This window comes from Erithacus rubecula (genome assembly GCF_903797595.1).
Source record: "Erithacus rubecula genome assembly, chromosome: 8".
Lineage (NCBI taxonomy): Eukaryota > Metazoa > Chordata > Aves > Passeriformes > Muscicapidae > Erithacus > Erithacus rubecula.
The window spans coordinates 9,301,971-9,374,059 of record NC_136659.1 but is presented as its reverse complement, the minus strand read 5'-3'; the positions used below and the strand labels follow the sequence as shown (position 1 = coordinate 9,374,059).

Genomic DNA, 72,089 nt, shown 5'->3' with positions numbered 1-72,089 from the left:
GTCCTCAGTATTGGGAAATCTTTCATTTTTAGCCTTCTTCTGCATATTCTAAGGTAGAGTAAAATATAATGATGTTTTTTAAAAGGTTGAAATAATGGTTGTTGAAAAATAAAAATATTTGCTTTGTAAATTCAAGCTCACTACTATTCAAAAATGGTAGAAGGTTTATATATGCCCACATCAAAGACATTAGGAAGCAATTCACAGTGGCTGAATATTTTGAAGATTATGAGAAAATGGGTTATTTTACCTACATAACCATTTTGTAGCCTGATTCAAAGGCTGTTTGTTCAACCTGAAAAACTTGTCATGGTTGAGCATATACTATGTGTTGGATATCTTTTATGAGTTTTGTTTGCTTTGGAAAAGAAAATATGAGTAAATAAATGCTCATTCCATCTTAATAAACCTATCAATAAATCTATTCTGTGTAAAAGTCTGCCAATGATCTTGAAAGTTCAAAGCCAATCTTATAACAGATAACTCATGCATACCTGACTTATGCCAAGATATTTTGCAGCTGGAATGTTGGGTCTTACCTCAATTCCATAAATCTTGAGTTATCCTTTTGTTATCATTTGCTCTTTCCACATAAATAATTTGTTACAAATTAAGTTCTAACAAATTGCCTTGTTATCTTTGCTGTACAATCAGTCCTTCCAAACTACAGGCACAAACCTTTGGAAAGGTTCACAGAGGTTGATGTGGTGCGTTGGATGTGCCATCAATAAGCCAAGATTGCTACATGTGATTGTTTCATAACAATTATCACAGATATTTTAAAGACAGCTTTTCTTTCTTTTGGAAAATGTGGGCTGGAAAAAGAAGCAGCAGACTTTTAAACAGACCTTATGATTATGACTAAATGATCTTTTCAGAGATATTTACATTTCAGCCTGCACCTGTTTTTCTTAGGAGAAGCTAGACTTTCCATGCCCTAGTTTCTTTTCTTTCATTTTTCTTCCCCCAGTGTCTGGTCCCCCATTTATATTTGTATTCCTCTTTTAGGGCAGGGGATAACCTCAAGCAGAGGGGCCACATAGACTTTCTGGGACCCATCCTGTGTTTATCCTCTGATGTCCTGTGGGCTTTCAAGTGATATTGCTCTCCTTCAGCCCCTAGTCATCCCCTGACAGAAATATTTAGTGTGCACATTTATATTCTTTCCTCTAGGATACTCACTCACAAGACTGTCATACCCACCTCAGACAAAAATATATGCCCTCAGGAGCAGGATGATTTTCTGAGTGAGCAAGCCCAGGGTTTGAAAGGGTGAGTTATTCCCATGCTAACTCTGGCCACAGGATGTCAAACTTGCTTTAGTATTTTCAGGGAGCAATTTGCATAGCACCAGGCTTCACTGTAAAGGCTTCTTTTTTCTGTTTATATCTGCTTGCCTGCTTTAAAAGAGAAGGTTTTGTTACTGTCCCTTTTTTATGGATGCTGTTGGATACATGTGATCCCTGTGACTCTCTGGAGCTGCCCAGGACCCTTCCAAGAGGATCCCTGCAGCACTGGCCCAGGCACTGGTGGCCCCTCAGCTCTGGAAATCAAATTTGCACTCTTAACCTGATTGTTTAAAAGCAGAGGCAGATTAAAGGCTTTATACATATAGTTCTGCCTGAACTTCATGGGGAAAAGGATCCACTGAGTTCATTGGGGGATTAGGACAGAGCATTTGCATATTCTGGAAACAAAAGTGATGCCTGCAGGGCTGCCCAGGATACCCCCACATTTTGAGTGACATCGGGTTCCTGCTGTGCACACATGCAAAACTGGAGAGTGCATCATATTTATTTTATGCCTGGAGAGCAAGCCAGCCTGCTGGCTCCTTAAGATGCACATTAGATTTATGTCTTCCTCAGGGAATTAATGAAACCTCAGGAATTATGATGAATGGTGTGGAGTGATTTATGAATGTCCATCACAGTTAGTCATTTTGCTTGTTGAGGAGGTTTCCAGGTTTTATGAAAGCTGCTTTTGCAGGTCCATTGCCTCTTATATATGAACAATAAATGTCCTGTTTCATGGTGGAAAAAATGGCTTGATAAAAAAAAAAAAAAAAAAAAGCAATGTCATAAGGAACATTTATAAACAGCTTCAGTGTAAAGCTGTGATCTGATAACAGCCACTCAGAACAAACGAGGAGCTGCCACACTGGAGAGTCCTTAGGAGAGAGCAGTGATCTGTAATAAAAACCAGTGCTCATATTGTGGATTGGGAACTTGCTGCTTGACCCTACTTGCTATAAAGTTTGATCCTTCAGTCTCTGATCTTTCACACTTGAAGCCAGTGGGGGTTTTTTCATCCTACCACTAAGCAAATCACAGGACTTTAGTGGAACTAATCTTTGGCTCTGTATGTCAAATAAAGCATGTGTGTGGAGGAGTGCCAGGAGAGAGCCAGAGCCCACCTGAATTAAACCATCCAACAGTGAATCGTGGAGTGGAGCAGCCTTTGTGCTATTTGCTTTCACAGGGATGGCTTTGTTAGCTCTATATCTGTTTTCATCCCAAGGCAAGCACTTAGTGCTTGTTTGCAGTATTGTATGGACCAGACATACCCAGCCCTCCTCACTTTCACACCATGAATTTTCCCCTAATTTAAGGGGTCTGGCATTTGATCCTTTGCTGATAAATAATCCCTGAAAAAACTTTCCTATTGGCTAGATTTGTACTGATGATTCCTGCACTATCTAATTATATTCTGATTTATCAGATTTGGATGGAAACACCATTCTACCTCTCATGCTTCTTTCCTTCCTTTCAGCAAAATATGGGATTGGGGTCTGAATGGTCTATCTAAGATATTGTATTGATTAATCTTGCAAAGGAAAAAGACTCCCTGAGATACTTTTCTCATCCTTATAATAGAACTTTCGGCATTGTTGATTTATTCTTTGAAATATGAAGTTATATAAAGGCAAGTTTAGTAAGTAGTCCTGTGTTTTTTCCCTCAGTCTAATATTCTCAGGGAAATGAAGCAGTGGGGTCTGGAGGCTTTGGAAAAATTTAGCATTCAGAATAGCCAACCTCAAAACCCTGCTCCTGGGGGGGTACAGCATGAAGATGACTGATGCCTTCCCACTTTGGTGTCAGTTTTTACAATGCTCATGCCACTTGTGATGCTTAAGTGGCCAAATCATATACAGCATACACATCTGCCTGATCTGGCTCTGCAAAATGATGTTCTTTGTAACCTGTTTATGAAAGTGACTGTTGTTACCTGAGGGAAATTAATAAATACCTAGCCACTGCTCCTGTGTCCTAGTTTTTTTTAACTCAGTGAGGCTTGAAAGATATTTCTCTGAACTTTATGTTGCTTAATGAGAATTATTTTAATATCTAGGTCCTACTTCCTAGCATGAGGGTTTCTTAGTCCTAGGATCTATTAGAGTGAGTAGTAGTGGATATTCATAAAAGCTTACTTTGATTAAAATATGGTATGAAATTGAGATACACTGTGAGTAGGATCAAACTGGATAAAAACTCTTGAGTAACTGTCTTTTTCTGCCAGCAGCACCATGGCTCTGTGTTCTCTGTTTTAGCTCCAAACTCTAGTTTGTGTATAGGGCACTAAGTCAATGAGGCTTAGAAAGGATTTTTTAGATGAAAAAGTCATCTTTAATTTCAGTTATAGTGTCTGTTGATCCCCAGAACAAATATTAACTCCTCAAGAGAGGCCAAAGCTTTATGAACAGGAAAGCTCTTCTAAATTACATTACATACTCACACAGTCCTTAACAAGGTGGCATGAAAAGTTAGGTGTGAAGAGCAGCCCAGACCTAGACTCTGTGTTCAGAGCAGAGCTATAAATTTTTAGTTCTGGTAGTGTTGATGACTGTGTGGTATTCCATGAGCTGGAGGTCTGAGCTGTGAGTTTCAAAACAAGGGGGAGACATCTGTGCCTGCACAGCCTGGAAAGAGCCTAAATGTGACTGTGATCTGTTTTGGAGCTTAGGAATCCCTACAAGACAGGGATCTCTTTTAGGAGCCACACAGCTCGGTCCAGACAGGGTACAGCTTGGTTTATAATGACAAAAATCAAACAAAATTTGATCTATTACTAATTTGTAACATAGGAACATTTATGTTAGTTTAATTCACAAAGCATTTTTCTCTACATATTTTAGAATCTTGATTTTTATTACTATCAAGTTTACCATAACATTCCTGTCAATATTACTAAATTCTGTTGGACTTCAGCTGCTATTCCCTTAAAAAGACTCTTTTGCATGTAGTGCAGGGCTGTGCCAAATTAATCTGGACAAGTTTGTAAGGTCTGTATTTTTGGCACTTTTTAAATTTTCTTCCTGGTTTCTAGATCTTTAAATGCAGACATAAATCCCTTACTGCTATTGAACACAAGTGTGAATTATTGTTAGTTGTATTTTGAAAACTATTGAACAACACGAGTGGAAGCCTAATTTCTTCTTAAGAGAACTAGTTTTGGATATATAACAGCTGCAGGATGTGCTGTAACAATGTACACCTGTCTAACTAAAGCTCTTTTATTTACATGTCTCCTTGTGATCTTTGTGACCACAAGGTCACTGCAGCTGAAATTCTGACTCTGTTCACAGAGATAAAGGCACAGGTGAATTTGTTATGCTCTCATTCACTCTCACATACAAGCAGGAGATCCTATTACTGTTATTTCTTTCCATATTTGAGTTAAAGTGTTCCATGCTGTCAGATGTAGACTTATAGAGGAAAAAATAATCAAAGCTACTGTAAAATAAAAGCATGGGGCAAGCCAACCTTCTCAGTAGTAGCAGCAAATTCAAGATATGGTTACATTGCCTTGTGCTGCTCTTGGGAGCAGATGCCACTTGGTAGGATTTCTCAAGAAAAATATTTACTAAGCTACTTGTAACCATTGAATTGAACTTAATTTATTGAATTCTTAAATTATTCTCAATAAAAATATTTCTCAACTTCTTCTGTCAAATTTCAGGAAAAAAGCAAGCCCAAACTCCTTTAAGGTTAGGTTCTGCTTCATTGCATGCTCCAGGTTGCTTTAAATTACACCTTTGTTTTCCTGACATTTAGCAAAAGCTGATCCCACAGGGTGTGCTTTCTTTGGGATTCTACCTTCCCAAGGCAACTGTTGGTGATTTCTGAGAATTAATACTTATGTTCTAAAAGCAAGGCTTGTTCTTTTACTTCCCAAATCATTTTCTAGTGGTATGCCCCAAAATCTGACATCCTGTAAAGTTCATATCAGTGGTCTAAACTCCATGTGCTCAGGGAGAAAGAAGAAAAACTAATATGCAGGTGATCTGCAGGCTACACAAACTTTCAGTCAGGGGACAGTGAAATGAAGCTGATTTATTCAGGAGGGATTCTTTATGATTGCTAATAGGTGTGGTTGTGGGTTCATTGTGTATAATTGTCCATGGGTTAAAAAAGGCCAGAGGACCAAACTTTATTTGGACCTCTGCCAGAGATGACAGCAGCACCATCCTCTCCCTCTGTTTTTCAGTGTGCCTGTTTGAAAAGCCAAGTAAGGCTCTTTCTGAAGGGGCAGGAAGATGGGTGAGCCCTGCCCTGAAGGCTTTGTAACCTGAATATCTTGCTGAAAACACACACACACAAAAAAGTATAACATCCATATTTCCCCATCCCATGTTTATGGTCTCTTTAAAAACAACTTGAGCTCTAACCATGGCAGAAAATCTTGCAGGACTGTCTAGTGACCTCAGGGAATTTATGTTTGTTTCCAGGACTGCAATTTAACTGTGCCTAAGTGCAGACTAAAGGGATGTTTCTGTGTCCCTGAGCTCTCCTTTGTGCTGGCATTAATAGCTGAAGGATTGTACAGGGAGCCACCTCACTGGGCCAATGCTGTAAACCAGCTGGTAATTTTTTGTCAGGTCACTTTTTCAAGCAGACCACTTCCCTGGCCCAGCTTCCTCTGCAATCACAATGTCTGCTCTGCACATTGGCCAGGGTATGGCAGGCTGGAGCTGCCTTTCTAGCAGCTGTCCAAGCTTAAATTGCATTAATCTGATTGTGAGTAAGCAGCTGGAACTCTCATTTTACATATAGGGAGTACCCAATCCAGAGTAAATATTAACAGAGTTCATGGAGGTGTTTTTGGCAGGAGCAGAGGGAGGAGTGTTCCTTGGCTAATTTTGTAGCCTAGTGAAGGTCAAAGAAGCCCACAGACCCCAGGATGGCTATCTAATGTTCCTGGAGTCTGGTGTCAAGGCACTGTGTGATACTAAAAACACACTTTGTGGAGATGTCCAATGATATGAGTGTGGAAAAACTCAATGAATTCCAATGAAATCTGTAGCTGTTGCACTATAGGAGTTCAGACATGGAATGCTGATGTTCCTGAGGGCCTCAGAAACCTTATGGTGGTGGTGTTCAGGGTCAAAAATGACTAATGCTTTTAAGTTTCTGCTTTTTGAAGACAGACTTGCCATGCTTGGGATCCTGATTTATGATTTTTGAACATTTAGGTTGGCAGCAGAGAGAAAAAAATCTCTAACTTGATTTAAGGAAAAGGCTTGTCTTTGGCCTCTGTAATCTGAATACAAATGCAGATCCTGAACTACCTCCCCAGTTCTCCCCCTAGGCTCAGCTGTGTCCATCCTTTGTGCTCTCATCCCTGCACCAGGGGTTTCTCCTGGCTGGGATCTGGGCTGAATGGGATGGGATCTCATCAGTCATCATCCCGTGGCTGACACCACCCTCCCAGATGGAGAGCTGATTCTTAGTCACTAGTCCAAGCTTCAGGATATTTTCCTTCACTTGTGATGATGATCATGAGCAGAGTGATCTATTTTTCCCCTGTGTTTTATTTTTTCCCCCCAAATTCTGTTACAGAATTTTTATCTTTTGTCATTAAATATGCAACCATTCATCAAGCAAATCTGGTGCTTCTCAAAGTACCATAAAGCTAAAGGGAAAAAAAAGCATAGGAAGATAGATGCAACTGTTTGTTTAGTTTATGTCCAAAGTGACTAATTGATTTTAAGTGATATTTTATAGAAATAGTTGATATCCAAAGCTAAAACCTCAAGTAACAAATCTCAGCACAGATGGTATTGTAGTTGCAATCAAAGAAAAATGACATACAGTAAATGAGTAAGAGAAGATTTCAAATCCAATATAGTAAGTCTTGAAAGATAGTTTGAAAAACAACATTTTATATGTTCAGAAATTAGAAAGCTGGCTTCTGACAGAAATAGCACAAAACCTGGCCTTAAATGTTTTAATCTGCTGAAATGAGCTAAAGATACTCAGGGTAGGTGTGGAAGCGAACCTTACATAAGTGAGGGCAGGTAACAAAATAAACCAAACAAAAATGCTGAGTAACAAAATAAATTCCTTAGTCTGTACCTAAAAGTATCCTTTGTACTCTCTGTGTTATGGAAGGTCTTTTGAGGAACAATATTGAGCCGGTGACAATGTTGAATTTCTGGGTAAAGGGAAATACCTGCTCATAGGCTATGGAAAAAGAACAGTTTTATGCCTGGACACTTTCAATTCAGCAGTTCTGAATTAGTATTCCAGGAATAAAGAGCCTCTCTGAGTTCATAGCACCAGAATACAAAAACAGACAACACAATAACAAAGCATAAATCTGTGAGTGCAAAAATGCTGTGTATGGAGGAGGATGTGACAAGGAGGAGTGGCACAGAATTGGAAATGAAGGCTGCAATGGTTAAATGGGCACAACTGGAAAATCTGCCTGGACAGAATACAATTACTGCCAGCTCCTCTGCAGAGAGGCTGGATCTACATGGAAAGGCTTGGGCTGAAAGCTGAATGTCTCCTTGGCTCCAGGGAGACTCAGCACATCCTGGGATGTGCAGTGGGTGTGACTAGAGCAAGGACTGCTCAGCAGTGCCTGGCTGTGCAGATTGGCAGCTGAGGCACTGCCAGGGGAACTGTCAGGCTTTGTGCCATGGTCCTCATTTCCTCCCCTGGCCATCTGCCTCCAGCTGCTGCTGGACATTGCTGCTGGCCTGGACTGGGTCTGACCCAGGACACTTTTTCTCCTGTTCAGTGACAGCAGATGAATGTTGTGAAAGTCCTCGACAGCAACAATATGTTTAGTGGAAACTTTGGTGTCCTTCTGGGAGGTGGGCAAGGTTGATGTTTCACAGAACTGGGCAAACTCTTAGGCAACCAATTGACCATATAATAAATTAAATCAATAAATTTACCTTTCTTTAATGAATAGGAGCATTTTCAGCATTGGCTTTGGTAGGCACACATATGTAGGAAAGGATTAGGTTTCAATGGAAAGAAATGAATTCACACTCATTGACTCTAGTCTCAAAAACAATATTTTATCATAATATATTCACATTTTATGCTGACTGCCCATTAATGACAGTTTTTTTGCCTATTTCACTGCTGCTGAAGGATATATTATTTTCTACAAGATTTTGACAAGCACAGACAAGCATCTGCAATGGGAAATTCTTTACCTCTTGTTATCTGTAGGTTTTGTTCACTCTTCTAAAATAAATCCTAGGACAGTCTGAGAGTCACATTCATTCATATTCTATATGGGTTCTGCAATGAAACAACAATTTAAATAGTGTCTGTGATGTTAAGGTTACTGATCACAAGAAGACAGTATTTGTTTCAATTTCAGGATCATTTACAACTTCCGTGATAATGGAACTGACATCTAAAGTAATTATTCTCCGAATAAATAATTAAACTGAGTAAAGCAGGGCAATTTTAACTATTTATAGGAGGTGTCCCAAAAGACACTAATGGCAATGATTTTTTTTTTCTTTAAGAAAATGGGTTTACAGAATTTCTGCAAGTCATTACACAGTACAAAGAAAGACAGCAATGTCCTCTGCTTTCAACTAGAAACCTTGAAGTGGCAACCAGTGGTTTTTTTTCTGCAGTTCAGAAAATTGAAATGTTTTGTGAAAATTAAGGAAGCTGGCAATGTTCAAGCCTTTTCTAGTTGTTTCTACTACTTCCACAGATGGAAAATTGTCACTGCTTTTATGGAAAGCTACAGATCACTAACAGTTAAAGGATTTCTGCCTGTGTTCTAGACTCATTTACTAGATCTCCACTTAATGTAAATGAAGCCCAGAATGAGGACCCTAGTTGTAGAAATGTATAATGGGAATGCATTATGATGAGCTGATTCACTGAAATAAAACAAGGAAAATATTGCAAGCTGGCCAAGATATTTGTTTTAGAGCAGTCATGTGGGTTTTAGCTTTTGTGTGTAGAAGAGATGCAGAGACATTTTAGAATAAATGCAATATAAAATGCATCACTGTGTTCAAGGTTCAGGCAGTAAATGACTCATTCAGAATGATGCAAGGTGTGGTATTTGCATTCCTATCTTATTAAATCAAAATTCCAGTTTCAGTCCCTGGGAAGAGGAAATTTTCTTTACTGTAGACAATGTAATGGTACCCTGGGCAGTGTTAAGAGGACAGCTAAGAATAAAGATTCTAGCTACAGGATCTTTGAATTTTACTGTCTTTTGGTATCACAAGGAGCTTTCTCTGCAACCTGCTACTCTTTTGACTTTTAAATTATTTTTTTAGGTAAATTATTACTCATTAAATATAACTAATATCAAGAAGGATGAGAGAACTCAATTAAATCCATGTCCTCTTGTTTAAACACAAACATTTTGCCAACATTTTCTCTGGAATTACAACATCCCAGGTTTCAAATTAAATCTGACACATCTAACCTGCCATTTGGGACACTAAACATACCACTTTCTCTAGAGAGAAACTGTCTGTTCAGTTGAAGTGCTGCTGCACCAGCAGTGACCTAGGAGGAGAAGGAAAACTCAGCTCTTAGCCTTGCTGCCAAGCTGCTTTATATAAAATTTGAAAAACACAAAGTTGTTGATCCTGGGAAACAGTTCCAATCTGGTGTTAAAAATTATAAGGGGTGGCAGTGTGGCTGGAAGATTTGCTTATCTCACATACAGAGCTCATGGTATCTGCTGGCCATCAGAATGAATGGCAGGAGTGTAACCATTGCCTGTATTCCAGATAATCCAGCTCTGTGAAAGTTCATTAACTTGTGAAATCATGGGCAGCATCTCCTGTTGCACTGCCACCTTGGCTCCCAGGGTAATTTGTGGTAAGGGAAAGAAGAGGAGTAAGTCTAAATTCCACGAATGCTTTAACTTTTGTAGCAAAGTTTGTGCAAAGTAATAGTTGCTCTTACAGGAGACAAGTCCTGCCCCAAGATTCCCAGTAAAATGCTAAACATTGGAAAATGTTCTTGAGAAATTTGTGTTTGATTTTTATGTGCCAGTGACAGTCCAGATCAAAGGGATATTTGCTGCTTATAAATCACTTTCACCATGGCACCTCCCCTGGCAGGGAGCTGGCAGTCAGTGATCCAGATTGTGTGAGGATGGCAAAGAAATGGGCATGCAAAGAAAAACGAGCATTTCTCCTGTTAGCCAGCTCACCCTGGTGCTGCAGAGCCATCCCAGACCTGCTCACACATGTTGCATGTGGCAAGCACAAAATCAGGATGATGATGTGGGGGCTCCCATGTGCATGGGGCTCTTGGGAGACTGACCTCGCCTCCCGGCCAAAGTTTTGCAAGTTAATTTGAAGCTGAAAGGCTCAATTTGCTTCTGAGAAGCAAAAATCAGAAGCCATGCAAATAGGCAGAGGGCTGCATTTGCTGCCTTTCCCCACCTTGTGGATGATTTACAAGCAGTTTAACTGTTAGGGGTCAGTTCTTACTCCCATCTCAATTCTTGTGCAGGTAGGATCATCGTTTTGGTCAGGTTGTTTTCTCCTTTGACTTATTTTATCAGAACTGGACTGTTAATTGGAGCCAGGGTTTGGCTCCCTTTACTGTGAAATATAATTCTGTTATCACTGCAACCACATTCTTCCCTAGGTGATTTCCACTTTGGCTTTAATTATTTTTAATTTATTTTTTTTTTTAATCCCATGAAATGTAAAGTATTTCCTTACTTGGGTAAACTGGATAGGCCTTTGGTCTAAACAGAGTTCTTTCATTTTGAGATTTCTGATATGCTAAACCTCTGTGAAAGTTTGATAAAAGGTAGCTTTGAGGCTTCTAATTAATTATGTACAAAAAGTTGATGGTACTCTACTGGGAGGTGTTCCTAATAATCCATGCATGTAATATAGTGGGAACATTGTTTATAAATATAAATGAATTGGAAGGTTTGTAACCTTGGAATAATAGAAGATGAGAAATCAAACCATGGCTGGCAACCTCACAATTAAATATTCCAAGATTAAATGACCTACTTGAAAGCTACATTTTTATCTTTGTTTTCCAGTAAGCAGAGGAAAAATAATCCCTGAAATAGCTGCTTTAAGCTCTGAGAGTGAAGCAGGGAAATGTTTGTTTTAATATTTCATATCTCCCACAAATGAAAAGACACAGCTTGGCCTAGGTGGAAAATGCACAGTTCACATCATGCTGAAAGAGAGGGTAGAGAAGGGAAAGAGAAAGAAGGTGTCAGTAAATCAGCCACAGAACAGTGGCTAAAGGATATTGAAAGTCACAGGTAAGGAAAGGAAAAGCAGTCACAAACCTGGAAAAGAAAGTCTGCCTGTGGGGAAAGTGAATTAGAATATTAACAAAGCAAAATGAACCCAAAGGTGCAGACTGAATTCACTTCTGTCATCACAGCATTTGGTGGATTAAGAGTCCTATTACCACTGGGCAGCACTGATTTACAAAAGCCCCACCTTATCCCCAGTACTGCCCCTATTTTGCTTATGCTGGGCAGCAGCACATACAAAGTGCTGGGTCAGGTCACCCAGAACCTCTGCAGCTGTGCCTCAGCTCTGGTCTGCTGGCATCACTAAAGGAGCATCCACAGCCTGAAAAACACATTGCTGCCTGTTCTCATGAAACTGAGAAAGGACTGCCTTGATAGCCTTGAAGTTAGAGGAACTGAGAATAAAAATCAACCTTCAGTTGTTTTCTCTCAATATCTGACTGTTTCAATGGGAGGCACAGCTCCTTCACGAGGCTGCTGCAGTAATAAAGGGCACAAATTGGATCAAGACTGTTACAGGGAGAAAATCTGAGCAAACCCCACTTTTGTCCTGCTGCCCTGTGCTGGCAGAAGGGGTCACTGCTGCTCTGCAACAGCATCAGTGTTTGCCAGGCTGCTCTGAGCTGGCTCAGGGGCAGCACCACTCTGCTCACACCTGCTTGCTGGAAAAACCCCTATGCAACTTTTAGACACTTGAAAAAGTGTTAAATTTGCAAAATCAGTGAGCTCCCTTTGGCCCTTTCTAATCTTTGTGACAGCACTTAAAGCTTGAGGGTGCTGGGATTACTTTTAAACATTAATTTCCATAGAAAGCACTCCTGTTTCTCAGACACAGAACAAAATACTGAACCTGCTGCCTCCTCCTTTCTTCATTGGCACGTCCAGCACAGCTGATATGATCTAAAAAATCCTCTAGACAGCAAAATTCCCAGGAGCCATGTTACAGTGTTTTGCTGCTGCCATTGAGCAATGGACCAATAGATTTGGGAGAATGCTGTCCTACTTTGAAAGACCACCACATAAAAAACAAAAAATAATTCATAGCTGACACTTTCATGTTAATTTTCAGTATGTCATAGGGAAATGCTCATTTAAGAAATAGATGATTTTATATCTGATTTTGAAAGCAAAGCTCTGTTTGGGATCCATCTCCTCATTTCCATATGAGTCACAACAAGTTGCAAAGCCCCAGAAGCAGGCAGTGGGCTGCAAACAGCAGATGCTGAGTTAATCTCCAACCCATTGTGATTCCTTTTGCTGCTATGCTTGTTGCTCCCAAGAGATTTTTATCAGGGCAGGCATTGCAGTTAATTCTTCAGGGATATTGAGAAACATCCAGGGGCAGTGGGACTTAAATCTCCTTATGTTTATTTAACAGCTGATTGTTATTTATTTATTGGATTTTTTTTTTTTTTAATAATGCAAATATTTGATGAGAAGTACTTTGTTTTAGATTTCTGCTTTGGAAACCCTAGGAAGAAAACATGTGGCAGATATTTCATGACTGTATTTTTAACCTTCACATAGGAAAACTGAGAGGGAAATTTGCACTTCAAACTAGAGCTGGAAACAAACCACCCACATACAGAGATGATAAAACATCAAAAGGCCTATGAAATATGCTGGCACATGTATATGTGTTTAAAAGTGCACAAAAATGAAGAAAATCAGGAACATGAAACTAAAGTTCTTTTCCAGCTGTAATATTGGTTATAATAAAGCAAAACCAAAAAAATTCTTAGTCTTTAACTCAAGCTCAGCTGAAATGATATGGTAAAAATGAATGTTTTCTGTAGTATCAGATAGCTGAAAATAAACATATCTGCTCACAGGATTGAGAATGTCAAAAGATGCAAACATTACTCAGCCTCATTAATTCTATTTGGCTTGAAAATTATTGTCATGTGCTCTGGGGAATATGTTGCTTTACAAAAGTGAAAGTTCTGAAAACGCATCATGGAATTGTTAATTCATATTACTCGTGGTCTCAAGGCTCAGCAGGGTTGGGATGAACCAGCAGAAACTTCTTGTTGACTTTTGCCAGGATAATGTGGCTGCAGGAGCAGTTCCACACAATTCCCTCTCATTTTGTGATGACAGCACAAAAGGAAAAAATAAATTCTGCAGAGTGGGATGTCAGAGGTCAGGGACACCACAGTGCTCCTGCCAAGCACTGCCACCAGCACAGGACACAGCATCCCAGAGATCACTGCTTTTGGCATGTGGCCACTGCTGAAGTACATTGCCAAAACCAGAATTTTTGACTTGAGTTTCTTCTTTTAATTTTCCTTTTGATAGGCTTTTATTCTGAAGCTGTTAAAGTGTAGGGTATTATTAAAATGAAGGTTGGGAGTGCTGGAAAAATCCTGTACAGTGAGCCGTGCCCCAGTGCCTGAGGTGCCATTTTGAGGTAGATCTGTTATCAGACATGAAACTGGAAATACCAGCTCTCACTTGATGGGCTTTTCTTTGGTGGAGGAACAAAAGCACTGAGCATCTGTAGCTGATAGTCACTGCTATTTTTATATCAAAGCTTCCTTATCTACTTGGCAAGTGATTCAGGGATTTTCTCTCTCTCCTAGGTGCCCCTGTAATATGTTTGTTGTAATCTCTCACATATCCTCATTACACCTTTTGCTCCACATTAATAAGAAATGAAAAAGTCAGGTTGCATTAGTTTTCTTATCTTATCCATCTCTTTTAAGAATTCCTCCCCAAAAAGTTAAATGCCCTCTTTTCACTTGACTTTCTCATTTCCCTTTCCTACAAGCTTTTTTTTTCCATTCTGTGCTCACAATATCTATGCTCTGTGACCTGACTTGACTTCCCCAAAGCTTTTAACAAAATTATTAAATACAGTATTGTAAGCATTTACATGTGCACTGCACACACCAGCATTATTCTTATATTATAAATACACTTCTGCTTAGTTCTTAATCCTTTTCTTATGTCTCCCTCCATCCCTCCCCATGTTTTTATGCAAGTGGGTTTGCTTTCTCTGTCCCAATAGAGGCTGTGAGCTGTGCTGGGCTCTCCTTAGCACTCCTGCCAGTAGTCAGATCTGTTCTGCTCTCCTGCAAAGGCCAGCTCTGATGCTTCACTTTGGCTCTGCCATGAAAAAATTATCTCAAGTGCTGATGACTTCAAACTCACAAGAGTAAAGACAGGCAGAAGCTGTGATATTTGGGTTTTAAGTTCTACAGAGTTCAGGCTATCTTGATGTGCCTAGTATAATAATAAAGGCTGCAAGTAAAATAGCAACTGAGGTAACTCTCATTCTAATGATAAGGAAACTCAAAAGTCTTTAGTTTGGCACCAGCATCTTCTATCAGAAAAAGTTAATTTCCTGTTGACCATTTATCAGCCTTTGAGTTCTTGATTAACAAACACTAGCATTTGTAATGAGATGGGAAACACTGCTCAGAGCCCTGTGACTTCTTTGTGAAGTGTTAATGGTTTCCTTTTCTGTTCCAAAGTGGGAAAAAAAGAGTGAGGGCATGTTTTTTGGGAATCTATTATACAACTGTATTTCCAGGTAACTATGATACAATCTCAGAAAGATAAAGTCACCAAATGTTGCTATCGAGCTAGGAGTGGCAAATAATAGCAACACATTTCTTCTTGGGCAAAAGAAGCACTTTATTGGAAACCTGACTCATATTTATAGGACAGCAAATCTCAAACAGGACAGCAGTTCATTGGGCAATGGGAGAAAACATCCCCTATCATGTACATCATGCACTGCCCCATGGTCAGCACCAGGGGCTAATCTATGTTTATTAATTCCTTCCTATCTGTAAGAAAGCTATCACCTTGGGAAAAATCCTGGCCAGAGCTGGGAAAGTGCCACAGCCTGGGAAAAAGACTCAGAACCTGAGAAAATGCCTGGCTGGAATCTGCCTAGACCTTCAGCAAAGTGGAAAGCAGCACCTCTGGTCCCTCTCCAGCACTAACAACCAGGACAGGCACATCTGGCACAGTGGATGTCTTACCTTACCAGGGCAAACATCCTAAAAGGTCTCTGAAACACCACAGGGTTCATTGCTCTATCACACCAGAGATACCAAGGAATTTGGGTAAAGCACTGATATAAACACCAAAATACCATGGAAGGCTTTTACTCCTTGCCTACAGTACCACTCTTTGAGTCCCACTTCACAGACCCTAATAAAGAAGAAGTAAGGAATGCTGCAAGCATCTAGGAAAACCTTGTATGGTAGAAAGCCAACAACTTGTCTCAAAGAATATTTCATAATCCACTGACCTGTAGGTGTCAGAGATGCCAAAAGATGAGGGGGCATGGCTGCAAAGTGACTTGGTCAAGGAGCACCACAAGATGCAGAGGAAATGGAAATGCTGCTCAGAGCATGAACTGAATATCCATTCATCTGCTGGCATTGGAGAGAGCAACCTGTAAGTGAAAAAGGCACATTGACAGCTGCAAGCTTTTAGGTCAGCACTTCCATTTTTCTAAAAGCATTTCCTTCAAAACATACAGTTCCTGGATTCCTTTTTATGAGCTCTGTTATCAGTTATTATGTTGGTATGTTCCCCACTCTTTGTGAGCAGCAAGTGGTGAGAATATAAACCAAAGTGCTGCTTCTGAGCCCATGCCCTTAGTGAATCAGGTTTTTATATCCATTTTCTGCCTATTCGCTTTCAGGGTGGGTTTTTTTTTTTTTTTCTTCCTCTTAAAAAAAGAGTACTTTACTACAGCTCACACTAAAAAATTCTCTGTTCTGTTGCTGGTGCTTTGGCATAGCCTCCAGCCTCCTGCAGTGAATTGTGTCTGATGCAGCTTCGATCCACAACATCTCTTATTTCCCTTGAGCTGCTCTCCATTCTCTTTTAAACTGAGAGCCAATAATCACAATTCTTAGAAAGACTTCTACACATATGCTAAAAATACGCTTTTAACCAGGGACTTCTGCCTACATGTGCTGTGAAAGACAGTGAAAATGGGAGAGGGAAGCATGGAGGGAATTTTCTCCCCCTTCTGAAGCCCTGCATGAATGTGCTGTTTTGCAGGGATCCTACTGCCCAGTGCTGAGGTGGTGTGCTGGGTTGGATGGGGGTGAGTGTGTGTCTCATGCAAATAAAGATCTTCTCCTTCCTTTAGCAGCTGTCCAGTAAGGAATCCAGCCACTGCCATTAGGTCATTTTTATACAAGGTGCAGGTAGGGGAAGGGAAAAACCACATTGTTTATGTAGGTTGTGCTTCCATCACAGTTTTGCAGTTAAGTTGCAGACATATGCAATCTCATTTAAATCCTGGATACTTATCTACATGAACTGCTTCTGAAGACACCATTGCTACCTCCTAAAGTAGCATAAAATTGCATTTATCTTAAAATAGAAAATCAAGTTTTGTTTCAAACACCATTGTAGGTGTTAAAATTGGTGTTTTAAATACCAATTCTTCAAGTTTTGGAAATTATGCCTCTCCTAACCAGCATGTTCTCCTGAAGGGATTAGCAGGGAGCATGTGCAAAATTATATGAAAGAGATTTGGGGCAGCACTTCCTTTTTACTGCCTGGACCCACAACACTTGGTTATCCTGTTGGCTCCCTCAAGTCTTGCACAGAGTAATTCTCTGGAATGAAACCTGATGTTGGGGGAGATAGGAACAAGCTGGGGCACTCTTTACTCTCATGGGTGTAAGGCCACTTTCTAAGGAAGAGAATTTTTATTTCCCAAGATTTTTCTGGATGATTCTTGTAGCAATTATGTTGAGACATAACTGCCACCAACTCCAGTCTTTTATTAAAAACTTCTCATGCCTTCCCTCAAGCAGCTTCACACAGCACTGACTCCTTGTCTCTGCAATTTCTTTTTCCATGACTGGCTAACCCCAACCTGTCCCTTACATGCCACCTAACCCTGCCTGTCCCTCACACAGCATCTTCTTACCTTGTCTGTCCCTTGCACAAACACACATCTCTTCCTCCTCACAGCACAGCCCAAAGTGCAGCAGACTCCAATACTCAAGCTCCAACTCACTCTTAACCAGCTATTCCACATTTTATAACCCCCATTATCATTGGGCAGGCAAGGCTGTCTCCACTCCTCAGCCATCAGTACAGCTGTAATTCATTGGGAAGGATTGCCTTCTGCACCATCCTTACAAACTATCTTCCCACAGGTTCTCACTTAGGGACTTGATTGTTTAGCAGTAAAGACCCAAACTCTGCATAAAGAGACTCACACCCAGAGCTTGTGTTCCCCCTGTTTGCTCAGAAGGAAGAGAATAGCCAAAACAATTGTTTTGAGAGATTTAGGATTATTTGTGCTGTGCTGAGCTTGACAGACCATCTTCTTCCCATGTAAATATAAACATTGATCATAAATGGAAAAATATGCAAGAGCTAGAGATTAGGAACATAAACTGTTAAAGTGTCTGGCTTCACGTCCCTCTTCTCCAACACAGAAGGAAGGGCCATATCATGGATGTGAACAAAGTAAATGTCAAGTAAAGGGAGAAAAAAAAGTGTATGAATATTTGCATATGCACAGGAAAGAAAATCTTGGGCAATTTTCTTATGGCAGTTCTTTGCTCTTGAGATGAATTTTAAATAACAGAAAATAATTCCCTCTAGAGTTTTCCATAAATGATGATTTATATAATTTTGCCTCAAGGCAATTCCTGTGATATATAGATAAAAATATATCAATATTTGTGCAGATATATGCACTATAGATGACTCATGCTTCTTCAATTAAAAATGTATTCTTGATGCAAACATTTTTTAAAAGCTGTCATGTTCCCCCATTTATCTCCCATTGCATCCTCCAGTTTTCCTACACTTAAAAATTTATTTTTATTAAAAGAAGATGTTTGCAAATATCCTGGAGACTTTTGTTAAGTAATTAAGAGATAGTAATAAATTAATGTGTTTTTATATCATTTCAATGTCAACTTACGAATTGTGTTGACATTGCAATCCTTTAGACAGTTCTAAAGGAAGCAACAAGTCTGGCAGAGGATTTTGACTTGCAAATGGGTTGTGCAAGTCAGTCCCAGCCACATGCAGTGACACTGTCTTCTGGAATACAGCAAGTCCCAGCTGCAGATTTATTGAGATCTGCACCCTTTCCTTCATGGGTGGGGTTTGTGGTAAAGAAGGACAATCCCATTCATAACACATTCAGCACCTATTCCAGCTTTCCATTTCCATACATCTGTGCTATTGAAAGCAAATCTGCTGTTCCTCTTCAGGGGATACACAGCCAGTCTTGGATGAAACAATGTTTTACAAAAATCTGGCAAAAATCTGTAAACAAACTTTTAATGCCCTAAATCCAAAGAGCAGAATATTCAACTTCACAGCTAAATATAACAGTAGGTTGATCAGTGGATCCTATCTTTGAATTTGTATTTTTGGCTGTTGTTCTTAAAGTACATTCTTGTGTTTTCTTGACTGTCTATATGCTTTAAAATTAGGTACATATATAATTCAAATTCTGAAAAAAACACAGGCTGACTTGGATCAAAGAATAATAAATTTCTAAGGATTTCTCAAACTCATAGCAATTTCCTCAAAGGAATGCATAACATAAACAGAGAGGTTAAAAAACCTCACAAGTTTTGATTACAAGATGCTGGATATTGTACAACCTTTTTTGCTGGTGTTTTCCAGTCACTTAGTAAAATTTTCACTCTCCAAAATTGGGTTTTCCATCAGGAATGTTTTAGTTTATTTGAAAATAAATCTTGGGGAAATTGATGAGAAGCCTATGTACTATCCCAAAAAACAAGCAAAATAAATATTTGGAAATATTCAAATTGTAGTCTTTCATACAAAGCTGTTTTTTTGAACAGTCTGCATTCTGTCTTTCTGTTTCCTTTGTCTTTTTATAGATCACCATATTATGCTTCCATATAGAGTTAAAACATTTACTTCTCACTCTTGTGTGATAAATGAAAGAACTGGTGTCCCATTTTCATTAATTCTGTTTCCTCACTAATTTCCAACTGTTAATTAATGAGTGTGACAAGATAATTTCTGTAACATAATTTTGAGCCATTGCTCAGTGCAATTTTGAGCTCAGAAGTCACACCAGTTCTGCAGCAACCTGCCAGATGAATGCTGGAGGGATTGGCAATCCCTGCTGTCATCACCAGTCCCTGTCAGAGAGAGCAGAGCACAGCTGGCCACACCTGCTCCTGCTAAACCAGAGAGGAAAATAAGGGTCATGCAAAAGGAGTGAAGCTCTGGTAGGAACGAAGTGAAACAGCAATCAATCCTTCTAAGGTTCTGCTTCTTATTTGGGTCTTGCTAATGGGAATTTTACTCTCTGTGACTTATTAGTGTGCCAGGGAGGTCAGTCAGGGTCACTGTGGCCCCTTCCCAGTTGTGCTGCTGGAGCAGACAGGCTGCAGACAGCTCCTGGTCAGGAGCAGGGCTCTGTGCTCTGCTCCCAGATCCTGGCTGTCCATCAGTGGGGTCTGAGGGATGAGTGTGCCAAGTGTTTTGGGAAGGAGTCAATGGAAGGAACAGTTTTCAAAGGATGGGGTTTTTGTGACTTGTGAAGTTCCTCACTGTTACAGATAATCATGAGTTTTTGTTTCTTTTCTTTCAAAGGGAACAGAGGAAGAGCTAGAATACACTATAAATTGAAATAAGGAGCAGGCCTCCAGATTCTTCATAGGATAGTGTTGCTATTGTGCATGGGGCAGAATGCACTGTACTTCCCCTTTTCCCATTCCACAAGCCTCCAGTGATGAACAGACATATATCTCAAAACTATTGCATTTGCTCCAGTGAAGCTGGATGTAGTGATACCAGAAATGGGTTCTGCAGGCTGTTGAAGAGATTCTTCATTGAAACTGGCAGTCATATTGGGAACCAGCTGTTGGCTGTAGGTAGATAATTTTAAAGTATTTTTGAAAAAGCTAGAGGATAATTCTAAATTTCTATAGCGCAAGCCAAGATAATTCCCTGAGCAGTCTAACCAAGAAAATTGCACAGGTCCTTGACACAATACTACCAGATTTAATATAGCTTTTTTCTGTGATCCCTTGTACTGGAGAATTAAAGAAAATGAAATGAATTCTGTGTGGGTATTGTAATTGGTGCACAGGGTGTGAAGGAAAAAAAAATAGAATATGTTCAGTTACAGTCTCAGGAAACAGTAAAACCTCTCTGGTTTATAGAGCCTGTAAAGGTGCTCTACTGCAGCTGGCCATCGTAATGATAAAATAAATTTTATGTGATCACAAGCAAGTTCTCCCTGTGTGTAGAGCAAATCCCTCTGAGCTTCTACTTTATAGATACAGTTGTATTTATCTACATTAAAGGTGGCTCAGAGACTTCTAGGTTTTTGTATGAAACTCGTTATTGTACAAAGTCAAAACAGTGTTATGCAATCTTAAGAATAAAACCTAACTTCCAACTCCCAGGGTGTTACTAGCTGAGAGAACTTTACCCAGGTGAGTGACATTGAGGTGTTGTGAATACAATTTCGCTGATAAAGTAAACAAGATACCACCTTTGTGGTATAAGAAGGATTTAAACACGTGAGGTGCCAGCTTTTCCTATTCCAGTCAGTTTAACATGAAAGCAGTAGCTGCTCCCCATCTTTCAGAAAAGCCAAAATATATTATATAGTGTGTTTTGAGTAACAATTATTCACAGCTTTGGCAAATAAAAATAGGGTGCTCCTAATTTTGAAACAAATGAAACAAAGTAAATACTAATCTTATTAAGTTCCAAGTAAATACTAATCTTATAGTTAGAAATTTCTTTATTTAGGCTTTCTCATAGATGTCTAGTTCTTGTACATGACTAAGACACAGAATTTTCAAATATTAATATTAAAATGGCTGTATGTTTTGGAATAATAAATTAGGAGCTATGGTACATTACAATAAAAGTAGTCTTCATTTGCATATGCTAATTAATTTCTGCTTTATTATGTCAACATTTGGGAGTAGTAGCCTTATTAACAGGAATGAGTTTGCTTATAGTCTGAAACTAAACACTGAACAAACTCAGTGAAGGTGACCCTTTTTCCTTTCAATTATCAAGGTTAATTATAAAATTAATTAGGTCAATTTTTTACCTTTGATTAGGAGAATTTACCTTCTTTCAGCTTTGACATAGAACCTGGATCTGCAGTGAAAGATTTTGCCTTTGTACTAAACTTGGTAGTTTTGTGACATCCTTTTTAAAAACCCTTCCATGTTTTTGCTACTCAGATGATGTCAGACTATTGAACTCAAATTAGAGACTGTATATTTGTTTTATCTTGTCATTATCCCTTTCCTGGTCTAATTCAATAACGAAATCTGGTTTTATGAAATAGTTTAACAATTTAACAGGAAACAGATTAAAAATTAATTGGTTTCTGTTCTTTTCATGTACTGCCCGTTATAGTTGCAGTTATAATCTAGAGCACTGACATGAGTCATCAGTAGAATATTACCTTTATTTCTGATTTGCTTTTCCCATAATTATCCTGATTTCTGTTCTTTGGCTCTTATAAATATAATGAGGAATAGCTGAGAACATTAATTTTGCTCGAATATTCTGCTGCTGTCTGGCACATTCTGAATCCATTAACTGTGGTTTAATCTTGAATGGCATGGAGGCTCCAACATCATAGATGTGCCCAGGCTAAGTGCAGGCACTCTCCTCAAGAGCTTGTAGGCTAAACAAACACGGGTTAATTGGCAAATACAAAAAGGTCTGTAGAACAAATAATTATCTCATTTGCTGGTGGGTAACAGAAATTTTAATTGATTTGCCCCCTGTGACAAATCTGTGCCTGAATCAATAGTTTAATCTTAGTCTGAAATGTATTGCCTTAATGAGAAGGACATCTTATTTCAGCTGTAATATGACCCTTTCCTGAATAAGCAGACTGAGTAGTTAACTTCTGCAACCTTCTGCCTCAGCAATTAACAGAGACTAATTCTGCAAGGTAAGGAAGCCTTTCTGCGTGGTGGCAAATATTTCTCTTTCATTGCCAAGGAGTTTGAAGTCTTGATAATAATAATAATACTAATAATAATAAGACATAAATTTTGATTTATTGACTTTTTAAACATGAGAAATAAAAGTGCCAGGTCAAATAGGAAAAGATTAGGGATGGTTTGCATCCAGATCATAAGAGATAATTAAGCAGCTGGACTCCAGTTTGTTGTTGGAAGGTATAAAGACATCCTGATGGGCAGCTTCCAAAGGAAAGTTCTGGTCTTTTACAAGTGTGGTTATCAGCCCCCTGCATCAGAATCCAGCTCAGAGAAGAATGGACTGTGCTCTCCTCGTGTGACTGGGAGCACCCAGCACTCCAAAACCTGAGTCAATGTCTGCAAAGGTCTCACACCTTGGTGAGTCCTTTTGTTTAACCTGCCAGAGCCATTCTAGGAGCAGAATGCCTTTTTCATTTTAGCTTGGCTGACAGGCAGCCAGAATGCTCATCAGGCTCAGTGAACTCTGCTCCTGTATGAAGATCCATCTGACATCAAGAATGAATTCCTTCAGCATAACAAAAGTCATTAAAATATTTAATATTCTACTTTTAGTGGGAGGGGCCATCCAGAAAGCACCAACCTTTGTAGTGGGGTATTTATGTAACAGAAGATAGATCAAACTAAATATGGCTGTTTTCCTTATCTGAAAGCTATCAGAGACAGGGATCTTTAGCTATCATAATGACCCTATAAGCAGTTAGAAGAGGAGGATTAGGAGGATTACATACATATAGATATATACATCAAGTTGCAGAAGTCTAAATAGAACTCTTAAAACTTCCTTTCCTCCCTTTCTTATCAGTATTTTCCATATAAAGAAAATACTTATTTTTTTTTTAATTTAGAGATCATTAAAACCTCCTTTCCCACTTAAATTGTCATAGCTGGCTTTTAGCTATTGAGTAATCTGTTTTTCCTCTGTCTACTAGTTTGCACCTTCATATAATTTCCAGCTTTCATGTCATCACTGCATATTTGCACTCCTGTGCCTTCCTGTGGTTTCTCAATACAAGACAATCCACTGGCTTTCTCCTTGTCTATTATAAGCTACATATGTGATTTCCTTTGAGTGTTAAAAGCAGGAGTGTAATGAAATTCAAATATTTGTTACTGCATTGGAGATGAAGACCAAATAAATATCTCCATAACTACACCCTTACATTTCATTGCCCAAAGCTATGGGTAGTAAAAAAAGGTATAGCAAGCTGTTTTCCTTTGTGAGCAATAGTCAAGAATGACACAGGCAGTGAAATGCTGCAAACTGGCAAGCAGTGGCTTGGAATTGTGTTGAGAAGGGTCTCAGATCCACTTTTCCCTACACAGTGGTGAGAACCTGTCTTCCCTGAGCCTGGAGCTGAAGCACTCTGCATGTCATGTGAGGAATTCCAGCTGGGCAGCCTGCACACTGCTTTGGTGCCACTTGTTCTGCTGACCTGTGTCCTTTAGTTGGAGGACATTGGGGTACAGAGGCACACCATGTAATCACAGGGCTCTGCCTGTGCAGCACAGCTCACAGGAAAGGAGCTTACATTTTTCTTCTAATAAGTCAAACTTGTTTAAGCATGTACAGTCCTGGCTTGTCAGCTCCCTGCTGCTGTGGTTCAGTCTTTGTGCCTTGCCTTGTCCTCAGATGAGTCCCAAAGGTCACTTGTCTACACCCTAAGCAAATGTCTTAACTGCTTGTTAGCAGAAGGGAACACTTCTGCTAAACTGCTGTGTAGCCCTAAAAATGGAGCTAGAGGTAATGAAATAATGATAATTTCAGTCACTGTTTTATCCTTGCACTAAGTATTTAGCAAGAACTTTGAGGCTTGGAAATATTCCTGCCAAGATAGTCACTTCTTGCTATATTCAAAATGTTTTTAAATGCAGTAAACAAAACACTTCCAAAAACATTCTAAAAACTCTGGGCAAATGAACACTGACAGCTATTTATGGAATTGCAATGGGTATATACAGTTTTCACTGTCTACAGATGTAGAGAGTCATGATCACACTACTACTGGTATGGGTCAAATGTTTGTGTATTGACAAGAGAAGGGGAGCCTCCAAAATCAATTTACAGTGGCCAAAACTGGAAACAGATTTGGGTTTGATTTGGAATGAAGACAAACCCAATGGCCTGAGCACCACTGCCTAACTCTACAAACACAACTGAATTAAGGTGGAGGGAGTTGTAGGATCAATAGCACATGGACAACACTAAAATGAGCACATTAGCTATATAAGCCTCCCAATCATAGCCAACTTTTATGTTTTTCCCTGTAATTAAACCTTTGTTTTACGGTTTATTAACTCACCATGCCCACAGAGAGGTGCTTTTGAAGGGAAAGCCACCAAGAATTACAACTGTGTGACTAGGGTGCATTTTTAAAATCCGAGTCAAGGTAATTTTGCAAATGGACAGTGCCTTCTCATTGAAAATTTAATCACCCTGTACATGGGGTTGATAGCTCGAGCAGAGCTAATGTCTCCATTCATTTATCCTTTCATCTTGGGATGTTGCAGCTCAGTGTGGAAGAACAGCAGAAATCAGCGCAGTGACTTGCAATTATCACAATATTTACTGTGCTTCATGTGAACGAGGCTGATTTATGTGGTCTGCAGGTAGCCTGAAGGAATGGCCTACACAATTTCCTTTCCCCTGATGCAAGTTCAGGATCAGTGCAGCAGACAAAGGGGGCTCTGCTATCCCAGTTTGCCCTGTGCTCATTCTTTTGGCAGACTGAAGCTCCAGTTTGCTCCAGGGTACCCAGGAGCTGGTAGCAGGTACTGCACTAGAACACCAGTGTCCACAAGCTCAGCCAAGTTTCCTTTTGTGCTGGAATTCTCTGACAAATCATGACCTAGAAGTAGCTACAAAGATTTCCTCTGTCCAGTGGATATTCCCTGTTCCTTTGAATATGTATTTTAATGTCAGAAGTTAATAGGAAACTTTACAGTGTTTTCTCTAAATTACCTTCTCCTAAAACCTGAATGAATGCTTCTCCATGTGAGATACATTGCAAAACCTCAGGCATCTGAATGACATTGAGTGTCCTTTTTACTATCTCCTCCTGGCTCACTGCATTTAGCTGCTTTTCTTTATGACTACTGGAAGTTTCAGACATTTCATCACTCCACTCCCAGTCTAAGATCCCTTTATCTTCAGCTCATAGTAATTGTGTGAAATGGCTTTGCATTCACTTTTATCAAAAAATGGAGCCCTGCTGGGGCAGCAGCAGATCAGCAACACGAGGATGCACCCACAGCTCCTCATGCACTCATCTCTCAGCTCAGTGAAAGGGCACTGCAGAAAACTCCACTAATACACAAATGCAGCTTGTTCATTTGGGGGAGGAGAGCTTGCTTGTGGTTTTCTGTCATTGCTGCTGTTTAGAAAGGCAAAATGAAGCAACACAGCCTCGTTTGAGGGAGCACCAGAATTCAAATGCAGAATTCTTGTCAATTTTCCCCCTTGGAGCAATACAAAGCAGTTTGCTCCTTTATTGATATCCCACTAGTTTTGAGGAATCTTAACTAACAGGATGGTCTCATTTTTCTGTACCAACTCATACAGGAAGGAATGTTGTATTGCACATACAGTGATACCTCATGAGTGACAAGAAACCTGGACAACCTGAGTCTCTGTGTGAGAGAGGGAATGAAGGGACAAACCCAAAGTCACCCTGAGCCTGTAGAAAGCTGGCTACAAGCATAACCTAGATATGATGGTCAGGCAAATCTGTGCATATGTAGACAAATTTGGGCAGAAAAATTAATGTACTTAATCTAAAGAGCAGGAGCCGTAAAGAGAACTGGATATCTTCATTAGGGAAGAAAAACATTCCTGAAAATGTTTAATGGGCACACCAAGAGATTGGAATTATAAAACATTTCTGACTAATTTACTAGAATATTGAGGAGGATTTGTATTCTGCAACAGAACTCAGGACAATTTGTGCTACTTTCTTGTAATAAAACACCATAAAGAAAGAAATGGTAATTATGTGCACTTCCTTTATATGCAGTTGATAGATACCTTTAAGTACTGCAACAGCTTGCTGATGTACCCCTAGTATTTGAATAAATACCTGAAGTAAATAGGTTGATGAAACCTCTCATAAACTGCCAGGTGGGTAAGGGGCTATTATGAAACTACCATAACTTGCTCAGTTTTGTCTTGGTACAAGCTGTTCCTGAGCAGGTCTGTAGGGTCAGAGATCACAGGCAGACTCAGAGGTTCAAGGAAAACTGCACTTAGCTTCATGATGGAAATTCACATAGGCTGCACCAGAATATGAAGACCGAATACGCCAAAGTAAATTCCTGTGAGCTGCAATTTGGTTTTCAGTAATTAATCTGGGACTACTGAAACTATAACCTTCCTCACCAATTTTCTTGGAGGCCATTTGGAGGCCAACCTGAAGAACTATTTGTTGCTAACTCAAACATATAAATGTGAAAGTCTTACCATTTAGTTTTACATGTGTTTTAAAAGACATTGTTATCAATTAGAGGATTAAAAGGATTAATCAGAGGATTTAAGTTTCATAATTAAAAAAAATCCCACAGTGAAATCTATAACTTTGTTTGCAATAATCCGTAGTAATTCTCAGAGCAGACAGCATGTTGGAGCCAGACTATGCTGTATTTCTTCTCCCTTTCTCCTAAAGGAACCAGCACTGAATCAAGCTCCTTTTGCATCCAATGTTTCTTAGAAATTCAACAATGATGCCAGGCATTCAGCCTTGGCAGGGCAACATGTTTAGGTAACTTTGTCAGTGTCAAGGTGGCTGGAGAAGCAAGAACCATGTGGCAGTACAGCTTCTCCTGCTCCTAATGTGCCACCTCCAAGGTCTTTTCCCATGGAACCAGTCCCAGCATTCTAAATCTGAGAGAGCAGTCAAAATATTAGTCAGGTTTTCCTTTAGAGGTATGATTTTCATTCCTCATCTGCCAATTAGACATTTTATTTTTGCAATGCTACTTATTTCAAACACTTCTTGGCACAAAATGTTTGTTTGTTATCTAAATGTAAGTGGGGATATGGATGCTCTCAAAAGAACACTGACCTTTAAGCATATGTATAACATCTGTAGGAAACAGCTGGAAAACTTATCACGTGCTTCTTCAGGTAAAAGTGCAAAGTGGTGCTCCTGCAAAGCTTTTTTTCAACCCCTTTCTTTTCACATCATGCCTTACACAGCAGTGCAATTCATTAACAGCTGAAAAAATAATCCTCTATTGGCCTGAATATTCTAACACAGAATATAAGGTGCCCATATGTGAAATTGCTGGTGTGAAAAAGAAAATATCCAATGAACCTTTTTTTCCCTACTACTTTTAGCTTTCTAGCACTCATCTGCTAAATAACCTCCTTTTTAGCATCCATTTTTCTCCCTGCTAAAATGACTCCACCTAACTAATCATTCCTCAAGCATTTGAACACATTAGCTAATTGGTTTGCAGGGGTTAAAGCAAGTGGTTGGTAAACCTCAGATAATGCTGGCAACATTCAGAGTCAGATGATTATCCAAAATTTACCCAAACTCATCTCAGCCTCCTCTGGCTAAGCTCAGTGAGGATTGCCATTTTTTGTTTCAGGTTGGCCATAAAAAGCAGCAGGTCTTTGTTAATGCTGCTGCCTTCCAGTTTTCTTTAAGACTCTATATAGATAAATTGTTCTTTCATACATTTCACTTTATATGGCTGAAGAATCTACCTAAAGGGATGGCAGATTGAGAATGGCTTGGGGTCCTGGGTTTAGGGCATCATACTCTGGGCTTGCTTATGCAGCTGTCATGTGGCCATGGCAAGGCACCCCTGGGTGTCCCTTGGGTGCAGCCACTGCAAGAGCACCCACTCAGTGCTGGTGTCTGGGCTTAAAGATATTTTCCTTGCAGGATACAGCTTGTGACACAGGAGCCCTGCATGGGCACTAAACCAAACCAGTCTTAGGCAAGGGGAAAGTTCAAAGGTTTGAACTCGCCTTGCCTTACAAGAGTTTGCTGTTGCCTCAGCCACCATCCAATAAAACTGAGGTTGGTTTCCTGTGGCTTTGCTGAGGGCCACCAAGCCAGGCTGCTGGAGCAGGTGCAGCCCAGAACATGGACCCACACCCTCTGCCCCTGCTGCTAAAGTGGGGGCAAAAGCACTGAAGGGTTTGACTGTCCCCTTTGGAAATATGTGAGCACTCTCCCATTCCCCTCTCCACCAACTCTGGGATGGTATTTCATCATATCTGAGCCATCATAGAAAGTTTAACCTGCAAAATTATGCTCTATAAATGACAACCATTTTACTCTCAAGGTGAAAGACTTGGAGACAGAGAGAAAGAATGAAAAAGAGAGAGCCAGTTTCCATGACAACCCAGTGAAACTTATACACCATAGGAAAATGTCATTTTCCGAAAAAGACAGAACTTCATGGACAAGAGGTACAGTACATCAGAAAGGAAATTGCAGTTTTAAATGAAAAGCTCATTTGCATTTATGGTTTTGAGTTTCATTCTCTAGTTACAAGACCCCATTGTAGACGATTTAGTAGTGAAAATTATATTCAACATTTCAGATGAATAATGTAGATCATGATCCAGTTCAGCCAGAAGTTCCTCATGGCACACTTGGGTTCAGAGAGCACAGGTGAGGATGGATTTTGCTTTAGCTGGGCTCATGCTGCAGCATCATAGAAGTTCCTGACATTTTACACCCTCTAACAGACCTTGCAAAGCCAGGATGTGTCCATAGCTGTTGAGATTCCTGCCACAGCTTGCAATTTCAGCACCTGAAGTTTTACCTCCTAGATCCCATGTTACCTGTGATGCCATCAATCACCATCCATTGTGAGCCACACTGCATAGGAGAGCATTTTATGATGAGCATTAGCGTCGTAATATTGCAAAGAGCATTGTTAATGAAGCATGGAAAAAGAATAAATTCAGCTAATGGGTCTATGTGTCAAATTTCAATTAGGGATACGTTGGAAAGTGAAAGAGAGCGACGAGCATACAAATTAAACCTTTAACCTTCAGAGTAAAGGGAGAAAAACCTGAGAGAAAGGGAGATGTTCAGAGATGTTTTCCTAGCTGAATGCAGAAAAGTCTGAATACAAACTTTGAACTACTCTTTTCTCTTTAATTACCATTATTTAAGAAGTGACTCAGAAAAATTCTGTTTTGATTCACTGGTTTGTTGACAGCAATATTACTGTTTGTGCTATTTGCTATGCGGGGGAGAGATAAAGATTGGAAGCAGTTTATGGTGATGGCAGACAAAATCTCACCTTTGTGAAGCCTGGGCAGGGGATATTAAAGCTTATCCTTCCCTGCCTGTGAAGTGCTACTGGAAAGAACCTCCTTCTCTCTCCTCTTAGGCTTTCAAACAGGTCTGAGTTGAGTCTAAGCATGTTTTAATGCACAATCTGACTTGCATGGCTTTTGAATGCAAATAAATAGGATGGGGGTGTTGCAGCAGGAGCAGAGCTGAGCAGGCTGCAAGGGCTGGACACGGCTCAAGGCACCTGGGAACTTTGCAGCTCACATTTGCTGTGGCAGGGAAGGCAGCAATGGTTCAGATACACAGCAGTGGGTTCACACAGGTGCTGCTGCAACCCTGCATTTGTGATTTAACATCAGCTGCTCTACTAAAGCAGTGTAGGATGAATTCAGCTTGAGTTTAATCAGCAAAATTACCATTACATCTACACATGCCAGGGTTTAATTCAACTCATTTTTCTGCATGAGGAGTGAGGATCTGTTTCACAGAGCACTGAGGCTTGGGTGGAAACTGCTGAGACCTGAACCATGTCCATTGCCCTGGCAAAAGCCAATGTGCTGATGCTTTTCTGACTTGTCGACTGCTAGAGAAAGCTCACCAGAAGGAGCCCAAATGAGCCTGAAAAGAGCCTTGATGCCCTCTAGTCAGGTCTTTCCCCTGTACATTTGGTTTCCATCTACACATGTAGAGCAGATTTTTCAAACATGGCATTTCCTCTTTGCCAAATTCTGAGTTTGTAGTAAGTGTATGTAAATGACTGCTATCAAAAGCAAATATTACATAGAAAACTGTGTCTTCAAAAGCTCATGTAAAGACCAGAGAAATGTTGAATTCATCCTTCATTCAGAATTACTAACATTTTTCTTTTTAAGTTTTCAACTATGACAGGTATCTCAGAAATATTGCATGATTATTCTTGCCATCTGATAATGGATATATGGATAGCTAATTATCCTGTTAAATCATATGATATCACTTTTGTTTCATGACTGAATGATGTATGTCCCTGTAAGTAGGTAATACAGGAGTATTTCTAAATGACAACATTTGCTTTCACAAATCTTGCAGTCTGAAACCTTAAATTCTCCTGATTCCCCTATGGCAGCACATATTTAAATTGTTTTTCCATCTTTTGTATTTACTTTCAGTAGCTAAAAAGAAAATATTTTCAAAATATTTTCTTCTCTAGCCTAATTGATATCTACATATATATTTATGACTATATAGATTGGTTTTAATAGCATAATTAGGTAACATTGGAAAAATATTATTCTGTGGAAGTGCATTTCCAGACTTAATATTCTCATTTACAGGTTAGAGAAGGAGAAATCTTCTGTGAACTTCCGGCAGTATTTGTTTTCAGCTTGTGTTTAAGTGAAAATCCTTGCCAGAAAACTCACCAATAAAATATTCTGGGAAGTTTTATTTCCTCTAGTGTACTGAACCATAGGAAAATCTAATCCTATTTTTTGAACTCTTAAGAGCAAGCCTCTCAATGAATAGGGGCTTTCTTTAAGGACAAGCCCCACATAAGCTGATGTTCTCATCTGGACCTGACACAAGGATGGAGCCAGGAAAGCAGATGAGGGATCCAGCACTGAATTAACTCAGTTTTAACTGCCTGTGTTGCTGGGGAATTCTTTCCTGTTTTGGCAGATTTTTTCCAAATACCCTGAAGCTTCAGAGAGCTCTTTTTCCTTTCCACAAGCAGCAGAGATTATCAACTGGGTGCTACAGGCTTAATCTTGTTAGGTAAATTGCCCACAACTACAGCACTTCTTGCCCAAGTCAGGGCTGGAGATTCTGACCCAAAGCTGCAGCTCATTTCTCTCTTGCTGGTGAGGATGGAGACCTGCCCTACTTGCCAGATTTCCTCACTGATTAGAAACAATATCTAATGCAATTTAAATCTGACTTTGGGGTGGTGTCACCAGTCATAGAGACATTCCTCAGTACATTAGAAGGAGGAGCTGGGTGAGTCAGAGAAGAAATTAGCCTGCTTTAATTTAGGGCTGGGTATGCACACTGCACCAACAGCTCAGTATGCTCAGAGAGTCAAATTGATTAAATGAAGCAATTTATTGCCAAGATGAAGAATTTAAGCACAGTGGACATGTTTTATACCTCTAACTTTGCCTCTGTTGTACAGACTTTAAAATCACACCAGTGAGAAGAGGATGATATGGCTACCTTCAGGTATAAAATGGAGGGCTTAGGAGATTTAAGAGACAGAAAAAAATGAAGAGTATGAAGAGTCCTTTTACCACTCCAGGAATTTTCCTGGACCTTTCTGCTATTTGATGCAATATAGATTTCTACAATACATTGTTAGGAGAATATCATAAAACATAGATTAATGATTGCATTTTCATCCTTTTCATGTGCCATTTAATGAGGTGTATTCCCTTTCATACTCAACATCAAAAAGAGAACCGCTGGAATTCTTCACATATGCATCAAATAAGTTTTTGTGCTAACAGGTATAATCATCTAGGCCAGAGAATGCTGCTTTTATATCCACTGTTTGCAGCTGGTTTTATATAGACAGTCTAGCACTAGTGTTTACTCACTGGAGTATTTGAAAATGTATGGGCAAGTTCTGCAGCTCAAGCCCACTCTGCTTTCCAATCCCAAATGAAAGGAAACAAAGTCTCCCTCTCTTTAAATTAGATTAAGTTTGCCATTTAAAGAGCTTTTAACCATGTCCAGCATACTTTTCCTTCACAGAATTTGTAGCTTTCATTTTAATCAACATTCCCTTCAAAGGGTCCTACTTTTAACACTTTCAGCTTTTATGATTGTCCATAGAGTGAATATAATTATTTTGAAAGCTCTTAATAGATGGTATGCTGAAAAGATGTCCAGCTTTTCATAACAGGGGATTTGCTTCTGTAGGTAACTATGATTTTGACAAAACAATCACACCACAGGTATCTTGATCAAGTTTGGGCTTGCAGAAAAAGGTACCTCATGGAAAGACTGAATTAATAATCTAGACTCCTAGATATACTGGCTCTGCTGTTGAAATGATTCCATTTCACTCAAAAACCATGAGCATATTGGTTTTCCAGCTCAGACAAGTTTCACAACTTTTACCACTGACTGTGTCCGTGTGCTGGCACACAGTCACTGTTGGGAGAACATGGAGAAACCTCCTCCCTTCAAAGTATTTGTTCCCATTGCCTCCAGCAGGTTTTAGCTGTTGGTTGTCTTAAGGAGAAGGTTTGAATTTTTACACAGCTTACCTGTGGGGGTTCTGGTACACAGCCCTTGGTGGGCTCAGGCTCTCACCCACCCAGGCATTGTCTTGCACTTGTTGCTACAACAGGTTTATTCCCTGCCATTTCTGAGGGCTTCAATGTGGTATGAACAAGTGTCCCAGTAGATAGCAGTGTTGCCTAAAAGTGCTGGGAATTTGTATGAAGAAAGCTTTCTACTATATATTACTAAAATTTATGCCATACCTTAAGACTATTCATTCAAACACAATATGGGCAAATTGCAGGATGTCTCCCAAAATATAAACTGTAACAAATATGGATTTTGACATTCATTCCTACACATTTCTGCATTTAATCAACTTGTTCTTCTCTGTGCCACCCAGTCATTTAGTGCTTACATTCTAAAGACATTTTACAAGACCTGTGGAATTATGTTTTAAAATATAATGAGAGAGAAAGGTCTGTTTTGTTTCAGGGAAAAACAAATCCAAATAATGCTCTCCAGTTATTTTTATAATGATTGGATATGCACAAGCTGGTTTTAAATTCTGTTACTCATCTCCAGCAGCAGGCTCAGCTGAAGGAACACAGGAGAGTTCCTTACAGTGTTTTGCAGATACAACATTTTTCTGAACTAAGGTGAAGGTTGGTTTGCATAGAGCTGTGTGTAAGTGAATAAGCACAGCCACTAGTACTGCTATGCAATTTGTTCTTTCTCTTGTTCCAGGAGACAGCACAAATGCTTTTATTAAAAAAAAAAACCAAAAAAACCCAAAAAAACCAAACCACCAAATATTTGGATTATATTAATACATGCCTATTTGTCTCTAATTGTTCACCTGTGAAGCTTCAGTTCCTAAATGTAACTACTGCTTTCCCAAGGTGGTAATAGGAAGGTGGTATATGTCCAAAAAATGTCTCATGTCTATTTATGAGCAAACCACACTCATAAATAAGATAATTGTTTACTTGTTACTTTGGGAAATGTTCCCCAATTTTCTTAGTTTTATTATCAGTGAATCCTCTTGCCATGACAATGTCTATATATGTCTATATCTCTTAAATGTATATAACTATACATATATATCTCTTATATGTATATATCTAGACATATATATAAATTTAATATATGAAATCTTGAAATGTTGCACTGAGAAGTAATGCTATCCACAGTGTTTGAAGATTTGAGCTAGAAGTCCATTTTCCCTCAGACCTTAGATTGACAGGTGGTTCTGAATGAGTTTTTAAATATATCTTTGGAGATTTAAAAATAGTTTTATACCAGAAGGCAAATATGCAGTAGCTTCTTCTGTGAAGCTTATCTTTCAATTGGCAATAAATAGTGTATGGCTCAGGGAGTTTTGATCTAGTTTGGCCTGTTATACCTGAATGGATTGCCTTAATATGCTATTGAGATGAGCTCCCACTCTGGAAGGTCATTAAAAGGTAATGAATTACCAGCTTTTCTTGCCCTGAACTGGAGCCCAGCAGCTCTCAGACTGCAGTGCCATCCCCAGGGAGAGGCTGGGGAAGCATTTCAGCTGGGGGCTGTGGTCTGTGAGCAAGGAACCCTTCCCTTCATCAGCCCTGCCACATCTGCACCACACAACAGACTGTATCTTTGCCCTGTGGCTGTCTAATGTTGACTTCATTGAGAAGGGAGACAAAGGTGTGAGAGTTTAAATGTCATTCACTTTGTCTGAGATACTCTCCTTCCCCACCCTCAAAATTTCATTTAAACAAGCACCCTATATGAATACTATCTGGGTAAAAGTGATTTAAGAGAGAAGCAGAGTTTTGTTTTGTTGCTTTTTCCCCCTAAAAGATTATATTATATAACAATCACAAAGAACAACCAAATATGGTTGCTCTAAGCTGTACATAATAGCCTCTAATTGAAAACTTGGTGTACTCCATGTCTCTCTTTCTAAGTATAAATGGATACTTAGTGAAATAGATATCTGACTTGAACTGAAATGAAAATTGAGGTGAATGTTGGAGAGCCAGGACTCTGTATTGTATATAGATTGAAGTTTTTCATCATTTGATCAAAGTAAAATAGCTTCTATTTTAGGATAAATATTTATCCCTCCCAAATAAATAAAATTACCCATTTATTTATTCTTCAGGGCAATATGTGTCCTGAAGAAGGAAGTCTGTGGTGTTAAGAAATGCCAGCTAATAGATGGCATAGGAGACTGAAGGTGAACTACATGTGAATTTCTTTCACACAGGACTCTTCAAATGCTGGCAGTAACACAATCATTCTGATAAATAAGCCAAAGAGTAATTACTGAGCACTGGGATGGTTAGGTACCACCTGAAGGCATAATTCTACAAGACAAATGCACATGGATTTTGACAACAGATAAGATTTCTGATTTCCTACACAGCAGAAAACTCTCCCCACCTTGCCACTTTACAATAACATTACTTGTTTGATTATTATCATTCATCTTCTGCATTATAAAGAAAAGTAATGGCAGTGGAGGTAAAATACCTTCAAAATTACCCACTCTTTATTTTTTATAAGTAAAAGCTATTTGTCCTTATACTCTGCTCTCATACAAAATTCTTTCAGTCTGAGATAGGGGCCACATCCCAGCTGAGCCATCGGGCTCTCTTTCAAGTCCAAAGGAAATTTCTGTGGGTGATCTATCTTATTACAAGAGAGAAACTGAGCTGGCTGCAGACATCTCACCAAAGCTGAAATTCATCAGGTTTCTCCTATTCTGAGTTAAGCTACTGTATCTGATTTAGGAAATAAGCTGGAGGAAAAAAAAAAAATCATGTTTGGCTTTTGCAGACACCACCTATAAATACAGCTAATTTTATACAGGTTAAGCATGGTTGTAAGGTGCCAGGAAAGTACATGATTCATAAAACAGGCCTTCCACAAAATAATCCTGCAGTAAATTGTACTTTTGCTTATAATGAAGCCATATATAAACTACACAATGAGGCAAGTCATGCCCATACTGAACTGTTGACTAGCGTGCCAAACCTGTGATTATTACTTCATTTTTCTTGATTCCCTTATTTCCCACATAATTCTCTTGTTTTCCACTTTAAAAATGTTATTTTCTCTACAAAGCTCATAAAGGTCAAGAAAAATATTACTATCAGTATATGCTGTGAAAAGAGTGAATTTTTTCATCTTGTCCTTTCAGTCTTACAGAGTAACAGAGTACAGGATCAAGTTTCAAGATCCACAGATCTTGAAAGCCAGAGCACCCATCAGAGACTTGGTGTGACAAGCAGGTGGAGTCTGCACCTTCACTTCTGCTTCCTCTCTGGTGATGGCACCTTTAAAAAAACCTGAATATGGGGTTTATTATCCAGCCTAAGGAGGTGAATGCATTGACATTCTTCCTTTCCATTCTGTCTCACTGCATGAGAATGAGGGAGGCTTTAAGAAAAGGAGAGGGGAAAGGGCTGGTCACTGCAGACACCTGTTCCTGTTAAATCTGCACATCCTGCAGACACAAGCTTGGTTTTCATAATGCCACGTGCCTGTTTATGTCACAAATATTAAAGGCACATTTTAACAGACATTTGCTTTCTAAACTTGCTTATGGAAAGGAAACAATGACTTTCTTTTTTTCCCTCAGGTGATATTTTAACATAATGGGAATCATCACAACAAGCAATCACTTTCTGAGCAAGTGTTTAGCTTCATTACCCTGTATTAGGAAATGCAAAGATGTGATATCTAAAAATGAATCTGGTGTCATGTAACTTCTAGTAAAAGAAAAATAACTCCCTTCCTGTCAGTTAAGCTTGACCAACATTAAATTAGCACAAATGAGATCAGAATCAGGCCCAGAGATTATTCAATATATTGAAGAAGAGACAGTAAAGTATTTTACCTGTCATTTGCTTAATTTTGTGTTTCCCCAAACTACTCTTATTGGCATCAAGTACATAGAATGTATTTTAAATATAAATATCAAATTACAAACCTGAGTATACTTCATCTGTGTGAGCCATGAGGTAGAACTTGCTTTCACTGCTAGGACTGGAATTAGCAAGGTATTTAAATAAAGGGAAAATGATTATAGGATCACTAAAGAAAACAGTAGCAAAATATGCCAATCTAGAAACCCTGCATACAGAAAAGTGTACAAAAGCAACAGTACTGAGACCCCCAGTAATTGTTAGAGCAATGTGCCTGCTAAAAGGATATTCTCTACATAACACCATAAATCCAAAACCAAACTACTTTCTTGCTAAATTACCTTCAAAGACAATAACTCTCAAAATAATTTTGATGAAAATCCCATCATACAGTAGTTTATACTCTCAGGTTTAGTCTTAGTATCTGTAGGAATATTCTTGATTATTGCTTGCTGGCATAAAAATTTCTATTAAACACAAGGACATAGATAACACACAAAATTCACATTTATAAATAGTTTCTTATTCCCACTAACTCCAACAATCCTTGGAAGAACTCTGGCCTCAAACTGCTAGCCATGCAATTAATTGTTTTTCTGTGGTGATTGGAAGCCTCAACACATTTTGCTGTTTTTTAATCAGGAACTGTTTCCAAATTAAGGATTCTCACTCAGATTTTGTGCCTGTACTTTGTGCTTCCCAAGAAATTAATCTTAATAGAAAACAATCAAGTAAATGTACATGTGCTTCACAAATCCATGCAGTTTAGGAGCTGTGCAGATTTTTCATGTGAAAAGATGCAGCTCAAAATTAATTTTGACACATTGAAATGTTTCCTACCACTTTCCCTATCCAGAGTTGCTTGGGCAAGATGGTGTAGACAGAACAACATTTCCTCTTAAAATGAAGTTTTGACTGCATAGATACCAGGGCTGCCTCACACAAGGCTGTTTTTATCTTCTACTCTGGTGACAAGGTGCTAGTCCAATTGCTGTAATTAGGGATTCAACACATTCTAATATTGGAAAGCAAATAGCATTCTTAGTGCAAACCTTTACTTGGGAAAAAAAAAAAAAAAGAAGAAGAAACCACACTAAGCTATAATTCCCAGAACTTTGAGAGAGAGAGCATTTTAAAGCTGGCAGAACAGAGACAAATGAAAAGAAAATACTTTGAAAGTATGTTTCATACAAAACATTTCAAAGTGCTACCAATAGAAAACAAAAAAGAGTTCCATTACCACATTACTTCCCAGTTGTAAACCTGTGCATGTAATTTTTCTTCAAAAACATTCAACCTCCTCTGGGAAGTCACCACCCAAGCAGTCTCAGTAGCAGCTGTCTGGGAGTTCAAGAATTTGGGTGATAAATAAAGGAAATCCTACAGCTGCTGACTCATTTCACACAAAGGTAATTGCAGATGACCTGAGCAACGTCCTGTCTTGAGCAAAATCAGGAAAAGTCATGGAAATGCACTGAGACAGGTTTCTGTTTCCCAGTGTGACAGCTGGTAGAACAAGCCATTGGTGAGAGGAAGAACATTCAGTAAAATAAGTGTACCACTGGCCAATGAGAAGTGAGAAGATGGTATCTGAAAATAAGAGAACAAGTCTAAAAAACAGACTGCAAGGTGGGTGGAGGAAAGTCCTTTAATTAGGGCAGACACACTGACTTTTGGAATAAAAAATGGTCAGGTCCCATTTTGTCCTCAAATGCTGTGTGGCCCTGTGCAACACAAGACCTGAGATCAGTCAGCAACACAGAAACTATGAGTTTGGGAAATCATAAATATTGCAAAATGCATTGCCAGAGGGCATTTATTTTTCATATGTTCCCATAAGTGGTAGGGTTATCTCCCCCAAGCTTGCTTTCACAATTAAGCACCATGATGTCCAAGAACAGCAGAGGAAAACCTGCACACCTCACACAAGATGCACCTTCAGGTTCTTCTGACTGTAAAACTTATACAAATTCAAATGGCATTACATAGGTTGAAACCACATCAGCCAAGAATTCATTCTCCTGTTTTCTTAGAGAAGTGATGGATTCAAAAGAACTAGTTCAGCTAGGGTACTAATTGGGTGCTTTGGAATCTTTGAAGTGATAATCTAACACCATCAGAAAATACAGATTTTCTCTGAAAAAAAAGCATAATCACAACAATACTAATGGTTCAGGAAATTTAAAGGGACAAAAAAAAGAAAGCTGGATTCTGTAGATGAGTGTAATTTTTGCATGCATTATCCAGACACCCTCTATCTTAGGAAAATATCTTTGCAAAACCAAAATGAAGTTAGGATTTTTCCATGGCAGTTTAGAAGTGCTTGAAGCTACTACTTCCATCAGCACACGAATGCTGGATAAAATAAAAGCAGGTGGTGTAGTAAAATATTTTGTGGATCAGATAGCATTGCATAGGTGCCCTTGATGCTGCTTTCCAAACCCAGTTGTGCAGTTGTCTGCACGTGGTTCTGAATGCTGCAAAACACAGAATCCCAGAACTGCCTGGGTTGGAAGGGACCTTAAAGGACATCAGGGGTGCTACCCTCTAGAGCAGGTTATTCAGGGTCCCATCCAAGCTGGCCTCCAACAAGTCTCATTGTGTATTAGCACATGGGGAAAGCAAGGTACAAATCTCAGTTTTATGGATCTTAGATGTCACAATATTGAGGGCAACATCTAAAAAATCCCTCTGAGACACATGTCAGCTCCTGATTTCCTCAAGGTGAAGAACACACTGCACCTAAGGTATTTATTGAGACTCTTTGCCTCAGGGCAGGATTTAGTAGGATCACTTTAGGATGAAGGCAACTGCATAAAGGTAAATTTCCTCCCAGATTTAGAACTAGCTTGATGAAGAGACTTATTGATTACTGATGAAATGCTAATACCATGCTAAATGTAATTTATTCAAGAGGTAGCTATGCTGTTAATGAACAGAAACATTACTATGCTTGAAATTTACAGGATGATGCAAAAAGTAAAGTCTATGCTCAAGGTGGTTTTGCAAGGTATTTGAAGATGTTCTTTAGTCAGAATAGTAGATGAAAATTCAGGGTTGCCATTTTTAACACTCTGTTGTTTCAAATTCTTTATTTGGTTGGAATACAGGAAAAAAGAAAGTTCAAAACAGGCAGTTTAGGGATCAGCCTGGTGTGGGGCCATCCACAGAGCCTGGGCAGGGCTTGGCTGCACTGCCTGGGTTTGCACCAGAGTCCTGGGATGGGGCTGGGAGCCCAAATCCTGGGATGTGAGCCCTGAGAAAGGGCTAAGTCAGCCTTGAAAGGGAGAGAAGAGCAGCTGACCTGCTGTCAGTGTGGTCTTCAGGGGAAATCTGTAGGTTTTGTGAGAACCACAAAACAGTCAGAGCCCAGAAAGGTCGAGGAACTTGAGGCAGCAAAGTCAACCTTTCTCTGTGGTACTAAAACTTTACATGGAAATTTTTGCAGATGACTTTTACCTCTCTGAAAATAGAAGCTGATAATGAAACTGTGGACTTGAATTTAATGATCCCAGTGTGAAAGGGCACCTATAAAATGATTTCTCCTTTTGTTGGCTGCTTCTAACCAACAGTTTAGAAAAACATAAACACTTGACAGCAACAAAAGTTGTCTTTTTTTCCCCCTGACCTGAATGCAGTAATTGCTACATTTATTTTATGATTCTCTTTTTGGAAAAAAAAATAAAATTAAATCGATGAGCAGAGCAGAGGGCATTTGAAGCCAAACAAGATAAGTGACAGATGGTCAGTGAATGACCACACAAAGTCATAACATCAGAGATCCTGGAAAGGACTCTGGTCCAGGCAATGAGTAACATGGCGTAGTTTCCTAATCTTAAGTAGGTACTTTTGAAGCATAACTCCAAAATCACCCTGAAGTATTTTTAAAACTCCTCAATATTGTGCCTGTGGGGGGAAGCTATTTTTTGTGTGTTGGCAGTGATTTCAGGAGTGAATTTTGGCAAACTCAGCTGAGTTCCCTCCCTGCACAGTATATAGTAAAGTTCATTATGATATCAAATACTATCAATTCTGTGCAGAATTAAATTTGATCTAATTTGGAAATGAATTCAAACTCTTAATATCCAGGTGCATCCTGGAATCAGATTTTTCTTGGTAATTAGTCCACGATTCCTTGATGGTTAATTTTAAAAATTTTGTACAAAACTCTTACTGTATTTTACATTACTGCTCTTTGTATGGAAAATATTTAACAAAGCAACAAATGGGTCCTCTAGCCTACTTTTTTTGTTAGAGGCCAAGAAACCACAACAATGGACCACAAAGATTCCCCCAGCTCATTCAGTGCTTTGCTCCTCAAGAAGCAGAATACCTTTTCAATCTCCAGGGCTGAAGCTCTGGAGAGTTTTGAGTGTTAAGAGTTTCTAATCTTTTATTCTGCTTCACTTATCTGGCAATACATATTCATGAGGAAGGTCATTATAGCAGCACCCAGTAGTGTGGCTCCAGTTTAGAGCAGCAGCACTCAGCCCTCAACAGCCAAACTCACAGAAGCTCAGCAGTCAGGAGAAAGCTATATTCTGAAACCTAATGAAACAAAAAAAGTTTTCACCTACATTATTGGGCTACCAGAGGGAAAAGAGCTTTCCAACTTATTTGTGTCTGTCTTCCTAGAGATTTTTAAAAGGCATTTTGCCTGGAGAGTGCTCTGGCAGGTGCTGCATACCTTTGTTTTTCAGCTGCCAGAGGAGTGCTGCACAGGGCAAGTGGGGACAGTGGGACAAATGTCATGGATTCAAAGAGCCTGGTCACCAAATTGCAAAGAAGAGAGGGCTGAAAAACAGTGTAAGGATCAGATTGGTTCTTCTACAGCTGTGGTCTGTGACCACTCCAGATGCTGGTAACAAACTTGATGGTACCAAAAAACTTTTGGACTAAGACAAACTAGCAGCTAAATGAGCTTTGATTAACAATTAGATACAGAGCTGAGATTTTAGTCCTGGGGACCCCCTCAGGCCACCTGAGCTTGAAGGAACACTCCAATCCTGTCCACTGGCCCCAAGCACAAACAAATGCAACATTACAGCATCCCTCCTGTAAATAGCACTTCTCAAATACCCAAAACACCCAGCTACCTTTCAGTTCCCTGCCTCACATCACTATTTGTACTCTCAGTGCAGTATAAAATAATTTTTCAAGTGATTTATAGTTTCATGATAGTAAAACTGTATGCAGTTTTAAAGACTGATCTATGCTAAATAAAATGTTTCTAGCAGTCAAACAGGCATACTTTTTAATATTACAATTAAGCATTTAACTTAGATTACTTTATCATTACTTATATCAATGCCAACACATTTCAGTGTATATTACTGTAGGTGCATTTAGATAAGTGAGTGGCAGCAAATGTATAACCAGTGTATTTCAATACCACAAACTGAATATTAGCTTCTTATCAACTGTTTTCCAAAGCATTCGTTTGACTCATTAGGTTTGAGTGCCCATGAATGCATGAGTCAAAGAACAACAAAAAGAACAACAGGGTGAGACAAAGGAGGCCATTCCTATCCCCCAGCAGGGAGAAGGAAGGACATTTCCTCCCATTCTCTCCTATTTGTGCCTCAACAGGAGGAACATGTAATGCTGCAATGCATTTTCCTGCAAGTGGCTACAGAAGCAAGTGAAAAGGAAAAACAATGGCAGTGAGGCCCTTGAGTGCAGTCTGGGGCTACTGATTCCCACTCACTGAGATCTCATTCTCACTGCCTCTCTAGGACCTGGTAGCTTCTGGAGGAATCCTGCCCCATGTTGGTATCTGTCTCTCATTTTGGAATGGAGGACCAAGTCTGGGTCCTGAGTGCTTTTACTTTCTTTGCTGCCAGCTTTTACCTTCTCTGCTCTGTGGGACTGGCTGCCTCTGCACTGCTGTCAGGGTCCCTCACTTTTATTTCAGTGATTTCAAGGTAAGATGTTACTGTTTTCCTATCACCACTGAGGTCCTGGAGACAGTTCCTGTACCTTCCCTCACTTAGCTGTGCTCTGCCTGTGGTATGGATCTGAAAGATTGCTTCTCCTCTGACCATCACCTTTCCTGCTCCTGACTCTGTCTGATGAATCTTCCCTTGGCCTCCAAACCCATCTGGTCATTGACCAGCTCACTGCAGGGTTACCTGAACTGCCTCTGGAGCATCCCTGCCAGCCTTGTGGCAACTTAATTTTAGATGTTTTTGAAGGAAGACATGATTTTCCATAGCTCAGATACCTTTATCAGAATATTCTTAATATTAAGCAATGATGACAGTCAATAAGTTAAAACTACCACCCTCTAGAGACTATTCAAAATTCAGTAACCTTGGCAACAAAATAAAAAGCAATTCTGATTTAGTTGTTTAAAATGGGGAAAATAAACCCTTACACATGTGAACATATTGATAACAGATTGGTTTAAGTTGTTCTTATTTTCCCAATTCCATGGCTTCCTTAAACATTCCAGTATTAGAAAATACCACGTTTTATTCATATAAAATTTGTTCTACATTACAGAACATCACCTGATCAGGAGAAAAAACCAAACACATCTCTCTGAAACAGAGTCAGAAAATGGTGCAAGAACCTACAGGCACTCTTGTCAACTGACTATAAACACAAAATAACAGTATGCACTCAGATGATTTTTCAAGGCAAACAGAGTAATCACTCATTATTATTTTCATATCTTATCTTTTGAAGACTCTCTAAACTTGCTCTATCCCCTGCAGAGCTATGCATTTCAGGGTAGGAATCAAAACAGGAACATTTCCCTCAGAGCTGAAGCTCCAGAAGATGAGCTGTGTGCTGAGACAAGTTGGTGAGTCTGGACAGTGCTGCTAAACATGGAAATATCTGGGACCAACAGGAAAAGCTGGGTGGCTCTGTGCCCCAGCACCACCAAGGTCCCTGGTGCTGCACACCTCCACAGGGCTTCACAATTGAATTTGGCTGCCTGAGATTTTCTTTTTGCTTTTGCAAATTATACCAAAGTATTACCCTCATTCACTTACAAGGCTTGAGGCAGTGAGCTCAGGCCATCTAACAGCAAACTGCTAAAAGTGCTGTATGCTTTCTTTTTTTTTTTTTTTTTTTTTTTTTAAGTTTGTTAAATAATTTGTTTCCCCAAGCTAGTGATAATATGGATTTGGAGCACAGCTTTCCCAGATTTATTAAATAAAGGGTTACCATTTTTCTTCTAGCAGAAACAATCAGAGAAAAGAAAGCTATTCTCCTCCACACAATGGAAAGCAGGATTATAGAATAAACACAAGGGAGATAAGAAAGGTGAATCAATTTAAATGACCTTTACTCAAGCTTCATTGAAACAAATGAATAAGAGGATTTATCTACCAGAAAATAAAGCGGAAATAAGAAAATAATGGCTAAACAGCAAACTAAAGGAAAAATTCTAATTATATTGAAAGAGATTTGCTGGGCTTTCTTAGTTTAAAATTAAAAACAGCTTAGAGTATGTTAAAACATGTATAGATTAAAGCTGAGCAAACATAATAAACCCACTTGGACAGCTAAGCTAGGAGTAGGATAGAATGCAGTGCTTGCAGCTCAGAGAGGGCTTTGCCTATTTGCACCATTAACTTTCTAAAATTTAGTCCTCCTACCTTATGGATCAACTGTTTTAGAGATTAATTGACTCGCTAATACCATAAAATCCTATTCCTTTATTTCTCACATAGGACAGAAGCCTAAATAGTCCACTGCAAAGCTAGTAAAAAAAAGCATATAAATGGAATTTTAATGGTGCCACAAGGAATAGCTGTGGGGCTCAAGGCCCAGAGTGTTGGCTAAGCCCTATCTTGGTGCACAGGGTCCTCAGCCTGACATTTTCCTGGCTGTGCCAAGCAGAGGCGTCCCTGGGACAAGTGCCAAGTGTTCAAATCCTTGCTGGAGGGTGCCAGACCGCACCAACATCCCAGCAGCTCCTGGAGCCCACCCAGAGCCTTTGCTGCCCACAGATGGCTCCACACTGCTGCTGGGCACCCTGAACAGCATCTGCCTTCCAGTGCTGGGCAGACCCTTACGTGGGTTGTTTTTTCCCCATAAATATTTTTTTCATATTTTTCAAAAAAAACACCTTAAATAAGCAAACTGCATCTGCAGTTCTTCCAGTGTCTTTTTTTGTTTGCTTAGCTTAAACCTTAAATCTTTGCCTCCTTTTGATATGACAATCAACCAACTAAGACCATTAATTACATGGTGATAAATTTCGTTCTGCACACAGATACCAGGGTAATAGGTTTAAGCAAAGTCATGGAATTTGGCAGCTTTCCTTTCCTAGCAAGATTATGTCAGTGCTCCTAAATCCATCGATCCAGTGAGACAGTAATTAGTTAATTTAATGAGAATCAAAGGATTTTAGCCAGCAGAATTTACAGTACTAACAAGACAGGTTATTTTTGGAAGCTGTTTCCAATAAAAACACTTCAATCAGCCAGTAAGGATATTGTCTCTTGATTAAAAAACAGAGCATCGTTTATCGCTATCACCGCAGGGTTAGGCTAAGGCTGGAAAATATCCTGTGCTTACACTGGTTTTGGCTACTGTTAGAGAGTGCCTGGTTTGTTTTAAGAACATTATTATGGATCACCCTTGTGAACATGCCCTTAGGATGCAGCCACGTGCATGAACAGTTCTGCTTCTTCTCGTTAATTATTTTCCCCCAGAGAGGAGATTTCTGCTGGTGCCTGATTGCTGTGGTTGCCAGGGGCAGTGCAGTGGCCAGGGGGAACAGGGCTCAATTGCAAAAGGCAGATTTGCTTCACAGCAAGATATGCCCAAGAAATATTGGTTTCAGCTGAGGGGCTCCACACAAGCCAAACATGCAGGGAAACTGTGTTGAGCTTGCATGATCCTGGAGAGTGCCTTTGCCATATCCCTAAAGCACCATCAATTGTTCTGAGGAGACATCCTGTGCTGGTATTTAATTTAACTCTGCAGACATGCAGCACTGCTGCTGCTAGCACAAACAATCAGAGAAGCCAAAACCATTTTACAAAAGAGCAAACCAAATAAAACCACCCAGGAGCCAACAAAAGGACAAATGCAGCCCATGAGCCTCTGTTCATTCACCTGTGCTACACAGGCATAGTATAAAAGATTCTGAGACAGACAGACAGCTGGACATCACCCACATCTCCCCATTCCCTCCCAGATTTTTGCTATGTTTTGCCTTGCTCTGGTAAGAATATATATTCTGTGGAGAAGTGTCTCCTGCAACTGCAAGGAGTCAGGTGCAAGTTTGTCTCCACAAAATGTGAATTATTGGCAGTGCATACCTTTGCTTCTGCAGACCATGCTTGCAGCACATGAGCTGTGAACAAAGGTGGGAATACTGCTCATCTCTGGAACTGGCTCTAATTCTGGCTTTCACCACAAATTCATGGCTCCTTTCTTGGGTGATTTTGCTTATTCTCCAGCACATGGATTGCCAACACTTCAGATGGCTCTAAGGAAGAAAGGTGAAGAAAGATGAGAAATATTTTTTGGCAAAACTTTCCCTACAATATAAATATTTAGAGGGGCATGAGTTCCTGAGGTTTATTTAAAAGCTTCTTCAATTTACAGTCAGCTCCAGAATCACTGCATAATATCCCCATCGTGGAAGTAGTCAGTTTACACATAAATATAATATCTTTTTCTTTTGTATTTCTCTTTGCTTACACAAAGTAGACATTTGAGTATAAAAATATTGTGATTAAATTGGGGAATTAGTTGACTGAGTACTTAAACAATTCCCCTACCAGAAAAATAAGAATTATTTAACTAAAGGAGTCAATGTCTTCTCTCAGGAAGCTTTAAAAGATTATTTAAATCTCATACATATTTAAAGACCTGCATAGAAGTTAATGGATTTTTAAAGAAAAACAAAACAACAATGTGTTTATGAGCAACAGCATCTTATCTTCTACTAAACCAATTAAAGAAAAGAGTAAATCCTATGTTGTGACTGTATTTGGAAATTACCTTGGTTGAACTAGATAGCATCTCTGTTGAGATGCAGTCAGGATTTTGCTGAAAATAACACAGATGTTTTTTAGCTTATACAAGTAAAGCTCCTGTTCTAGAAACATCACCTGGCCTTCCAGAATCAAGGTGAGGATGCAGGTTTCCCATCCTTCCCTTTCTTTGCTGTCAACAGCAGGCCCTGGCCAGTGCCTCATTCCCATGCTCATTTTACATGCCTGACACCCAGACCTTTATGGTTTAAAAAAGTATTAATAATATTTATGAGGGTTGAAAAAGAAACTAAATCTGATTAATTTTGTAAATAAAACTACTCAGTGCAATCACTTGTTTCTCCCTGATGGTGCCTGTGATGAATATCTAAAAGTGACTGAGTCTGTGAAATATATAAAAGTTTGTTTTTATACAGATCCTTGGGCATTTGGAGATGTGCACATATTCCAGCCCATGGAGTGGTGATTGGTTAGATGGGGCCTCACATGCTGTATCCTGGTCCCTTGTGAGGAAAGCTCCCCAATTTCTACAAAATCACAGTTCTGACAGAAGGAAAATAAATCCAAACATTTTCTACTTTTATCATTTGAAACTGCCTATTTCATTACTGCTCTCTGTGCTAAACAAGCTTTTTTCACTTGGGAATTAAGCTTGATTAGGAAGACAAAAACATCATTTGCACATATTGTTGAGACAAAATAGTGGTCTGATTTCATTTACTTCACCACCAAGCTGGTGTGCACCATATCAAAGTGAGAGGAGAGCAAAGACCTTGTTACCATCACCCTTGGATCTATAGGAAGTTTAGTGATGTGAATAATGGGGGGAAGGGGTTTTTGATTCTTTTCTCCAATGCTCTGCTTTATTCTCACTGAACACACTGACAAATGTTCAGATGAAACCTCAGCTGAAGGAGGTTCTGCAGAAATACTGGCCCCCCTAGCAACACTGTTACTATGCACAAGGAGTACATAAAACTTTATTCCCCTAAAAGACAGCGTTTGAGGAGGGAATAAAATTTTATATTCTTTTAAAAGAAAGATAAGGTGCTTGCAAATGTTTCACGTGCCTCTAAATATACTGTAAGCACAATTTGAATAGAGGCAGAATTCATAATATAAAGTTGGATTGATGACTGTGGCACAGAAGCAGATAACTTGGGGAACCAGAGATACAGATATTTTCTGTGAAAGGCACAGAAACCACTGTGAACAGAATTTCCACCACTATGAATCAGGAGAAAACAGAGCATCTGATTTTGAGTCTAGGGAAACAGAAGTAAAGAGGACAATAGCATCCACAATAAGCTATATGCTATAATAATGGAGCTATATAATGCTATAATAAGGGAGAGCTTGGATGGGGAAGGCTTTTGGCAGCCTGGTTATCACCCAGGAGAGACCTGACTGCACACAGAGGTGCTCCACAAAAGGCAGTCCTGCAAGAAAGCAGAGTGAACAGGAGAGGAAAAGGAAACTTTGCACTGGCCAGGTGAAGGGTGCACTCAGAACAGTGTGCCTCCAGGCTCAGCAGAGTACTAATGATTGCAGTGAGCTAATGAATAAGTGGTGCAGCTTATGAAGCATCCAGCAATTTTTTTTTTTAAACTGTGATTTATCCTCCAAACTCTTGCTAAGGAAAAATCCTGTCACTATACATCTTTAAGCAAAGTCTTTGAATGTGCTGCTTTTAGTGATGGCATATTTGCTCTTTATGGACCAGAGCTTTTGTGAGTTGGTGTGCAGTGCATGTGAGAACAGCTTCACTAAGGTACACAGGATTGTATCCTTAGACTTTTGGTCACCAGAAACAGAGAGGTTCTTTCTTTTTCAACAGCATAAATGCACACAAAAATCTGCTGAGAACTTAACTAAGGGTCTTCCATGCTGATATCCTGGGAAGAAGGAGTCAAGCTCTGCCGCCCTCCATCACTGTGAAACGGGCAGGGCTCTGGCACTGAGCAGCTGCAGTGCACAGTGAGACATTCTGATATTCAGAAATGCTTATTTTGCACCCATATTTCCCATGGAAGCAGAGGTCTGAGTCCCAGATAGCTGCACAGTGGAACCCCAGCACTGCTGCCATCACCACCTGACAGGGACATGTGCCCACCAGGCTCACCAGCTTCTGCCACATCCTGACAGAAGGAATATGAACAAATCTTAGGAAGAAATGTGGGATTTTTTTTTTCTTTTTTCCACCTCTAAAAAACACCCTTTCCAGCAGCAGGCTTTGTGGCTTGTTTTACTTTTCCAGCTGTGCAGACTCAGTGCAGATGCAGCCTAAGGTAGTGATTTTCATTTTGTACACCCACATTCACAAGTCTCTCTCATTGTTCGTGCTTCCAACAGAGGTTACCAATTATACTGCGTGTTGTACATGACAACTGTTTACAAAAAAAAATTACATTGTTTATATATTTTTCCTACAGTTAACAAATTATCTTAAATGTCAAGTTGCTTGATACAGAAATAAGGGAGCCTACTGTATGCTTTAAAGCCCTACAATTGTTGGTGAATTGCACTCAGCATAGAATTATAGATATAATTCAGAAGGAAAACACTTTCCCAAGGGATTCATCTGACATCATAAACTATGAAAATGAAGGCTTAACCATTTATAAATGTCAGCAGAACAAAACCACTGCATTTTTTTAAACACAGTTAGTCACATGCAGTTAACTCTTTAACTCTTGCACTGTACTGCTATTGATTTCTGATTGATTTCATAAAATTAATTTGATAGCTGTTCATTTATCATTAATTGTGTTGTGAGCTTCTGCTGAGAGGGGATTGAGAGCACAAAGGAGGTTGGCTTACAGACTGGACCCAGCAATTTTTGGCATAATGAGCAGAAGTGAGCCACATCTTTCACTCTGCATGTATGAACCATCCATAGCAATCATGCTTGTCCTCACCACTGTCTTCTGTGCACTCTGGCAGCAGTTTTTATCAGCATGAGGCATTGGAGAGAATCAGTGCTTTCTGTTTTCATGCAGAGGTGCTGCCAGCCAGGGGCTGTGGCTGGCATGCAGTGCAGCTCAGGGCAGCAATGAGCCAGCAGCAGCTCCTCTGCTCAGCCTCTGCTCTGTGGCAGGAGCATCAGCACAGCCAGCCCATCTCAGCTCACTGGCAGCTTGGTGAACCCCAGCAGCTTCACATAACACTCACCACCCCAGGAAGCTGGTGATGGCACACTAGTCTCACTGACCAGTGCCTTTTCTCCTCAAGGCTGATTCCCTGTTGGGAAGATGATGTGACCCATCTGGAAACTTGGCTGTATGTATGGTTGCCACTTCCCCTCATCCTCCTAATAATCTTCCATTAAAAATCCAACTCTGGTGGGCAAAAGTGCCTCATTTCAATGGCGTTGTTTTCCTCCTGGAGTCCCCTTTGCTCACATAATATAGATGAGAAGAAGATGGTCTCCTGCTTCCATGCCTATTACTTTGCTTTCTGACACTGCACTGTTTCAGCAGAGGGAGAGTATGGTCTCTTCCACAAAGTAACAACTTGTTGGTACTTGGTAATTCTGATATTAATCCTTGTTTTTTCCAGGGTTACAATGGCAAATCATAAATATTTGCTCTGGTCTTAATAATGAGTATCAATCTAATGTTGCAGAAGGGCCTCAGTGCTCTTGCCTGTACTCACCCTATTTCAATGGAGTAGCAAATGGGATAGATGATTTACCAAAATTACCCTGGCAAACCATAACCTATCTCTGTATCACACTTCAGTGGTGCCTTTCTGTGCTTTTCCAGCAGCAGATCATCAGCCACTGCAGAAGAAGCTTTACTATTAATTATGATCGTAATGTGGTGTGATTTGCACTTGCTTCATACATATTGCATATTTCAGATGGATAATAAGGGGAACAGTGTAAATACCCAAAGAAAAGGCATAATAATTATAATACCTAGACAGAGATTCCAGAAGGAGAGAGACAAATATAGTTGTTGAGAAATATTTTGGGGAAATCTGAACCAGACAGTCTTAACAAAACTGACTGCAGAAAAAGGAATTAGAACAGCCCCAAGAACCATGTCATTTCCAACCATTTCCTTTCAACTAACTTGTGATTTAGAAGATGAGCATCTTATGCAGACTGGCATTAGAAATGAGGTTAAATTGGAAGGAGAGAAAGGAGAAAGGAGGGAAAATGTTCAAAATGAAGGAAAGGTGAAAGGGATGCATGCATTAAAAGCAGTAAATTGTCACTCAAGACAGTGACAGGACTGTGACAGATAAACAGAAGGATTTTTTCCCCAACAATAGAAACATTTCAAGAATGTTTCACTGTCTCTTCTTATTTACATTAATACGTATTTGACCATTACAGACTATGGAAATGACAGTAATAATGTTCTTCAGCTACAAGGACAATCAGTGTTTATGAAGGAAGATTGGGCTACAGCCTCCCAAAATCTACAATTAGCTGATGACAACTGAATGGTCCCAGTCAAGCCCCTGCACTCCATGTGTGCCTTTTCTACAAAGTGAAGATTGTACTTGTTACAGCTTCTTTTCTCTGAGCATTTTATATGGGATATCAGCTCATATATCAGATCACATTTCATTATCTTTTATGGTAATTCTTGGGCCATATATCATATTCTCTAATAAATCTTAGCTTTGCCAGCCCAGCAGAGTATCATAATGTTACCTTTCAAAACACTGCTTTTAGCAGTGGGTACACAGGGCTGCATCTTTCACATGGGCTTTTCTGCAGTTTATCAAAATGAAACATGACATCTACTGTAAGTGATATTCCCATTTAGTGCTTAATGATACATCTGCTTCCTCTCATCCACAAATCCTGATGGTTTGCTAAACAGATATTTTGTTTAGTGACAACCTTTATGCCAAACTAAGGGTTTGTTACCTTCAGCCTATCAGCAATGGAAGCTGATGCAATTATGAGTTGGGACTATGAGGCAAAGTAGCTCAGGTATTACAACAACAACAAAAAAACGTGCTTGCAAATACTGGATTTAACACCACACTGACTTCCAGAAAAAGAGATTAGCTTTAAAATTTTAGGTGCCATCAAGCACTGTTATTGTTTTCCAGTCTAAGAGTGTATAAAAGAGATGCTCTGCCAAAAATAACTTGACCAAGAAGCAACCATTATTGGCATAGAAAATGTGAGAGAGAATATAATATCTTCCCATTGGCTTCTGGTATACTTGAATAGTCATGTGGACACATTCAGAATTTCATAGGATTTGGGGCAGTAGAGCACAGAAAAATCTGTTGTGCCCTGTTCCACAGTCTCTGGGCTGGTACCACTCCCTGCTGTCCAATGGGAACCAGGGCTCAGCATCCAATATTTAGGAAATCAGTTTCCAAGGATTTTTGACAGACAGAAAATTCAACTTACAGTAGACCTACAGCATGGTGTAATTTTTGCAAGTTTAGCTAAAAAAGGACTAAATACAATTTATTCATTCTGTCTAAATTAAATTTATATATCTTATTTTTGTTTTCCTCTTAGACTGTAAAATTTTTCAAAGAAATTTTCTGAACTTTGATAGAATCAGTGGATGTCTCAGTGATACAAATGAACTCTTGCCTCCACTGAGACAATAACCTGAAGGAGTTAATCATACATGGTTTTGTTGTCACTCACCCCCCTCTCTGACAATACATTGAGCTCTTACAGGCTGACCATGATCCCAAGCATCCCAGGGACAGGGCCTTGTCAGAATAAAGTTGACTTCTGAATGACACTCCAAATATTAAGTTATCTGAGGTTCTACTGGAAGAAGGCAGAAAGCTTATTTGTTGTGGGCCTTTCACCTGAATTTCCAACTATTGCCATGCTGACACCAGGTTAAAGGAAGAAGACAAATCATTATTTTTATCTTACCTGTCACTCTCCTTGGAAAGCTGATAGCTTGAGTCACACCCTCAGAACCATGTTTTGGCTCCTGTTCCAAAGTAGAAAGCACCAGTTCATTATTTTGAAAGACTGTTGGATATTTAAAGCGAAATTAATGGTTTTTTAAATATTACATCTTCTAAGTGAAAATGTATAGCCATTTGAGAAGACAGTATCTACATCCCTACCTAAAGTGTCTAGCTCTGCTAAGTTCTCTTTCTGGAGGTTGATCTTTTCCTTCCTGACACCCCAGGAAAGCAGGAAATGAGGCAGTCATGATGAGTGCAGCCATTTCTACACATCCCATCCTAGACTGGGGACTGAAAGCTGGATCCTCTCTCCTGTCCCACCCAGGCCACCAAAATGGTGCTTTTGTCTCCACAGTGACACTGGTGTTTTAGCTCAGCCCTCTGCCACCACTCCAGCTCCACTGCTCTGTGCCAGGGCACAGGGGTGCTGCTTGGAGCTCAATCACCATGCTAACATTGCCTTCCATTTCCATTTGCTCTTCTCCAAACTGGTTTTACTTTTCTCCCTCCAATTCAGCTGACAAATGAAGAAAAAAGGTAACAAAAACATCCATTACATCAGATGTCCCATGCAACTCTAGTTCTTTGCTCCATTCTCAGACTCATCCTGGAATTGCCTGAAAACCTCTGTAGTTATTAGGGAAATCCACTTCACAGAGACAGAAATCTCCAACTCAGCAGCAGAAGTTACATTAAAAAAAGTGTGTCTGTGTAAAGCTCTTTTGATGAAAGCAAAATGTGACAGCCAAATTGCCTCCTCTCATCTGTGTTCCTCCTTGGCCTGGCACACACTTCATGAGGTGAGTGGAAGGGTTCCCATTGATGTCAGAGGGCTGGGGATCCAGTTCTTGATGTCTGTGCTTTAAGGGGCAAGAGAGAAAGAGCACCTTTGTACTGCCTCCATCTAGGTAATTTTAATTGTGCAGTGGAGTGAAACAGCACCTGGACCTAAAGGAGAGAAAAGGGAATGTTAAAAGGGGGCTGAGAAGTGCTGCAAGACAGGAGGAACTGCCCATCAGTGAAAATAATGAGGAGACTAGGAGGTGAGTCTGGTGTGCTTTTTAGAGAATGTTTAAAGAGCTGCTGTGTCTTCTCTGTTTAAGCTTGGTGTTGATTTTGGTTAATGTGTCCAGTGGATGTGCATGTCCTTCCTCACTGACATGGAGACATCCATCCTCCCCAGCTCTGCTCCTTGTGGGCAGCAGCTTCTGGGTAGACACCCCTTTTCTCCTCTGAAAAACCTCTCCTGCCTTTCTGTGCTGAGAGACTCCCTAGGGATGATGCAGGGCAACTCCCCCTTCCAGTCTCCTGTAGGAATTGCCCCCACATCAATTACCTGAACATGCTGCACACCCCTGAGGATACAGGGAGCACGTGCCTAGAGGATTAGCAAGGGCTCCATGCCACAGGGAGCTGCAGCCACTGCAATTTTCCCTCAGGACAGGGGATCCAGTCTATCCTGCTGCTTGATCCTTACAATAACCTCTATATTTTCCTGCTTGCAAACCACTCTAATTTTCTGAAGATTAAATTCTCCATTAATAACGAAGGAAATCAGCTTTCTTGCAAGATGTTTCTTTAGCCTTTCCCTTGGCTACAAACAAATGTAAGCTTTGAGAAGCTGTCTTTTAGCAGGAATGCCTGAGACTTGGAAATGCTCTACTCTTACTGGTATTACAGGTCACTGCCCTTCTCAGCACTTAGCAGAGCTGAAACACTAAATAACTTGTTATTTCTGTTTGGAAATGTGTCTGTGCTTGCACCCGCTAGTAACCCCAGTGTAGCAAGGCAAGATTAAACATTCAGGCAATTTAGCTTAGTTCCAGTTCATTTTCAATTAACAGGAGAAAATCCTCTCAGACATAATAGGCTATTTCTGGTTGGAGGTTAGTTTATTTGTCTGACTGAAGTTAAGTATTTGGGCTTACAAGTTAAACTCACTAATGTTGTCACAAATTGAGTTTATTAAATAAAAAAACGTTCAGAAAAAAGCACAGAAAATTCAAACACTGATTTCAAAGGTATTTCCCCTATTCAGGTGGTTTTAAAGTAGTAAATACCCTTAAATAAAATCTATACCAACTGTTTCAGGGAATAAATTGTAGAATTAGACACAAGGTTTTATTTCCAAACCTCTAACCTCTCTATATATTCATTTACTTTACTTAGAATGTAAAGTCTGCTGTGGACCCATTCTGCTTGTCTTTTCTGATACCATGACAAGCTGGGAAGGTTTATGCAAATTCCCATTTTCACTAACATAAGATGTCTGAAGACATCTTCCTGACTTTATAGCAAGACCAATATGAATCCAAGGAAATAACGAGGTTGGCTGGCCAACACTTTCCACTGAGGTTTAATATTTTGTCATCAAACAAAAACCAAAAATCAGACTCCTCACAATGTTGATATTAATTTGTTAGGGGAGGCAAAGATTCCTCTTCATATGGCAAATGAAGTCCAGCAGTTTTCACAGGTAGAATATCAGAAAGTGTAAGGGTGGAGAGTAGAGTAGATGCACATCAGGATTTTTTAGTAAAACCTCATATAAATACCTCAACTGGAAAACACACATATCTCTGTTGAACTGGGTTTTCTATTAAGGAATCCTTTCCACATGACCTTTCCCCAAAGCCAAAAGAACTCAGACTGGAACTTCGTGCTTTACCCATTCCCAAGCTGCTAACTTTATGCTTTTATGTGTTTCTTGTGTTCTGTCTTTGAAAATTTATAAATCCATCCTTAATTCCCTCCCCCCACAGAATCATAACATCTTCTGTAAGAGAAAAAGACCATTGATGGGCACATATCAGCAAGCTGCACTTAGAAAGGTGCAATGAAAGAAAGAAGATAAGAAAAAAAGCATGAAAAATGCAGAAAGAGCATTTATAAGCAGTCTGATGCACTTTTGGTTTACACATCTGGCAAGAACTCTGATAAGAAATAATGAGAAAGTTACAGAGGTATGAGTGCAGAGGATATTTTGCATCTGTGAGAAATGCAGGAAAAAATCCCACCATTCTCATCCAAATTGTTTTGACAGAATTAAAAAGGAAAGCATCATAAACAAGAAAGCATCATAGTCACCTTTCCTCCAGCAGTTCTCACTGACCAAGCATTTCCTCTTGGAAAAATTCTATCCAGATCCTCAGAGACACAAAATGCTCCAGTTCCAGGGCAACCTGTTCCTAGGAAATCAATTGAAATGAGAACAATAAACATTTAAGATGGTTGGGGAGCTAATGATCCTCTTACAGCCCAAAGACACCACAATTATAGTAATCTTTACACAAGACTGAGGACTGCAGCTCCTACCCTGAGCACACACATGGGAATCCTCCCATGGGGCTGGGTGCTCCAAGGTGACACAAGAGAGCTGTACCAGAGAGAAATGTGGGACAGCCTCTTGTGGGGTGGAAGTGGGGTCTTGTTGGTGCCATGCTCATGGTAAATGGACACATCTTGTTGTCTGGAAGGTATTTTTGTCCTTTTTTTTTGTCATTTCTGACTCAGCTGTACATTATGTCGGCATCTTTGTACTTTGCCATCCTCCCCCTTACAAAATGGAAAGATGAGGAGACAGGGACATGGCTGGCTGCATCTTGGTACAAAACCTTGTTGTGGGGGCAGGTTTTTCCTACAGAAAGCTGCTTCTTTGGGGTGGGGTTTGCTATACAAAGCTGCCTTGGTGCCCTGAGACCCAGCCTCTCCCATCACCTGGCGATTTCTCAGACTCCAACCAGGAAATGCTGATAAGGTTCAGATGTGAAGTTGGCAGCCATAAGTCCCAGTCATGCTCTGCCTGCCAGAAAGCTTCAGAAAACCAAACATACTGAGATTTAAAGTGTATCCAGTGACAGAAGTTTGATTTTTCTTTCCTTTAACAAATCTATTTAGTTGTTCTGGGTAGGTAAACACCAGTTCAAATCACACACTTTTGGATTCACACCTGAGTCAGAAATATTTCTCTGGTTTTCTAATTTTATCCACTTGTACTGCACAGGTTGTTTATCTTCTGCATTCTTGCAGCCCACTTCTGTTTGCTTCGTGATTTGTCTCTGAGCACACTGCTGTTCCACCTTCCTAAAAATATAAACTCTTAATTTGCCCATGGAATGCTCTGCCACCCACCACTGCAATTTATAAAGAGCTGTCACCACATTCAAGTGCCAATCTTCCTCAGTGAGCAAGTGCTGCTCAATGGTGCTATACATCCTCCTGAAACCTCAGATTCTGCACTAGGTCTGACAGACCCAGCCTAGGATAAGAACATTTTGAAGTCCAAAGTGGATGGATCAGACTGGAATCTCCTTCTGGAAGAGTCCATATGTCCCATGGACTGATTTTTCTGTCTGCTTCTCCATAATCCACCTTTACCCTAAGAATTAGTCTCTGTTTTTCATCTGCAGAAACAGAGTGCCATAAATAATTTACCATCTCCCTGCTTGCAAGTAGGCCTCTTTCTAGAAATTTCTGCAAACAAGACATTTATCAGGTGCTTGGCATATGTTTTCCTCCTTATTCTGCTTGTTCAGAGGCCCCTCCCTCCCAACAAAACAAACCAAAAAAAAAGTGACATACTCAGTCCAACAGGAAATTTCTGTTATTTACTTCAAAAGGCATCAAATATGAATTTTGAGCCAGAATACTAAAGTGACCCATTCTTGATGAAAAAATTTCACTTGAGTAACTGTTTTAGAGTTATACTGAAAGAATTAGCCAAAGCTTACCCTCCCTCCCAAATACAGAATTACAATTTACGCTTTTATACAATTTTTAAAGACCTCCTAGTCCTCAAAACACAGAATTAAATGGTAGTTTATAAACTATCTCAAAGCTTAAACCACATATTTTGCTTTAATTACTGACTAAATAAAGAAAAAAATTGTAGAAAGTGTTCTCTGTAAAATAGGCAATGCATTTAAGAATATTTATCACTCTTTAAATGTACAGATCATAGAAACTCTTGTTAAATACTGCTTTTGTCTGCATTTCTAATAAAAGCTAAGGTTTGTATAGTAAATTACTTTAAGCAGTGAACAGACTTAAGTCAAAACTGATGCAGTTTGTCTTTGCTAATCAAAAAACCTCACAGAAAATCCAATGACAATCACCACTGCAAAACCCCAGCACTATACTCTGCTTATGAAAAGAAACCAAATGACTTCTCAGAAAAGAAGATGGGCATCTCAGCAGAACCATTTTAATCTGAAAAGTAGCAAATGGTGTGACTGAGTGATTTGACTCCAAAGCAAAATTTATGCAGTGAGGACTTCTGGGAACATCTGGGCAATGCTCACTCCAGAGCCCAGGAAAAAACTCAAGCAGTTTTTTTTTTTTTTCCCCCTCAGAGATTCTTTTGAAAAAAAACACAAACCACCCCAAATCTGAGATAGAAATCTTGATTTTTCATTTGTAAGAGGATTTTCTACAATTTTCTGATTGGTTTTCTCACTTTAACCTTCCTGCAGAATTTCCATCCTTTGACCTCTATTAGATTTTACATATGGATTTTTCTTTACTGTAACTTAAAAATATTGAGAGAAGGGACTTGAGGTTTCCTTTTACAAAGTAAAAAGTTTGAGATAGAAAATGTTTTTTTCTGACTCAGAGTTCTTTTTTATATGAAGAATTTGAGCCTGATGTTACTCTCATGCTGAAAAAAAATATAAAGTCTTTGAAGTCACTCCATCAAAGTCAAAACCTACACAGTAATAAAGAAAAAAATGAGCTGTTTATGTTGTCTTTATTGTTTGCTTCTTGCCTTAATCTGGAAAAAATAATAAAAATCACCTGATTTATGTTTGTTCTTTGTGTGTATAAGGCATGACAAATACATTCAAATATGCAGACCAAATACAGTTTTGATAAAAAATTCAGGATTCTTTCCTTTCATTTTCATGGACTAAGTTTCAGCTTTTCATTTTGATTCTTTTTTTTGAATTCACATTTTCCAGTGTGGTCTCCTTTGTTTGGTTTATTAATATTTCTCATGTCTTGAACAGAAATGACAGATTCTGCTGCACTTTTGACACTGAGAATCAGAAACATAGCTTGAGTCAAAGTAAATGAAGCTCACAAGTTTTTCTTCACCCTGCATCTTATGACATAAATGTGAGTCATAACTTTGAAGCAGTCATGAAATTGAATGCAGAGACTGTACAAAACACACAAATAAAGGGGAAAAATTAAACTCTGAAGAGGACTGAATTACTAAAGTGAATTAACAATTTTCCAAGAAATTAGATTAAATTAATTTTTACAGAAGGAATTGGCAAGTGATTTTAATTGTATAAATACAGAGGTAAAAGTAGAATATAGGTGTTTTACTCTAGGATGTTCGTTCATTGGGGAAAAAAAAGCAGAGTATTTAAAGTCTGAGTGCAATTGTGTAAAATTAAATTACCGTGATTATATTGAGAAAAACAAAGAATGAACAAGGCACACATTCTGGCAGGGGCTGAATGCAGCTATGCCAAGTTTTTCTGCACATAAAGATCACACAAGCAAATTTTAAACTGAGAATACCCATCAGAGGGGGCTGTTGGGGTGTGTGATGCAGCCACTGCCCAGCCTGTGAGGGGGCAGAATGGAAAGGGCAGGGCTGGCACCCCTGAGCCCTTCCCAAGGGTCTCCACAAACTTGGATTCTCCTTCACTTGGGGTTGGAGGCTGGGGCTGGCCTTTCCTTGCTCTGCTGTTTCTGTGCTCACAGCTGGGCATGCAGAAAGCACCTGGAATGCTTGTCAGTGACTTCTGGTGGCTCTGTATAGGATTCCCCAGACTTTCACTGGCTGAACCCAAATTTCCTTCCTCATGCCATCCTGGAGACTTTCCTACCTGGCAGGGCTGGTTTAATTTTTTTTTTAATTACCGCCATCATGCTGCTTCCCAGGCTTCATGGACAAAGCCATGTATTTTCATTAACAAAATCTTTCCCTGCAGAGGGGAGGTGCTCCAGGTACTCTGTGACTTCAAATACATACTGAGCAAGTGGTTTCCCACAGCCTCTCATATTTTTGGCTCTGATACTGTGCCCTGGAGAGCAGCTTTCCTATTTCTGCCATGGTAAGGGACCAGCAAGGACACAAAGGTACAGCAGGAAGGTTACTGCAGCTGTACCCAGAGCAGCCAGGGACCTCAGTTTGGCTGGCACCAGCCAAACCCAAGTGCCTGGACTGTACCAGGACCCAGGGATGGTCTTGGGACACCAAGAGCAGTTGTGCAGCCAGTGTGATGGAAGAATGATTGAGAGAGACTTTCCCTGATTCAAATATGGAAAATATTCTTCATCTGAATAAACAGCAAATGTACTCTCAGAGAAAGCATGAGGGAAACTATCAGCAACTGTGCTCACAAGAGGAGAAGCAGTGGAAATAGCAGTGGTGATGCAATGGTCCAAAAATCACAGGGGACAAGCCAGTGGATACCAGCAAGAACATTTACAGTGGACATGGCTTCATTCCTGAGGAATCTGTCCCTCTTAAGGACTCAGCAACACTCCTAGTGCTTGGCATGCTAACCTAAATCAAACTGACTGGAGAAGTCAATTTGCTTTCATTTGGGTGGGCAGAAGGGACAGGTTTTCATATCCCAAATCTCTCTGGGGATCTGAATTATCTTTCTTCCCTTGCAGTCCAAAGAAATATGTGTTCATTTCCTAAGCCTGTGCGTGGTTAGTGGCTCCTAGGGGAAGGAAAAAGATGTTCTCCTTGCTGCCAGGCTAGCACTTTAGGAGTCCCCAGGGGCCTTGCACTCCTGTGCATCCTCAGGAGGGCAACTGGTGAGCAGATCAGCCAAAGATGCTGCTCAGAGAGAGGGAACTCTGTAAATGATCTTTCAGCAGCACACTCAGGACCTAGAGCTGCTTTTGGCAGCACGATGCAAGCAGCATCACTTTTGGAAGGGAACAGTCACGAAGCAGCAGCGCTGAAGACAAACACACCAGCCCTGCAATAGGGTGCAGGAGGAAAAGAGCAAGTTTTGGTACTTCTTCTAAAGTGATATTTAAAGGAAAAAGAAGAGGCAGAAGTGTCAAATAAGTGCCTTTTAATTAAGATATGGGAAAAGATTATAACTATATATCAGCATGGAAGGTGCAAAAACTAATTTGCAAAGAGTGATTATTAAAAATCTGATTTCATGTACAGAAATGTTAACAAGCCTCTCCCATTTCAAGATTTTATAAAAATGAGACCAAATTTCGTTGAAGAGCATAGGGCTGAAGTGCAATATAACTGAAGGTAGGTTTGATTTCTAAGAATATAAAAGATAGCCAAAATAATTTAATACCAAATAGATTTGATAATTTCAAAATATATCTTCCTACATCACTTTTCTGGCCCAGCTTTGATATCAGTGCCAAAGGCTATGGAGGTTCCAGTGAAATTACCTCCTCTGATCAAAACAGAGGTTTCCCACCTTTCCCACATCTTGCTCCATCTGTGGTGGTGAACAGACAGTATAAATGGACTGATCCCTTTCACTCTCCTCTGTCTGACTAAAATGCAATCAATACTTCATCATCCTTCCTCCTGCACAGCAGTGCACAGGTTATTTAGCTTCTAAACACAGCAATTGAGACTGTCAGCATCAAAGGAAATGGCAGGATTGTCCTGCACTAATGAGATTCTGGCCCTAATGCCATGGCCTGTGAAAAAAGTTGCCTCCATACTTTTGATATCCAAACTGCATCAAGCCTTCATCAATTCCTTCCTTTCTGTCCTGCAATTGCTTTCTTCTGTTGTGGGAACTGAAGAAGCTAAATATTTCTTTAATAATCCCTACCTGGAGACCTCCAACAGTTGCTCCAGCAGCTCATGTCTGAGAGGATCTCCTGGTGGGATCCACTCCATGCATCACTGCCAGTGGGAAAAGGAAGGGGGATTCTGGGACCATGTGCCTCCTCCATTGTGCCCAGAGGATGTTCAGGACAAAGGAGGGTCTGGAGCTCAGAATACTTTTAGAAAGTTTTCTGTGAACTCCTTCCACTGCAGACCAAGTGTTAATTTTTGTGATGTGGGGATTGGTAGATCAATGTATGTTCTTGGAGAAAAGAGGAAACTCCCCCACTTTTGAATGGCTTAATCTTGCCTAGATCTCAGTTTTCAGGATGAAGGAGAAGCTTAACAGGTGCACTCTTGCTTAATTTGATTCAAGCTCTGTTAATGCTGTGAGATTTTCACTAAAGAGAAGCTCTGTTGTGCTCCTTCACAAATTTCTAGTGTTCTGTGGTATTACACTTCCTGACAGTTTCTGTGTTCTCCAAAACATCTGCAAAACAGGTCAGCTGATCTTGTCCCACTGTGTGAGATTTGAATGCTAGATGCACAACTGAGAAGCATAAACCCATGCTCCAAGTCTGTGTGATGGTGTTATCATACTCTGCAAAGCTGTTGACAACTGCCAAATACATCCCATTTATACTGAAGTCTGAGAAAAATATAATTAGCACCTCATATTGAAAAGAAAGCAGCATGCTGTTGACAGTAAGCCAGGAAGTTGATAAACACAACTTCCTCAAATTAAATTTTCCAAAAAAACGTAGATGAGCACATAAATTCTAAAGAGGTTGGTGTTAGCAGCTGTGCAGCACAATCATGATGAAACTTCAAACCCTAACATTATCACTTACTCTTATAACATATATTTTCAGAAGATTTTCAAATTATATCAAGCAAATATAGTGTTCTGGGTTGGGGTCCTCTGAGTAAGGGACGGTTTGCTAAAATTAACACCACTTAAATAAGAAACACATAGTTGCTGACAAACTTGTAATTTGAAATTTGGTTGCCATCTGAGTGTACTGCTCAATTCAACATCTGCTCTGACTCCTTGGAGCTTTGGAAATGTAGCTTTGCAAAATTGTGATTCGCTTAACAGGCACAACTCATAAATCTGAGAGAAGATGAAGGGATTGATTCCTAAAAGTACACCAGAAGGATGACTATTTTCTTTGACTTGGTCCCAGATGCTAGCCCCAGTTACACAAACATAAGGTTGGAGTGGGTGCAAGTGCTTTCAGTGACGACAACTGCCCTGGCAGAATGTCACATTTCTTCTAAGAGTGGAAAGGAGTAAGGCAAACACTAAGAACAGAAACTCATGATCATGAATCCCAACAATTCTTGTGGATGTCTAGGTACACCTGATACCATGGTGCAGCTCAGCAGTGATTGCACAGCATTGTCTGTTGGCACTTGGTGCAGAGGGTGGAGAAGGATTTTTCATTTCATGCATCATTTGCAGCTCCCTTCAGTAATTCAGCAAAGTCAATACACAGCCTTGTTGCACAGTTAGGAAAAAAAAAGCCTGAAGCAAACAAAAGTAAGTAATCCAGAGAGTGACCAAGCATGGCTAAATCCTTTTAAGCTCTGCTCCTCCCTGCCTCCCTGCCCTTTTGCTACATACTACATGAGAGCATGCAATTGTTTGCACAAAGTTCAACACAGTCATCGAATTTCCTTGATATAAATATAAGGAACAGACTCCCCTGTATCCCACAGTGATCTTTAAGGGATTTGGTAGTGCCTTTATTTGCTCAGATCCTTTAGGATTCAGACTGCTAATTCCCCCATAGTAGAGACCAGAGAGTGGTCTCTAATCCTCAAGTGGAAACTCTCATTCAGACAAGAGTCTTTGCCTTGTTCATCTCTTTGTTTGTTTCAAAAAAATCACTCTGCTTCTCAAAAAGGCATGAGAGATGTCAGAAAAAAAATATCATACAGAAACCAGGAATCACTGCAGAATGACCCTACAGCCCATAGTCCCAGATCAAACAGATCAGGACCAACTTCCACTGAATGACCAAAAGCCCAAATTTGATACATATCCCACTTCCCAGGTGTGAAATTCCAGCCTCAAGGCTGGGCATGCCATGTAGCCATCCTAGAATAGGCAAAGGGCTTAATCAACAAAACCAGACCTGCTGTGAGACAAAGCACTTCTTTATCCTCTGTGGATTACTTGATTTTTAATTCAGGAATGTGACATTCAGCCTGCCATAGCATCAAGTACATGGATAAATTCTTGTGACCTTGACAGCCTGCATGACTGCTGAGAAAATTACTAATGCTTCAGACTTAAAAGGGGAGAAAATCATTCCATGAACATGACAGGCAGTTCTAGAAACCCCACATAACAGATAAGGGGAGGGGTGAGTTTGGGATACACATGAGGCTGTGCTTCTATGTGGAGAGGAGAGAAAATTTTGTTACTCATCACAACACCCAATTGCTAAAGGCTTTCTTTCATTCTCAACGGTGTCTGCTTTCCAGACACTGCTGGTAAAACAACAGAAAACAAAGCCTTGGTCAGCCACTGCAAGCAAGAGGCAGGGCTGGTACCAGAGACTGCTCAAGAAAAAGAATCTTGGAGAAAAATGCAGGCAGTGATCTGGGGGTTAATTTTCCTCAAGGTTTTCTTTTGACAGAGGTTTTCTTTCCTGCTAAGAATTCAGATTTTCTGTCGGCTCCTGCTCTGTTCTCTTGCTTCAGCAGAATGCAGCAAACACATTTCATTTCCTTTCCTGCCTAGTGGGATGCTGAGGAGATGTGATCTCTGAATTGGTATATGTTTCAGCTGGCCCATATTTGCAGCAAAATTTATGACACATGCCAGTGCCTGCAGTAGCTGATTGGATATGGCCAGGGAAATGGAGAAAGCCTCAACTCGCTGAGCTTCAAAAAATGAACTTCACTTAAATGATGTATTGTTGTTTTGCAGAAAAAAGGAACACCTGGCTTGTACAGTGGGGACAGAACAAAATGCAACATTCATAAAAATGACTGAAAAGGGACTGGAGAATAAGGTTATTTTTTGCCTCCACATGAGAGAACAAGTCGCAAAACAGGGTTTGCAATGATAATCTGGCATATCTGTGGCTTGTGTTTGACATGATTGCATTGGTATGTCCACTAATTCAGTTTTAATCTTCATTAACAAATTCTGCATTTTTCAGAACAGATTCAGACTGCCTGATGCCTCCCATATCACTTGGGAGAATTATCAGGAAATTATTATTGCTTTTCTTATGACACTACATAATTACTTCTCCAGATATAAAAGTCATTTATATTGCATGAGTGAGATTTTGGTTTTGCTTTTCCCTGCACATTTTCAGGGCAGATGTACTGGCTATATCCTCAAATAAGTGAGATCAAAAGTGAATCTAGCAAGAAAAAAGATTTTTCTATGTAGCTTCAGTGCAATAGATTTACAAATATTTTTAGATAAATTAGAGTTGAAAATGTTGAGTAAGGAGCACACAATTCAGCTAAAGTAGGAGTTAACTTGTACCTGGGCAGGGAAAAGCAGAGAGGCATGAGAGGAGAATGAATGAGAAGAGAGGCCCCAAGGCAAACCCCTATCTGTTCAGCTCCAATCAGAATATCAAATACAAAGTCAGTGTGTGTGTGTATCTGCTGGATAGATCTGTATTTATGTATACATAGAAGAATATGTAAATCAAGGCCTATATTTTTAGCAACAGGATATGCTGTGCCACAACATTCACTAATTTGCCTTTTCCTAAAATGCTACAGAAAAGCAAATCCTGTAGCAAATTCAGCATGAAAATATAGATGCCATACCATTCATTAAAGCCAGATCAGCTCTTTGCTAGTAAGTAAATAAACACAGCTGACTCTGAGTCCTGTTTACATGCAGACTCCTGCACTCTGCACTGAGCAAGAAAAAAACAGATTACTTTTAAAGTTTAGGAGATCCTAACACCAACATGAGTGATGTTCCTGGGAGGGCAGTGGCACCTTATGGCTGTCCATTACAAGCATGTAAATAAATGGTTCTGGCACAGGAGCTACTGCCTGGGAGCATTAATAGAGTTACTGCCTAAAAATCCTAATTACAAATGAGCAGTTTCACCTAACTGGTCCAGCAGCACTAATACAACCAAAGCATACCCATCTTCAGTGGGAAAACATGATGCCTGTTCTGGCCTGTGCTGTTCTTGAAGATATAATTTGAGCCTTTGTTCTTGGGAAGCAGAATCCATTCTAATGCCCATCTTATAAAGAGTAATTGCTTGCCAGTAAGTGCTGGTCCTAAAAGAAATATATTCTGAATTGATTAATATTCAACCACCCATCCTTGCATGGAGTTAGGGACTTCTCCAGTACCTTTCATAACTTTTCAATTAGATTTTGATTTGGGAGTGTTTTTGCCTCCTGCCATGGAGGGAATTGTCTGGCAGAGTGCAGTGAGGAGCAGAAAGGAGCTGTGAATCCTCCCCACCCACTGCTAGCTGGGGCTGTGGTGCCCCACACCATGGGTTTAAAAACTGCTAACATGGTGTTTTCAAAATAAAAGGGGAATCAAACAGTGCTGCTAAATGCATGCCATTACATGTGTCCCTTGGATTTTAGTTTTGAACATTTGGTCCATGGGTTCCTCAACATGCTGGAGCTTGGGGAGACACTCTTGCTGAGATAATTCAGTGATTGCAAGCATCACTGCTCTCCTATTTTCCTGGCTACAGATGAGTGATCTGCTAAGAACAATTCCTGAGTCCTCTTTGGGCAATCCTACTCTTGTAGATTAGTCTGTATAAACCAGGAGACACCCAAATTCCTGGCAGTCTGAACTGTGGGGCCAGTAATTTAAGGGAAATACATATGAGCAAAGTATTATTTCAATGCAGAAAACACATTCAGTTTCAAAATTATTTGCCAACCACAAAATGAAATAAACTGGCTGGATAATTTGTTCACAAAAATTAAACCCATCACTTTTACCACTTGATCTCCTGTCCCTCAAAAGGAGTCTGGAAAACTCAGTGCACCAATGTATACATTTTTTGAGAAGTACTGTATGAGAAATAATCATCAGAACATACCATCAACAAAGTTATAAAAGCCCTTTGAAGTAATATTTCAATAGAGGAAAGGAGATGGCCATATGCAAATTACACAAAAATATAATAACAGTGATTTCTGTGTAATATAGAGAAAACAAGACTATTTCAAGAGGTGATTTGAAAATAGGATGCCAGGAACATTGCTTTCATCAAACCAAAGATGAATTGTTTAACAAGGGCCTGATGGGCAGACCAAAAATTAGCTGCTGTTTCATCACAGTAATTATAGTAAAAACTTTAAAAAAAAAAATACTGATAAAAAATCAGTACAGGCAAAGAAAATTCCTGACCTGCTGATTCCAAAACAGTAGCCTATTTCTGTCTTTTTCAAACAGCAATATGGCATAGCAATTTCAACACATTTTCAGAATAAAAGCCTGTTTCTTTCACAAGCAATTACAAATATTTAATTAACTTTGGGAGAGAAGGAAAATTAAGGACTACTATTTTACCTCTATTTCTATCTCTTATTGATTATGACAGCTTTTCAAGTCCCTTTCAAACATGAATAAATTTTCCTAACCAGCCTGATTCCTTCACAGTCTTCCTACAGTGTGGATGTGCAAAAGGATAACATAGTATGGGAAACTGGGAAAACATTCTGTGCAGCCATCTCAGGATGCTCTTTCACACAGACAAATTGTCAGGAGCATCTTTAGAAGCAGCCTCCTAACTCAAGTCAGGGTAATTTTTCCTCTGATGTCCTTTATTGATGGTCTCACAGGCTGTTGCAGTTCTGGCAAGGGAAACACTCAGAACTGCATTCTGGGCTCCAGGGAATGCTTCAGCATTTGCTGATAACCAGGAGAGGCTGGGCCTGATTTGCTTTCCTCCCTGCTAACTCAGAGCTCACTTGTACAAATTCCCTCACTTTCTTCAGAAGAAAACAATTTCTGAGAAAAATATGTGCAAGCCAGCTTTAGACAGAGTCAGTCAGTATGGAAGAGAAAATTTAAAATGAGTAACAAAGAGATTCTGAGTCTCCAATGCATTTGCATTTTTTGTAGCCACAAAACACAGCGCCCATATTACACTTAACATACATCAGCTGTGAGCAGAAAATTTTATATTATTATTATATATATTTGCTGGCAAACAGCATTACCAATCCCTGCAAAAGGGCTGGAAATGAACCCTCTGTCTCTTCCAGCCTGTGCCCCAGTCCTCTGGGTACAGCTATCCATCCTGCTCCAACCAATATGAGATCTCCCAAGAAAGGAATTTGGCAGATTCAGCTTCCCCTCCTCCCATCCTGCCCTGGCTGTGAGCTGAGCCCCCCTGTCCCTCTGGCCTGACCATGGTTTTGGCCACACACTCATATCAAAAAGAGCTTGATTTATTGGCCAGACTACAAGGTGGCTGCATAGATGTCTCTCAAAGTGAAGTAGTAAAGTTGTTTGGGATTTTTAGTGGTGGGGTATTGAAAATGCATTTTATATTTGAGGAGAGAAAAAACCTTGTAAAAGTGGTAACTTAGGGGGAAATTAGGAAAAAAAACCACACCCAAACCAACCCAGATTTTGTGCAGAATGGGAAGTATATTGCTCCACTTCTGTCATTTAAGTAAAAGCTTAATCCTGGAATAAAGACACCTTCCTTCATTCCAAACACTAAAGCCACAAGAAGTTGCTTCAGCTTTAGGATCGGCACATCCTTGGATTTTTGTGGCAGTTGTCCCCCTGGTCCCTGCTGTGCTCTGTGCAATTGAATTGTTCTTTGCATTGCTTGTGTTTTCCCAAGGAAAACACTAAAACTGCAACAATCAAGATAACTTGTTCTACAAGCAGTAACACAAGACTTTTTCTCTATTTGGCACTCAGCTTCACAGCCTAATTAATTAGCATTTGTACAGCACTTTGAGAATGTGAGATGCAATTGAAGTGCTAAGTATTATTATTAATATTAGCAGCACCACCATTTTGCTCTGCTGAATGCATTTTGCAACAAGCTTGCTGCAGAACTGACATGCTGCAGACTTGAAATGCACTTGGAGCCCCTTCACTGTCTGATTACAGTGAGCCAAGTGGCTGGCACATCTGCATGGCTGTTCAACTTTTTATCTTTTAAAAAAATTAATCTCATATAGCACAATTTTTTTTTCTGAATCTGTCAGCAAGGTAGGTAGATATTGCTTTGTAGGGCAGTTTTGGGATTGTGAAAAGGGATCTGAGCTGCTTGACTGCCATGGGATACCTCTCATTTGTATGTATCCAAATATGCCATCCAGAGAAAAAAAAAATGCTTCTTGAGCTCTTGTAATTGTACCTTTCTCATTTAGCACAGGAACTGCTGGTAGTTAGAAGGCACAAACACTTCTAAATAGGTGACTGATCCCTGCTGCCCTCAATTTAAAAATATAGCTGTAACTTGTAAACTCAAGAGCTCCCGGGACACATCTTTCTCCATTTCCATTTCGGTAGCTGCTGGTTTCGGCAGTGCCAAGAGGATATCTGGCCTTAACCTTCTGAATCAGTTTCATTTCAAAATCAATGACTTTTACCCCATGCTGGCTACTTGCTGCTCTCATGCTTGCTAACACATGCCCAAGGTAGTGGCTGCAGCCATCATTTCTTCACCCAGCTGCTTATCCCCACCACATTTTTATTTCTGAGCCAGCCAACCTGCTCTGCTCCAGGTAATTTGCAAGAGCTGAGAAGCTCTTGGCTGCCTGAGGCCAAAGAGCCTGTAAATGACTGAGAGACTAAATCATTAATTTCCTGTGGTTTGGCTGTTGTGGAGGTCACAGAAGGGGACACATACCCGAGCATCACTGGGCTGGGCAAGCCTGACTGCAGAGGAGGAGAGCTGCAGCTGCCAGGGTTTGTGCAGGAGCACTCAGAGCCTGCTGACAGCTCTGCTCAGCAGTGCTGCCCCCTCCAAGGGCAGAGCTGACTGGTGGCAGCAGTGACTCTTTTGGGGTCTGCTTTGGTCCCACAGTGCCCATTCCTGCCTGGGTTTCACAGTGGGCAGCAGAAACCTTGGAAGAGATGGAGCTCCCAAACCTTACTTAGCTTACATGTACTACTGCAGGAGAAGGCATGAGGAGAGACAGGGGGGGTCTGAACAGACATTTTTAGACATTTAGGGCATGACTAAATCTAAATATTTTGCTTATTGTGCTGCAAGAATTTCTACATGCACTGATACCAATTTAATCCCATGTACTTTTTCCCCTCAGGTCCCACATAACTCCAATTGTTATTGCCACAGGGGTAGGAGAGAGGAATCTTCATAATTGCAAGGAAGCAGGAGAGGAGAGTTTCATAGCTGCAAGGAAGCAATAAATGTCATTTAATTCAATAAAAATAAAAATGGAGAACCAAGGCAGAAAAATGAATAATAAAACTGCAAACCAGGATGCCACAGAAGTTTTGTGGCCCAAGATTGCACCCCAGACTGTAGAAACTGCCTGGTACAATTAAGAGGCAGGAAAATACCCACAGCACAGCCAGAAGATGGGGAAAAGAGCAGTCAGATTTTTTGGGATGGGTTAGTAATGGGTATGAGTCCAGGAAACCTGACAACAATTATCTCTGTGAAAGTCTTGAGTGGCTGATGGATCACCACAGACAGATATGTCCCTCACAGCAGTAGCAAAACAGAGCAACCTTGAACTAGGAGAGGCTGGCAATTGTCATTTAAAGCATGGCATTCAATCATAAAAATATTTTGTGGTTTTAGTTCTTGTGAGTGCTTCACCCTCCTCTTCCAAATCCCCTGACACTGAGATAACACATCCCTTCAAGATGCATAAGAGTGAAATACAAAGATCTTTCAAATATCAAAGCTGTGTGCTGCAGCATGCAGCCAGCACTAAAGTGCTGATGAAGATTTGTTTGATAGCCTTCTGAATTCTGGGGATATTTCCAGAGCCAGAAGACATATTAGAGAGGCTGATTCATAAAGAAAAACTCAGATTCTTCATTCATTTCATGTGTAGGGTTCAAAGGAAAGACCCTGTGAAAATGTTACAAAGTACAAATAATACAAACCTCATGAAAATGAAGGGAAAAAAGAGAAAATACCCAAGAAACAAAAAGCCTCCAGTAAAACACATAATAGAACTTAAACCCTGCAAAGCTGGTCTTTGAGTACAAGATTGGCATAATGCATTTTGAATCTTCAGTCATACAAAAATGTCTTTTTGCATATAAAAGGTCTTTGTAATTTTTGCTATCATCACTATAAGCCTCAGATACATTTGCTTTGATTTAGTAAACAATAAAAAAGAAAGAAAATGCCATAAGTGCTTTTCTATAGATGTGTAAAGATGCTTTAAAAAAAAAGTTATTGCTTCTCCCCCCATACCAGTTGCAGAGGGAACTGCCATCCATGACTGGGTTTTGATTGTTCTTTTGTCTTTTTATTTTTCTTTAACAAACTCCCACAAGCCTTGGACTCTCAGCCTTGATGACTGAGCTTTTCTGGGGAGGAAAGTAAGGGAGTGAGAAAGGACAGACAGAAGGGAAAAGAATTTAAAACCTCCCTAAAAACAGGATGAGTGGGGTATATTTAATAGCAGAATATGAACTAATTAAAAAAAAAATAATAAAAAAAGTATGTCACTTCTAAATTCAGCCAGGAGAAACTATTAATCATATTTTACAAGGTACAGTGTTTTGAAACCAGAGGAGAAAGTGAGTTTTGTAGACTCAGAGTTTCCAATTTGAAAATCACTGATATTTGTAGCTGTTCAAGAATTGTTTTTCTGAGGAATTATTTTTCTACCTATTTGTAGTTAATTTTGAAAGAGGCCTGAAACTGCTGCCTAGAAGGAAGGCTGTTTGGTCTTACACTGCTTTAGAGAAAAAACCTATAAAATGAAAGCCTGAACTTGAAGTGCCAGCAGAATCCCACGCACACCAGGTGCCAGCAGCCAAGGGCAGAGCTGCAGATCCAGGATGCTCCCATTGCACCCTGCAGCTTCTCCCTGCTCCTCAGGCACCAAGGGATTGAGAAATTCACACAAGGAGGTCTGGAACCAAGGTGGAGAGCAGCAAATGGATCCCATGCTCTCCATTTGCCCAAATGTCACTGCCATTGCCCAAGGGACTTTGCCTGGGGTGTGACAGAGAGGCTGGACCACAATTTTTTTATGGTATGACACAAAGCAGCCCCCATTCTTCTTCAATGTGCTGTCATTCCTTGATGTGATATCTTAAAGCCTGAGCAGAGTTCAAGAAGCTCATTTAATTTTAATGTATTTTATCCCTCTAACCAGAACAATTTTTTCTTCAATTACCTTTAACAGAAATCTAATCTTACAAACAAGAACAGCAACAAAATATGTCATTACAAATGATTTTTACAATTTTGCTGTTGCTCTGATTTATTATGGTGTCAACTTTTTCTAATTTTGTTTGCTGATTGCACTTTTAGGAAAACGTGCCTTTGAATTTGCAACACTTGCCAGCAACACCTATGTAAATATTCAGATGTGAAGAGGCAATTTCGATGGACATTTAAACA

The 72,089-nt window shown here is 39.8% G+C and overlaps 2 long non-coding RNA genes across 4 annotated transcripts; both read right to left on the bottom strand.

The window, feature by feature from the left end:
• Positions 1–15,635: 15,635 nt before the first annotated feature.
• Positions 15,636–46,318, bottom strand: LOC306804554. 2 transcript variants are annotated; one of them, XR_013774916.1, is made up of 3 exons: positions 46,155–46,318; positions 15,785–15,931; positions 15,636–15,684 (listed from the first exon to the last, which is right to left on the bottom strand). It is a non-coding gene; the product is annotated as an uncharacterized lncRNA (long non-coding RNA). The 2 variants fall into 2 exon arrangements; XR_013774917.1 differs by lacking the exon at positions 46,155–46,318 and adding an exon at positions 17,458–17,482.
• Positions 46,319–52,463: 6,145 nt separating this feature from the next.
• Positions 52,464–55,876, bottom strand: LOC306804758. Of its 2 annotated transcripts, XR_013774995.1 has the most exons (4): positions 55,836–55,876; positions 53,204–53,265; positions 52,715–52,768; positions 52,464–52,614 (listed from the first exon to the last, which is right to left on the bottom strand). It is a non-coding gene; the product is annotated as an uncharacterized lncRNA (long non-coding RNA). The 2 variants fall into 2 exon arrangements; XR_013774996.1 differs by lacking the exon at positions 53,204–53,265.
• Between the last annotated feature and the right edge of the window lie 16,213 nt (positions 55,877–72,089).